The sequence below is a fragment of the Acomys russatus genome, chromosome 23 (genome assembly GCF_903995435.1).
Source record: "Acomys russatus chromosome 23, mAcoRus1.1, whole genome shotgun sequence".
NCBI classification, from domain to species: domain Eukaryota; kingdom Metazoa; phylum Chordata; class Mammalia; order Rodentia; family Muridae; genus Acomys; species Acomys russatus.
Genome location: NC_067159.1, coordinates 39,630,824 through 39,702,912, shown reverse-complemented (window position 1 = coordinate 39,702,912; position 72,089 = coordinate 39,630,824). Strand labels below are relative to the sequence as shown.

Below are 72,089 nucleotides of genomic sequence, written 5' to 3'. Positions count from 1 at the left end.
AACTCAGTACCAGGACCAGAGAGGCACAGATTTTTAAGTCCTCCTGCATGATAAACACTATAATTCATTGGATTTGTTTACTTTCTACTAATTTTCATAACCTTTTCCTCCCAGATTCCCATATTTCTAATAGTCTATCTAAAGTGTCAAACCAAGTATATTTTTAAAGCAGGTCCTATAAATAGGTCATGAGAGGCAGCCAAGGAAAATGTCACCAAGTCACAGAGGCACTGAAAGAACATTCTAAGGATAATTGACTCAAAGTGCTTCCGTGATGGGCTGAGGCAATGGCAAAAGAAATGTAATGTTCTGAATTCAAACAGGGCCATTAGGACAAGCACCCTCCCCACCTGCCCTTTGCCTCTTCACTTCTTCCCAGGGAAACTGGCTCCTCCCCAACTGGCTTTGTCGATTTGAAAGGATGTTGTGTGATTTGGATTCTTGTTTTCCCTTTAGGATATGATATTTGAGGAAATAAATTGTATATCAATGAAGGGAAAAAGGAAAAGGAACCAGGAAGGTGGCAAAAGAGCGATAAAATGTCAAATAAATAGCAATACTTAAGGAGGCCTACAAAGACCTGCCAGAAGAACACTTACCCTGAGCCAGTTGGCCGTGTGCTGGCTCATGGACCAAAGATATTTTGTGACATGTCTTGTTCCACGTGAGCTGATGAGGAAAAAGAACAACGCAGGTGGTTTTATGGAGCCGGAATTCAACTAGCTCTTTTATTTAGATCGTTCCTAAATGTGCTGCTAAAATGTTAAAGTTTTAGTTTGTGATCATAATAAATGGTAGTTGCTTTCACATATGTTTCATATGGATAGGAACCCTCCCTCCACGTCCACTATGCATTTTATTGGCCTAGGAAATATAATAACTCAGGCAACACTGGGCTGAAATACCTGTTAAAGGGGTACCTAACATAGTAAGATGTGGTTAGAAGATACCAGTTCAATGTGCTTCAAATGAACAGAAAAGTAACAGTGGACCGGCTTAGTAGGTACACAAACGGTCCTTTATTTCTTTATTTTTTTTGTGTATGTATGTCATATGTGCCTGTGTAGAGATCAAAGGTCAACATCAGACACCTTTCTTAATAGTGCTACTGTTTATGTCTTTAATCTTTTAAAACCATTAATCCCTTTTCTCTTCCCCAATAAGCCCCTTACTATTTTCATCTCTCTGTGTCTGTCAGTGTCCTCTATGTGTTCTCTCTCTCTCTCTCTCTCTCTCTCTCTCTCTCTCTCTCTCTCTCTCTCTGTGTGTGTGTGTGTGTGTGTGTGTGTGCCCCATACATGAGTGCAGGTACCCTTGGAAGTCAGATGATGATGTAAAATCCCCCGAAGCTGGAATGACAGGTTTACAGTGGTGAGCCACTTGATATGTGTGCTGGGAACCAACTCCATCCTCTATGAGAGCAGTACACACTTGGTCTTTTTAATGACAGTGTCCTCGTAGGATGGGCATTAGAACATTTGGTCCAGAATTGGGGGTGCTGTATGGCAAGGGGTACAGCTGTGCTGAGGATGACATCACTGGGGGCAGGCTTTGAGAGCTTGTAGCTCTGCCCACTTCCAGTTTGCTTTCTCTGCTTTGTGACTGAAGATGCATGCTCGGCTCTCTGCTCTCAATCCTTCCCACTCTCTCTCTCTGGAACCGTGAACCAAAACAAGCTTTTTCATAAGTTGCTTGAGCTCATAGTATTTATCATGACAACAAACAATAGTACAAACTCTCAGCCACCGAGCCATGTCTCCAGAGTATAGTTTTGTTGTTGTTTGTTTTAAGACAAATCTTGCTATATAATTCTGATCTTGAACTTGTGGTCCCTCTCTTTCAGCCTCCCAGCTAAGGGATTAAAGGGGTGCACCAGTGCTCTCACCTGTCCCCTTCCAGACACTCTAATGATTGTGGAGTGCTAACTGCCTCCACTGTTGATTCATGTTTCCAATCGCCAATGAGACTCAAGACTTTTTCATACAGATGTGACCTATATGAGCATCCTCTTTAAGAAGCTGCTCAAGGGCTGGAGAGATGGCTCAGAGGATAAGAACACTGACTGTTCTTCCAGAGGTCCTGAGTTCAATTCCCAGCAACCACATGGTGGCTCACAGCCATCTATAATGAGATCTGGTGCCCTATTCTGGCTTGCAAGTGTCCATGCAGGCAGAGCACTGTATACATAATAAATGAATAAATTGTTAAAAAAAAAAAAAAAAAAGAAGCTGCTCAAGGCTTCTGCCCATCTACCTTTCCATCTCTCTCTCTCTCTCTCTCTCTCTCTCTCTCTCTCTCTCTCTCTCTCTCCCTCTCTCTGATGTGGTGTGCTATGTGTGTGTGTTTGGTGGGGTGGGGTGGGGTGTGTGTGTATGTGGTGTGGGGGTGTTGTGTGTTTGGTGCAGTGTGCTATGTGTGTGTGTGTGCTTGGTGTGTGATGTGTGTATGCATGTCCACAGATAAGTGCAGAAGTTAGAGTAGAACATGTGGTGTCCTGCCCTCTCCTTCCCCATCATGGAACCTGGAGCAATGGGGAAGCCAGCATATCCCAGTGATCTTCCTGTCTCTGCCCTTGACAGCTGCGAGGGGGCCGGTTTGATTTACACGCACATACATGCTGTGTTTTGTTGTTGATTTGAACTAGGACCCCCTTTCCTCTGCCTACAGAGTGCTTTGATTAAAAGCTTGTGCTACCTCTCCTGGCTTTGTTAGAGTTTGTTTGCTTTTTGTTTTTTTGAAACAGGGTTTCTCTATGTAGCCTTGGCTGTCCTGGAGCTCGCTCTGTAAACCAGGTTGTCTTCCAACTCACAGCAATGCGCCAGCCTCTCTGCCTCCTGAGTGGAACTGAAGGTGTGCACCACTACCACCTAGGCTGTAAGGGTTCTTCCTTGGGTCTGGGTATGTGTCCCTGATTGTGTCTATATATTACTGCTTTTCTTTTGTTAGCCTTTTACTTATCTTAATGGCCTCTTATAAAATGAACATTCTTAATTTTAATGTTTCCAACTATTATTAATATTAGCATTTTTATGTCTTAAAACCTTCCCCACTGCCAGCAGCCACGAAGTTGCTGTCTTCTTAAATCCTCATTGTCTGGCCTTCCCCTTTCTTCATTATCACACTGGAGTTGCCTTCTGTTTGTGAACAAAGTTTGGGCTCAACTTTTTCCATGCATCACATTTTGCCCAAGCCATTTGCTAAAAAAGCCATCTTTTCTCCACTCATACAATGTCGTTTTTGTCAAAAATCAACTGTTTATAAACACACCAGTCTATTTCTGGGCTTTGTACCCTATTCTTATTGGTTTGTTTCCTGGTTTTTTTGGTTTTTTGTTTTGGTTTGGTTTTTGTTTTTGTACTCAAAATTCACTGTTTTAAAATTCCCAATATGTAAAAATAAATCTCAATGCTTAGCCAAATATGCTAACAAGTTCTTTTTTGAGTGTCCTGTCTATCTTTAAATTTTTATTTCCATATATAATTAAACCCCTGTTACTTTACACAATTTCCATCACCATTTTGATTAATGTTGCATTGAATTTTAAATTTTAAAATAAGGGGATTTAGACAGTGCCTTTTAAGCACAGTAGGCAGTATTTCAGTCTCATAGCCCTGAAGATCCTGAGGAAAAAAAAAAAGGGAATTTTATATTAGAAAAAAGGACCAAAGATAAGACAGCTAAGCACAAATCTTCAGAAGGTAAGAACTAAAAGGAAAGAAATGGTAAAGATAAAAGAATGAATGGGATAAAACAAATGTACAAGAGTGCTTACGAAGCAAATGCTGCTTCTTCGTAAGGATTAATAAAGCTGATGAAACTGTTGGATCAAATCAAGATGAAAGCATGATAGAATTGAGACCTTCGGATAATATCACATCATAGTCAAAAACACTAAAAAAGCTAAGCAGATGGTTTAGACGTTTATGCAAATGCATTGGAAAATCTGATGTAAATGAACAACTTCAACAGAAAAAAAAATGCCATTTAACAAAAGTGTAAAATCAAAGGTCCTGTTCCCAGTGGAGTAATCCATTGGCACACATGTGCCACATCTGGAAAAGGCGTCCAAGCCCAGAGGTAGCAAAATGGGCTGCTTCAAACATTCACACAGAGGCAATTCCAACCTTCCCAACTCTTCAAGGAATGGAAAATGAGGAAGAATTTGCATCTCTGTGGAGGTCTGAATGAGAATGACACCCAGAGGCTCAAATTTGGATGCTTAGTCCCAATTGGTGGAGCTATTTGGGAAGGATTAGGAGGTGTGGACTTGTTGAAGGTGTCATTGGAGGCTGGCTCTAAAATATCAAAAGACTATACCATTCTTCTCTTCCTCCTACTTGCAGACAAAGATGCATGCTCCCAATGACCAAAACCATGCCTGCCTGCCTGCCTCCTTTCGACCATGATGGTCATGGACTCTAACTCTCTAAAACCGTAAGCCCCAAATAAATTCCACCTTCTTTAAGTTAGCTTGGTCATGCTGTCCTATCATAGAAAAAGAAAAGTACAAAGAGAAACTCATCCTATGAGCATAACAAAGTTGGGCAAATACCCAACAAGTGGCCAGTGAGATGGCTTGGCATGTAAGGGCATTCGCCACCAAGCCTGGTGACCTGAGTTTGTCTGTGGGGCCAATAGGGTGGAAGAAGAGAACTGACTCCCCAAAGTTGTGCTCTGACCTCAACATGGGCTCCAAGGCATAGGTACACACCTGATGATGATGATGGTGGTGGTGGTGGTGGTAAAAACAAGGCATGCATATGATAAACAGACATACATGAATACAAAACACCCACATACATTAAAGGAAACAAGCAAGAAAGAAAGAAAGAAGAGAGGGAGGGAGATGAAGAGGAAAAGATGGGGAATGTAGTGGCTTGAATAAAAATAGTCTCCACAGTCACATAAGGAATGGCATTGCTGGAGGGGTCTGGCCTTGCTGGAGAAAGCGTGTTACTGGGGGTGGGCTTTGAGGTCACAGACATTCTACCCAAGCCTAAAGGCTCACTGTCTTTTCTTCCCGCCTGAGGATCCAGATGCAGACTTCTCAGCCTCTTCTCCAGCACCACGTCTGCAGCACATTGCAATGCCTCCCACATGAGGATAACCTCTGACCTGGACGTCTGCAGCAACTAAATGTTTTCCTTTATAAGAGTTGCTTGGGTCGTGGTCTCTTCACAGCAACAAAACTCCGAGACAGGGTTGGATGGGGAGAAAAGGAATGTATAAAGTGTATTGCTAATCCTTTATATTACCAATAAGATAAACACTGAACATTCAGATTGCATAGTTTTCTTTATATAAATCATATAATAACACTTACAGTTTGGAGAAATTAGTTTCAGGAAATAAAACGTTTACTTAAATTTTATTTAAAACTAAAACATTCATTATGTTCACACTGTGCCTTAATTTTAACAAATAATTTAAAAGAAAATTTTTTTTATACTTTTGGTTTATTGAGACAGGGTTTCCTTGTGTAGCCTTGGCTGTCTTGGACTCCCTTTGTAGACCAGGCTGTCCTTGGACTCATGGTGATCCTCCTGCCTCTGCCTCCCTGAGTGCTGAGACAAAAGGTATTCACCACCACACCTGGCTTAAAAGACAATTTTTTGAAGAGACTGGATAAATGGTTAAGTGGTTAAGAGCACTGGCTGCTCTACCAGGACCCAAGTTCAATTCCCAGCACCCACATGGTGGTTCGTAGCCCTCTATAAACTCTAGTCTCATAGGATCCAATGTCCTTTTTTGGTGTGTAGAGATACATGCAAACAAAATATATAAATAACTTTTTGAAAAGCCAACTTTTTTGAAAATATGAAAATAATTTTAATAATCAATTTTCTTCATTGTTGAATATATTTAAATGTATACATGTATTTTATATTACTATCAAAAGAACAAAAAATTTAAGAATGAAATAATTTTTCTATAATACAAGTAACAGATACTTGAAAAATCTTCAGACTAAAGATTTCTAAAGATAAGCTATAAAAACTATGGAATCGCTAAATATATAAAAAAGCAGCATCAAAATAAGGATCCTAAGAGATCTGAACCAAAGAAACAAACATTAACCAAAGACATGCGTCTCTCTTGCTCACCTAAACCCCACAGGTACAATCTAGACATGTTCACAGCCAAACCTAGTCTTCTGACATTTGCACTTCATCATATAAAAACCAAATTTCTTTACTAGAGTAAGAAAATGGAATGGTTTAAATTTGTCAGCTTAATTAAAACATTTTGTAATTAAACATACTGCATATGGGTCTTCATTTGAATTCATCTTGAACCCTACAAACATTAAAGGTAGGCCTAACTGCAATTTTTCCTAATAAGAAGAAAAACTTAAAGTGTGTGTGTGTGTGTGTGTGTGTGTGTGTGTGTGTGTGTGTACGCGCGCACGTAGGTGTGGGTACTATGCTGGGGATTAAACCCAGGGCCTTATATATGCCATGCAAGGCTCTACCACTTAGCTATATCCTTGGCATGAGAAGGTTTCTCAGTGTAACAGCCCTGGACTCACTTTATAGACCAGGCTGGCCTTGAACTCACAGAAATCCACTTGCCTCTGCGAGTGCTGGGATCAAAGGCTTGTGCCACCACACCCAGCTATGACTGATTTTAAAATGTCAAGAATCACCAAGTAGTACTTGTTTTTTGTTGTTGTTCTTTGCTGGTTTTTCAAGACAGGGGTTCCCTGTGTATTCTTGGTTATCCTAAACTTGATCTGTAGACCAGGCTGCTCTCCTACTCAGAGATCCACCTGCCTCTGACTCCCAACTGCTGTGGCTAAAGGCATGTGTCATCAAGGTGCTGGCTGTTTGCCTAATTAATTTAATGTGTATGACAGTTTTGTCTGTATGTATATCTATGGGCTACATGTTTGTCGTGCCTGCAGAGGCCAAAAGAGGACGTCATATCTCCTGGAACTGGAGTCACAGGCAGCTGTGAACTGCCACGTGGGTGCTGAGAACCAAAGCTGGGTCCTCTGGCAGAGGAGCCAGTTTTCTTAACCATGGAGCAAATTCACCACCCCACTGTTGATGTTTTCTAGGAGGAACACTAACACAAAACCACCTGGATATAATCAACATCCCTTTTAGCATCTCCAGCCACAAGGAACTGACAAAGTGCTGAATACGTCCTGCTCCACCTCTCAGCTCTCAATAATAATAAGCAGTCTTTGGCTGGCTCCCAGACAGAAACAGCAAAGCCTCTCAAGCAAAGGAAACCAGACACACACACACACACACACACACACACACACACACACACACACGCAAGCACGCACGCACACCGGCAGAATGAGGAGCCCCAAGCACACCCGGAAGCCCATAAGTTACTTCAGCAACAGACAAGCATGGGGAGGAGACATCACATTGAATCAACAGTGGGCACATGTAAGGAAATGACCGAACCACAAAGCATGGATTATTTTTTTAAACTTTAAAATCAAGGGGGTGGGAGGAGCAGAGACGGACAGCATTTAAATTCCAATTAGTTAGGTTTAAAGGTCAAGCCAAGCCCTAATCAAGAAACATAAGAAAAGGATGAAAACTGCCCCCAAGCAAACCTAAAGGCAATTTAATTAAAAATTAAACAGAAGACCTCCACATGTATCACGCGAGGTTGTACATACCTTTACTTCCAGTACCATAGAGGCCGAGGCAGGGCGATCTCTCTGTGCCCCAGGCCAGCCAGGACTACATAGTGACCTGTATTTAAACAAAACTCCTACTGGAGGGGAAAAAAGCATGAGGGGAGCATGAGAAAAAGAGAAAAATGAGAGCATTTCTCATATATATTTGAAAAACAAAACAAGTTCAAATTCTTTGAGTATTCTGTTTTGCTATGATGATGTCGATGGATATCATGGCCTCTGAACATTTGTATTTCTGAATTTTTTTTCACTCAGCAAGTAGATATATCTCGGCTTGGTAGCCGAACTTGGTATGATAAAGTGTTACAGCTCTCTGACCACGTCCCCCAGTCACACCATCCAGCTGCTGATCTTCCATTTTAGAGTACTAACTGCCACCCCTCACTTTCCCCCACAATTCCATGGTATTTTTCTTTATAATCCACATTTTATAGATTAATAATGAAGAGTGCAGAGGTGAAGAAATTTTCTTTAGCTGGGTGTACTGGTGCATACCTTTGATCCTAGCACTCAGGAGGTGGAGGCAAGTGGTTATCTGAGTTCAAGTCCAGCCTGATCTACAGTGACTCCCAGGACAGCCAGGGTTACACAGAGAAACCCTGTCTCAAAAAACAAACAAACAAACAAACAAACAAACAAACAAATGTTTTTCTTCAAGTCTTTGCTGCCCTCAGCCAATGTGGCTATCATATTCAAAAGTCATAAACAGAAGACAGAAAAATAGAAATACACATAGACCAGTGGTCATCAATCTGTATGCTCTACTGACAGGGAAATACATTTGACTTCACACAGTCCACAATTTGTGGGTAAAAAAAAAAAAAACAACTCTAAAATCAGTAAATGAAGTATCTGTGAAAGTATAATGCCAAACATCAGTCAGCTCTTACAAATAATACAAAAGCAGCAATCTGTAGTGCTGAGGAAACACACTGGCAGAGGAGTGACTGCTGAGCACACATGAAGGCCTGAGCTCAGATTCCCAGCACTCACATTGGAAAGTCAGAGTGGTGGTACATGCCTGCAACACCAACAGCACTGGAAGGCAGGATCCCTGAGCTCTGACCAGCTAGCCTAGCTCAACTGGTGAGCTTCAGTGTCAACAAGAAATCCATCTCAACAAATACGGTCTGAGGGGATTGGATGAAGCCAAGTAAGGAGCCAGCTAAGTCCTGACATTGTTTGGCACGAGCACTGCCATGTCAAGGGTCCCAACACTACCCTGCAAGGCTTCCCTGGTCCGGAGTACAGATGTTGACATTGTTTACCCTAGCTGTGGACTGCAGCTGCCTCCCTCTGGATGCTTAGAGCCTGAGAAACCCCCTACTGAGATTCACCAGACCAGCTCCCTCCTCTTTTGCCTATATACAATGACCTTGCCTCCTCCATTGAGATGTTTAAAGCAAGCACGGTTCTGGGTGTCTCCATCAGAGTGCACAGTCCATCCGATCCCAGCTTGTCTGCATATGTCTGTCCTTTCTTCATTCCCTCATCACCTGTGTCAGATCATGTCCAGAGCTGTGCAGGTCAATGAAGAGACTGAGTCAGGGAGCCACCCAACAGCAAAACAGCAACCTCTGACTTCCATATGCATGTACAGTCATGTGCACACTCACATGCATACACATGTGCACAGGCATGCACACACAAAACCACCTGGCAAAAAAATGGGTCAAGAATATAAACATGCAAGGAAACTAAATACTAATAGGCAGAAGTATAAAGCTATTCACACTTATGAAAGCATGTTCAAAATGCTACCACGCAGATAAGTAGAAATTAGTGGGGAATCCAAGATGGCGGCGAGCAGTGTGGACCGTGTTTGGAGGCTCCAGTGAACAATTCAGGGAATTGCACAGATTTCTGAGCCAGGAACACCAACGTCCCCACACCACGGCAGCGGGAGTGCTCCACGGTTTGAAGGGACCAGGGTGCAGAGGACCTGTGTGCCCCTGCACATGGGAGGAGTGCGGATTTTCTTGGATTGGAGCAGCAGCGGCAGAGGCAGCAGCAGCAGCAGCAGCAGCAGCACCAGCGGCACCAGCAGCAGCAGCGGCGGTGGCTGAAGTTTGCAGCTCAGAGCCATCCGGTGGAGGCGATTGCTGTGGTGGCCGGTAGGAGTTGCTGCGGAAAAGGGGACTCTAGGCAGGATTTGGGTCGCGTGGTGCCTTGGGACCCAGACTGGACTCGGCAGACAGTTCGGCCCCAGAGTTCTGGGTTCTGACTCAGCCCAGCAAGCAATTCTGCCTGTGGCACTAACTCAGCGCAGCCACAGCTCCCCTGCTGTGGTGCAGGCTTGGCGGAGCGCTCAGTTCCACCCTAGGCACCACCTCAGCTCAGTGGCAGTCTGGGTGGAGTACTTGGTTCCACCAGTGGCAATAACTCAGCGCAGCCGCAGTTCTCCTGCTGTGACACAGGCTGGGTGGAACACTCAGTTCCACTACCAGCACTAACTCAGCGCAGCCGCAGTTCTTCTGCTGTGGCGCAGACTGGTCAGAGCTCTCGGTTCCACCAGCTCTAAGACTCTGGTTGGACACAGTGTGCAGTTTGAATCCAGAATTCCTGGCTGAGCTTGGCGGACAGTTCGGGCCCTGAGTCAATAACTGACCACAGCACGCACTTTGGGCCAAAAGCCTCTAGCTGAGCTTGGTGCAGAGTCCCAGCCCAAAAATTCTGGCTGAACCCTGTGTGCATTTTGGGCCCAGAATCCCTAGCTGAGCTCGGCAGACGGTTCAGGCCCTGAGAATCTAGCTGAGTTCGGCACATGGTTCGGGCCCAGTGTTCCTGGCTGGACTTGGCAGGGGACACAGAAGGCTGTGGATACCTTGGCCTGACCCAACACTCATTCAGAGACCCAGAACGATTGCAGGACCCACAGCACAGGGGACCTGAAGATCACTGGCTGTGAGAGTTCAAAACAACAGGGCTAACCTCCTAACATCCACACCAGTGAAGCATTAGAGCTCCCAGCCTAGGGAAATCATGAGAAAACAAGTGAATCTATCATCAGACAACCTCCATCCAACTCTGGAAGCTACCCAACAAAAACAAAGACGGCAAGATGTCTAAACAGCGAAAAAGCATACGCAAAAAAACCCAAAACAACATGGCGTCTCTAGTTTCCAGCTATCCCAAAGAAAACAGCCCAGAGAACTCAAATACAATGGAAATACAAGAAAATGACCTCAAATCTTTAGTAATGAGGATGGTAATAGAGGAAACAAATAAAATTCGTAATCAAATGCAGGAAGACGCAGACAAACAGGTGAGAGACATAAAAGAAGCACATAGAGTGGAACTGGAAAAACTGCAGGAAAATGCAAACAACCAGATGAAAGAAAAAAATAAAACGGTTCAAGCTCTGAAGACCTATAAAGAGGCAATGGAAGAAACTCAGGAATATACAAACAATCAGATGAAAGAAATCAAAAAATCAGTTCAAGATCTGAAAATGAAAATGGATTCAATGATAAACACACAGACAGAAGAAAAATGAGAATGTGAGACCTCAGAGAAGAAGGCGAGCAATACAGAGGTGAGCTTTTCTAACAGAATCCAAGAGATGGAACAACGAATCTCAGGTCTAGAAGATACAATCACAGATCTGGAAGCAACCATTAAAGAAAATGCTAAATCTGGAAAACTCCTGACACAAAACATCCAAGAAATTAAGGACACCATCAAAAGAAGAAATCTGAGGATAATAGGCATTGAAGAAAGAGAAGATATCAGACTCCAAGTCCCAGAAACTATTCTCAACAAAATCATAGAAGAAAATTTCCCCAATCAAAATAAAGAGATGCCTATAAACATACAAGAGGCCTATAGAACACCAAATAGAATTGACCAGAAAAGAAAAACTGCCCGTCACATAATAATCAAAACACAAAACATACAGAACAAAGAAAAAATATTAAAAGCTGCAAGGGAAAAGGGCCAAATAACATTTAATGGCAAACCTATCAGAATTACACCCGACTTCTCAACAGAGACCATAAAAGCCAGAAGGGCCTGGACAGACATCCTGCAAACCCTAAGGGACCACAGATGCCAGGCCAGACTACTTTACCCAGCAAAACTATCAATAACCATTGATGGAGAAAACAAAATATTCCATGACAAAAACAAATTCAAACAGTACCTATCCACAAATCGAGCTTTACAGAAGGCACTAGAAGGAAAACTCCATCCCAAAGGGTCAAGCTACAACCAAAACTACTCAGGAAATAGATAACTATCCCATGGCAAAAACACAACTACACAACCACTCGACTGGAAACAACATCAAAATTAAGACTCTTAACAGTCACTGGTCATTAATATCTCTCAACATCAATGGTCTCAATTCTCCAATAAAAAGACACAGACTAACTGAATGGGTGCATAAACAAGATCCAACATTCTTCTGCATTCAAGAAACACATGTCACCCATAATGATAGGCATTACCTCAGGGTAAAAGGTTGGAAAAAAATATTCCAAGCAAATGGTCACAAGAAGCAAGCAGGCGTAGGCATTTTAGTATCGAACAAAATAGACTTTCAACCAAAATTAATCAAAAGGAATGAGGAAGGACACTTCATACTCAAAGGTAAAGTCAACCAAGATGACATCACAATTCTAAACATCTATGCTCCCAATACAAGGGCACCCACATTTGTAAAAGATCTGCTAAAAAAGCGTAAACCACACATCGATCCCCACACAATAATAGTGGGAGACTTCAACACCCCACTCACTGAAGGATAAGTCATTGAAACAGAAACTAAGCCGAGAAATAACATCATTAACCAATGCCATGGGTCAAATGGATCTAACAGATATCTATAGAACCTTTCACCCAAACAAGAAAGAATATACCTTCTTCTCTGCACCCCAAGGAACCTTCTCCAAAATTGATCACATCGAAGGTCACAAAGCAAGCCTCAATAGATACAAGAGGATTGAAATAATACCTTGTATCCTATCAGATCACCATGCTCTTAGGCTGCAATTCAACAACAACAGAAATAACAAAAAGCCTACACGTACATGGAAACTAAACAACTCTCTGCTAAATGACACCTGGGTCAGGGAAGAAATAAAGAAAGAAATCAAGGAGTTTCTGAAATTCAATGAAAATGAAGGAACAACATACCCAAATTTGTGGAATACATTGAAAGCAGTGCTAAGAGGAAAATTCATAGCACTAAGTGCCTTTAAAAAGAAATTGGAAACATTGCACATAAGCATCTTAACCACACAACTGGAAGCCCTAGAAAAAAAAGAAGCAGAAACACCCAAGAGGAGTAGACGTCTGGAATTAATCAAACTCAGGCTGAAATTAACAAATTAGAAACTAAGAAAACAGTCCAAAGAATCAACAAAACCAAGAGCTGGTTCTTTGAGAAAATCAACAAGATAGACAGACCGTTAGCCAAACTAACTAAAAGGTAGAGAGACAGTATTGAAACCAACAAAATCAGAAATGAAAAGGGAGTCATAACAACAGACACTGAAGAAATACAAAGAATCATAAGATCCTACTTTGAAGGCATATATGCCACAAAATTTGAAAATCTAAGGGAAATGGACGATTTTCTTGATCAATTTCACTTGCCAAAGTTGAGTGAAGAACAGATAAACAAGCTAAATAGTCCCATTTCCCCTACAGAAATAGAAGCAATCATTGATAGTCTCCCAACCAAAAAAAGCCCAGGGCCAGATGGTTTCAGTGCAGAATTCTACCAGACCTGCAAGGACGAGCTAATACCGATACTCTTCAAGCTACTCCAAAAGATAGAAATGGATGGAAAATTACCAAATTCATTCTATGAGGCCATAGTCTCATTGATACCTAAACCTCACGAAGACTCAACAAAGAAAGAGAATTTCAGACCAATTTCACTTATGAACATCGATGTAAAAATACTAAATAAAATACTTGCAAAACGAATACAAGAACACATCAAAGATATCATTCATCATGACCAAGTAGGCTTCATTCCAGGCATGCAGGGATGGTTTAATATACAGAAATCCATCAATGTAATCCACCATATAAACAAACTGAAAATAAAAAACCACATGATCATCTATCTCTTTAGATGCAGAGAACACATTTGATAAAATCCAACACCCATTCATGTTTAAAGTTTTAGAGAGATCAGGGATACAAGGCACTTTCCTCAACAAAATAAAGGCTATATGCAGCAAGCCAATAGCCAAAATCAAAGTAAATGGTGAGATATTCAAGGAAATTCCGCTAAAATCGGGAACAAGGCAAGGCTGCCCACTCTCTCCATATCTCTTCAATATAGTACTCGAAGTTCTAACCAGAGCAATAAGACAACAAAAGGAGATCGAGGGTATCCAAATGAAAAAGGAGGAAGTCAAATTATCCCTATTTGCAGATGATATGATAGTGTGCATAAGTGACCCTCAAAACTCCACCAGAGAACTCCTACAGCTGATAAACACCTTCAACAAATTGGCTGGATACAAAATTAACTCAAAAAAGTCTATAGTCTTCCTATACACAAATGACAAGCTTGCAGAGGAAGAAATTAGGAAAACCACACCCTTCACATTAGCCACAAGCAATATAAAATACCTAGGAGTTACTCTAATTAAGCAAGTGAAGGACTTGTTTGAAAAAAATTTCAAAACTCTGAAGAAAGAGATTGAAGATGACCTGAGAAGATGGAATGATCTTCCTTGCTCATGGATCAGGAGAATTAACATAGTAAAAATGGCCATCCTGCCAAAAGCAATCTACAGATTCAATGCAATCCCTATCAAAATACCTACACAATTTTTTAAAGACATTGAAAGCTCAATTCTGAACTTCATATGAAAAAACAAAAAACCCAGAATAGCTAAAACAATCTTGTACAATAAAAGGTACTCCGGAGGAATCTCCATACCTGATCTCAAACTGTACTATATAACAATAGTAATTAAAACAGCACAGTACTGGCACAGAAACAGGCTGGTTGATTAGTGGAATCGAATCGAAGACCCAGATATGAATCCACACACATATGGTCACTTGATTTTTGACAAAGAAGCCAAATCCATTCAATGGAAAAAGGATAGCATCTTCAACAAATGGTGCTGGTCTAACTGGAGGTCTATGTGTAAAAAAATGCAACTGGACCCATATTTGTCACCTTGCACAAAACTCAAATCCAAGTGGATTAAAGACCTCAACATAAAACCAGAGACACTAAGTCACATAGAAGAAAAGGTGGGGAAGAGCCTGGAACATATTGGCACAGGAGACAACTTCCTGAACAGAACACCAACGGCCCAGGCCTTAATGTCAACCATTAATAAATGGGACCTCATGAGGCTGAGAAGCTTCTGTAAGGCAGGAGACACTGTCAAGAGAACAAAGCGACAGCCTACAGACTGGGAAAAGATCTTCACCAACCCTACATCTAACAAAGGTCTAATATCCAAAATATATAAAGAACTCAAGACATTAAACACCACCAAACCAAATAACCCAATTGAGAAATGGGGCTTGGAACAAAACAGAGAATTCTCAACAGAGGAATATCAAATGGCTGAGAAACACTTAAAGAAACGCTCAACCTCCTTAGTCATCAGGGAAATGCAAATCAAAACAACTCTGAGATTCCATCTTACACCCATCAGAATGGCTAAGATCAAACATTCAAGTGACACCACATGCTGGCGAGGATGTGGGGAGAGAGGAACACTCCTTCATTGCTGGTGGGAATGCAAACTAGTACAGCCACTTTGGAAATCTATCTGGTGCTATCTCAGAAAAATGGGAATAGGGCTTCCTCAAGACCCAGCTATTCCACTCTTTGGAATATACCCAAAAGATGCTCCAGCACACTACAAAAAAAATTGTTCAACCATGTTCATAGCAGCCTTATTCATAATAGCCAGAACATGGAAACAGCCTAAGTGTCCATCAGTAGAAGAATGGATAAAGAAACTGTGGTACATATACACTATGGAATACTACTCAGCTTTAAAAACAAGGAATTCCCGAAATTTGTGGATAAGTGGATTGAGCTAGAAATGATCATAATGAGTGAGTTAACCTAGAAGCAGAAAGAATCAAATGGTATATACTCACTTATATCTGCATACTAGCCCAAGGGGCATGTCCCACGAAAGCCTTCACTTACCAGAAAACTGGGACAGAGGGGAGGACATCCTATTGGGACTCTAGATGAGAGAAGCATGGGAGAATAGCAAAGTAGAAGGATCCAGAGGGTCCTAGAAACCTACAAGTAGAACATTATGATAGGCAGATTTGGGCCCAGAGGTCCCGCTCAAACTAAGGCACCAGCCAAGGACAATACAGGAGGTAAACTTTAAACCCCTACCCAGATCTAGCCAATGGTCAGAACATTCTCCACAGTTGAGTGGAGAGTGTGATATGACTTTCTCACATACTCTGGTGCCTCACATTTGACCATGCCCCCTGGAGGGGGAGACCTGGTGGCACTCAGAGGAAGGACAGCAGGTTGCCAAGAAGAGACTTGATACCCTATGAGCATATACAGGGGGAGGTAATCCCCCTCAGGAACAGGCATAGGGGAGGGGAATAATGGGAAAATGGGAGGGAGGGAAGAATGGGAGGATACAAGGGATGGGATAAACATTGAGATGTAACAAGAATAAATTAATAAAAAAATTAAACAAAAAAGAAATTAGTATATATATGTTAGGTAACAATAGGTCAGCTCACCATTCTAAGACTTGTTCTTTAGTTACGTGTGGATGGCTACAGGGGCTAGAAAAGGATGTCAGAGGCCCTGGGAGCTTGAGTTGCAGGAGGTTGTGAACCACCTGATGCAGGTGCTGGGAACTTAACGCAGGTCTTCTGGAAAACAAGCACTCCGCATCTCCAGCCAGCTCATCACTCTTGCTCCACTGACTTTAGGAACTAAGAGCATCAGTTAAGACCTCATCACAGTCTTTCCTGCAGTAAGAAGGCCTTAATTCCCTTCTTTACCCTGAACCCAGCTGAGGACAGGTTCCTTTCCACACTGTTCCAGCTGCCTACCAGCTTTGGCTGCCTTTACAGCTTGCACCTTTTAGGAAATGTTTCTCTCACTGTGCTCACTTACAGACTGTTTCCCCAGCAGACCCTAAACTCCATGTAGTGAAGGCATGTGCTCATACATGTGGCATGTAGTTTTTGATGGAATAAGCAAACAATGAACAAACACATACAACCAGTAAAGCTACAGATAAAATGGAACCCATCACTACTTGTGGGGGAATATACAGATTTATAAAGGTGTTTGTGAATTTGTGTAAAGTTACAGATATGTATGACAACATCGCCTTTGCCTGGTGATGAATCACTGCCTGCATCTATGGGGGCTTTAAGAATGCCTGGAAGGGCTGGAGAGATGGCTCCATGGTTAACACTGGCTGCTCTTCCAGAGGACCCAGGATTAATTCCTAGCACCCACAAAACAGCTCCCAAGTGCTTGTTACTCCATTCCTAGGGGCTCCAATGCCCTCTTCTGACCTCCATGGGCACTGCACACATGTGGTACACACCCTTAATCCCAGCACAAGGAAGGCAAAGGCAGGAGGATTTCTGTGAGTTCAGGATTAGCCTGGGCTAAATAATGAGTTTCAGGACAGCTTCAAATAAAATAAAATAAAACAAAACAAAAAACCCAAAATAAATAAATACAAAATCAGAAAAAATTAAAAACGCTTTTGAAGATTTAAAATACTCATAAAAATTATTTTTAAGTGACAAACTCAAATAGTTTTAAGCAAAATACAGAAAAAGTGAAGTAGAAATCAGGCATATAAAAACTGTTTTGCATGGTGGCACATTCATTTAACCCCAGTGCTGGGAGGCAGAGAAATCTCTGTGAGCAAGGCCAACCTGATCTCCACAGTGAGTTCAAGGGCAGTTAGGGCTACCTAAGGAGATTCTGTCTTTAAAACAAAAAACATAAAAGGCTGGGTGATGGCATAGCAAGAGGCTCTGTGTACAGAACACCAAAGGCAAACTGTCTTCAGTGACAGAGGGCCTTAGAGTTTAGAACCTAGAGTTCCGAAAGAAAGCTCTGACTTCCAATGGTGCATTCTGCACACGCAGTATGAAGTGACCACCTTCCTTCCTCGGAGGAGCCTCTGGTGAGAAAGCTGTGCAAATCACTATTTCCCTTTCTCCTCTAGAAACAGGATAAAAATAACATTTGGGAGGAGGGCCTGCCACCTTTCTTAATGAGACCTAGAAAAAAAGCATTAACCCAAACACAGGTGTAGGACCTATCATGATCCACTGTAGCCTGTTACAGTACTCTCCAGAATGCACTATGCCTAAGCTGACTCAGCACCGTATCTCACCTGGCTCTACCTTAAACCTGCTCAAAGCATATTAGCCTGAGGTTGGGAAAAAAACAACCTACACCAAGCCTACTCTTTCCCACACAGGTGGGTATTTTGCAGTTACGGTGGATTGTGAAACACCAAACATACTCAAAAAGCAACAAAAGCCTGCCCACACAGAAGTGTGCATCACCTGCTGTCAACCGTGACAGTGGCTGAGCATGAGCTGTGGCCGGGTCCAGTATTTCAGGAGGGCCTCTCACTGCAGACCACTAGCTCAGGAGAAGACGGCAATTCTGTGAGGTTCCCACAGACTGTGTATCACCTTTGCTCCACATAAAGGCAACAGTTCGTGAGTGGAACCAGCATGTTCTGCGAATGGCCTAAGCCACTCGGAATATCTCAAACTGTGCAGAGACAATGAACTGAGAGTACTCACCAACAGACCTCAGAGAAATGCATGTACAAGACAGAGATGGGCAGGACAGCCAAGCTGCACACAGGGACCAGCAAGGCCAGCAACAGCAAAGCTGAGAAATGCTGGGAAAGTACGATGGATTGCAAGTCAAAGGAAGACCTTCTTAAGTAAGTGCAGAGATACTATCAGCAATCAAATGAAAACGCAGCCAAAACTAACCAACAGATGAACAACTCCTCCAGAAACCTTCTAATCAAAAAATGAAATGGCTATTTTCATCAAGTTAATCTGTTAGCAACTGATACCCATCTCAAAAAATAAAGACTATCAAAAAAGGAGGGAAACAATGAAAAGGGGACAACTGATGGGTTCATGGACCCTAATGCAAGCTACAAATGAATCACATGACATTTTGCATTAATAGCATGACTAACTTGAAGACAGGGCAGGTGCTGATGTATGTATGAAGATTTATAGAAGCAATAGTGTATATGGGAATAAACAAATACACATCTCAGTCTAGCTGTATCTGTGGAGAAAATTCACAAGCAGTGACACTTGGTAGCTTAGGCACACCAATGGCCCACATCCTGTACTCCTATACACTCAAGGAGCAAGAGCTCTATGGAGAAATGATTGATCTCTGGGCTCAAGTAGGCAAATCAGTTAGAGGTGATCCACTCAAAGAACAATCTCAAACATGTCAAAACAGAAGCCAGCCAGCTTGAAGGCTCTCACACTGGCCAAGGCTAGACAACACAACGACCAAAGTTAAGTAGTGACAGTTAAGATTATCATCAGTTAAGCAAAATAGAAACTATGCCTGTTCTCAAATCAATCAAACAAGAATGCTTAAATTTCCAATTTTTTTTTTTTTTATTCTTTTGGGACAGGTGGATCTGAGGCCAACTTGGTCTACAAAGAGTCCAGGACAGCCAAGGCTACACAGAGAAACCCTGTCTCAAAAAAAAAAAAAAAAAAAAAAAAAAACCTAATGTATGTACATGCACCAAGTGCACGCCCATGGCTGCAGAGGCCAGAAGACATGGGATCCCTTGGAACTGGAGTTAAGAGTTGTGAGTTGCATGCTCGGAACAGAACCTAGGTCAGTTTCAAGAGTCGGTGTACCCTTAAGTGATGCACCACCCGGCCAGCCCTGCAAGTCAATATAAAGCAGGGGCGGGAGGAGTAGATCCGCCATTTTCCCACAACCAACTCAGACAAAACCTTCCTTTACCGTAGCCTCGAAGTCTCATTATGTTTCCTCTAAAAATTCCTTTGTATTTGTACTCAAGCGCAGGCTTAAGTGTGGAGGTCAGGTCAGCTCCTAGGAATAGGTTCTTTCTCACCTTTTGGGATCTGGAGCTTCAACTTTGGGTTGTCACATCTTATTTTTGGACAACAGGTCTCTGTTTCAGCTAGACTGTTTGGCCACCACAAGGGGAACCTCAGTTGCGGGATTACAAGTATGCATGTGCACTGCCATTAGAGACCTGGGAACCAGCATGGTTGCATAGCAAGCACTCACCCACTAAGCCTTCTCCTGACCTTTTTAAAGAGGTCTCATGTAGGCCATGCTGGCCTCAAATTTCCCTAAGTAACCAAAAATGACATCAAACTTCTGATCCTGCACCTTCCACCACGTCTGGCTGGCATCTATTTAACTGAGACACTTCAGCAGTCCTTGTCACGGTACCTTATTATCTAATCATGTATTTGGCATCTGTTAAAGCACGATTATAAGTTAAAAGTATAAACTGACAATAAAGGCTATGATGGCCCCCACAGACTCATTTACTTAAATACTTGACAGGGATTAAGAGGTGTGTCCTTGATAGGTGAAGTGTGTTGCTGAGGTGGTCTTTGGGCCTTCAAAAGCCCAAACCATTTCCAGTGTCTCCTCCTGCCATGCTCCCTGCCATAAGAAGGAATTAAACTTCTGAAACTGAAGCAAGGCCCCATTATATACACTATGGAATACTACTCAGCTATTAAAAACAAGGAATTCCCGAAATTTGTGGATAAATGGATTGAGCTAGAAATGATCATAATGAGTGAGTTAACCCAGAAGCAGAAAGAATCAAATGGTATATACTCACTTATATCTGCATACTAGCCCAAGGGGCATGTCCCACGAAAGCCTTCACTTACCAGAAAACTGGGACAGAGGGGAAGGCATCCTATTGGGACTCTAAATGAGAGATGCATGGGAGAATAGCAAAATATAAGGATCCAGAGGGTCCTAGAAATCTACAAGTAGAACAATATGATAGGCAGATTTGGGCCCAGGGGTCCCGCTCAAACTAAGGCACCAGCCAAAGACAATACAGGAGGTAAACTTTAAACCCCTACCCAGATCTAGCCAATGGTCAGAATATTCTCCACAGTTGAGTGGAGAGTGTGATATGACTTTCTCATGTACTCTGGTGCCTCACATTTGACCATGTCCCCTGGAGGGGGAGACCTGGTGGCACTCAGAGGAAGGACAGCAAGTAGCCAAGAAGAGACTTGATACCCTATGAGCATATACAGGAGGAGGTAATCCCCCTCAGGAACAGTCATAGGGGAGGGGAATAATGGGAAAATTGGGGGGGGGGAGGAGGAATGGGAGGATACAAGGGATGGGATAAACAGAGTTGCTGTGGTCGTGGAATCTTTTCACAGCAACAGAACATTGAGACAGGTTAACAATCACAGACTTCCTTGTAACGTTCCAGAGTCCCGTCATCACGTGGATACCTTTTATGGCATTTTCTCAAAGTGTGGCTGGCGACTGGGAAGGGAAGGAAGGAAGGGAGGGGTGAGGACAGCCATAGAAAACGGCATCACTGCACACATCACATTTAGTGACTTTGTAGTATATACACATACACTAAATGGAGTTATAAAAACAAAGGCACTTTTTATTGTAACTCTTTGTAAAAAAGTTTTTGTCTCTCTGCAGACAGTGGCAACCCATAGGTGCATCTCACTACCAGGCTCAACAAAAGAACAGAAACCCTAATTCAAGATGCTCTAAGAATGACTGCGCCTCAGCTGCTTGTCTAAGAGTAAAACTTAGTGCCATTCAAAACAGTAAAAACCCACTTTAGAAACAGCATAGCAACAGTGTCCAGGACTGCTGCTACCCACAAATAGCAAGCCCTTGAGATGTGGCTGTTGAGTAAGGGACTGGCAGAATAACCACATGGCTAGCAACTCTTGTGTCAGACACCACCAGACACATGATCCTTCCGATCACTGCTACGGAAGCAGTACCTGGATCCCAAGGCTTGCTATGTAAGTCACCTGGCAACACCTCAGAAAGCAGATTCATTAGAACTACTTTCAGGACAAGGTTTCTCTATGTAGCCCTGAAAAAAATCACTCTGTAGAGTAGGCTGGCTGCAAACTGAGAGATCTGCCTGCCTCTGCCTCCCTAGTGCTGGGATTCAAAGTGTGCACCAAGAGCACACAGCTCCAAGAATAAATAAGAAAATGAATCAGAGTGCTGCCAGGCAGTGATAATACACACCTTTAAGCCCACCACTCATGAGGCAGAGGCAGATGGCTACCTGGTCTACAGAGCAAGTTCTAAGACAGGTAGGGCTACATGGGCAAACCGTGTCGTGGGAAAACAAAACAAACCTAAGCAAACAAAAATTTAAAGTATTGCCAAATAAACAAGAGCCTTGGGGACAGAGAGGCGCCTCTTCTCTCAGAAGATCTGATTGGTCCCCAGCACTCACGTGGCGATTCACAATTGTGTGAACTCTAGTTGCAGGGAATGAGATGTCCTCTGCTGACCACCTCAGGCACCACACACAACAGTGGTGCACATGCATACACAAGACATACACATTTAAAATAAAAAGAAAAGCCACTCTCTGACCGGCACAACCAGAGTTTAAGATTAGTAATCCAGACCCGGAGGGAGGTGTTTTGAGCTGGCATTTGCATGTACTGGCTTGCAGAGATCCTCCCAGTGAGATTCATGTGGACTCAGTATTTTAAGACAGAGTTTCTTTGTGTAGCCATAGCCGTCCTAAAACCAGCTCTGTAGACCAGACTGGCCCGTGTTATAGTTATCTGGCCTCCACTTTTGACTTTGTATAGAGGCTTACCACCATATGAGAACATCCAATTGCCCTATTCCTCGCACTACTTAATACTCAAGAGCCCGTGAGACACCTGAGCCCAGGCCAAACACCCCACTTCATCATCTTTCTTACGGTGCTGGCAACCACACACAGGACCTAGCAGCTGCTTGGTAAGCACTCTAATAACGAGGCATATTCTCAGCCCTTGTCTTTTTGGTAAGGGTCTATGTGACCCAGGTTGGCCTAAAACTTGTGATCATTTAGTCTCAGCACCCACCACACCAGGCCATTTACTGAATTTCAACTTTTAAATGCAATCTTAGCATCCAAAAACATCTATTCCTATCAATTTGAACACTTTGCCATATGTCTTAGATGACTTAAAGCACCAATGGAAACAGTCAATTACACTTAAACCTTGTATTTAGCCTCTATGGTTATTTGTACTAGCTTAGCTAGTTGTTTATATATTTAGCTTACTAGCTGAGTTTAACCGGAAGTAATTTACTACATACAGCCTACTATATAGGTCTTTCCTATTCTGAAAGTATGTGACTATGGGTGATTAAAAGTAAATTCTAGGGCTCAAATTCATACTTTGTATCTGACAAAAGCTATAGTTATTTACATCTTAATATTTGTTTCTTCATTTATAAAGAGATACCTACATATATTATGCAGGCCAATGTACATGTGACATGACTGGAACACCGCCTAAGTTAATATTATATAAGTGTTATTTATTTCCCATATAGTATACACTGAATCCTGCTGTGGAATTGTTCATTTATCCATTACAATTACTCATTCATTACAAATTATTTCAATTTTCTATTACAAAATATATCCTATTCAAAGTTTTTAACTTTAGCGCTGTATTTTGTGATTCTTTTTCCACTTCTAGAAGTTTATACTTCTTATAATTGCACACACTCTAGAACTGAAGGAACATGGGCATTCACCTCTAACAGGTCCAACTACTACAATCTCACACGTTAAAGAAGTTTCAGCACTCGCCACTGTTATGACTATACACTGTACCAAGCTTCAGGTGTCCAACCTGGGCCTCATACCAACAAGATGAGTACAGCCCAACACAGAACTCATCTGTAACAATGTCGAAAGATGGAACATCCCTAAACAGTCCACACATAGACAGTAGACATTAGGTACAGAATGCTGAGATCATCAGCATCGCTATTTCCAGAACACTGAGCAGGGACTGTTTAGGACAGTAAGAATAGTCAGTTGGCAATCTGTGAGATATTTTCAAAGTCTGTAATAAAAGCAATGCTATTGATTTCATATTTATTTTATCAAGTTTATCAGTGTAAAAAGGATGAATTCATAATAACCACTTAAAGATAACACTTTTCTCTCATCTAGTGATTTCTGTTCTGCTACCCTTTGGTCTATACAGTCACACCTTTTTTCACAGGATCTAAACTATACAATTATGTACTGCAGACAAAATATCTTCAAGTTTGCTTTAAAATGATACAAGGAAAGAGTAGATGAAGGTTTCAAGTTTACAGAGAACCACACTGCCACTACTGACCAATAGAAATAGTTCTTAATACTTGTCTACGTTTTATTCAGATAGCAACACTAACATTCCTAACACATGTTGCCCTACACTTCCTTATGCTAGTTTTCTAGCCTTTAAGTAAAAATATCTCAAACTAAACAGTTTATAGCCACTGTTCCTATCAAATGGTGATACACCAAAATCCCAATTCTCATGAATTTTAACATATTAAAAGTACATTATTTAACCTAAGACTGAAAAAAATGTGTCTTTAATAAAAAGATAGCCACATCAATTAATTATATATGTGATACTACCTATTCAATTTATTAAAAATTGCAATAAACATAATAATTAACTAGTGCTCCAAACTTAGGCTGTGCATGGGGAAGACACTATAGAAATACACAAGAGACTGCCTTGCAATATGAAGTAGATTCCTTCTACAGAGATGGGAGAAATAAAAGGACAAATCTAGTTGTCTAAAAGACAATTCACTGTACACATTTTATTTACAGTTTTGTACACTGTCTTAATATGAATGGGACCGCTTTTCTACTTGAGCCATTGTAACCAAAGCAAAGTAACCTAAGTAATACAAAGTGTTAAAGTACAGCATAAAGATACAAAAGCAGACATACTAATTCTAGTTAGGAATGTAATTATGCTGTTACATTTTTATAGTCCACAATTATGTTTAGGGATCACACAGACATAGATCACTGATTTGAATGAAATGCATAAATTTGTAGCAAAGCTTTGTAGTTACAAAAAAACAAAAAAATTACCAAAGAATGCACAAATTTAATGTTTATTCCACCTTTCTGTCATATTCCTGGATCCTTCACCAATGTTACATGAGGAAAAAACAAAAGCAAAACAAATGAAAAACTGAAATCAGAATCACTAATGTTATCAAGGAGGGAAGCAAATAAATTAAAGTCTAGCAGCCATCAGCAAGAGGACAGCAAGGACACTGCTGTGAAAAGAAACACAAGGTTGCTAGAAAGCTGTACTCAGACTCTCACACCAGCAAAACTCGCTCCTGTGTGGAGTGGAGCAGAAACAGATCTTTTTCTGCTAAGGTAATGGAAATGTAAGTTCTTTTTCAAATACTGTGGAAAGGCAAATGTGTGTGTCATGGTAATTCTAACCGGCTGTTACATAGCGGGCCAGGAACACACCTGCAGGTTCCAGGGTGGTGTATACTGTAATTCTTTGATTGGGATAGTGGACACACTAGCAAAAATTGGGGGTGGGTGGGGGTAGAACGAACACAGAAGTACAAGACAAAGGCGAATGAGACTTCTCTTATATCTTAGCAACATTTAGATGGAATCAGCTTCAATGCAGTCCACTCTGCTCTCATGAGGCTTTGGTTCAGCTCCCAATCTCGATTGCGTGACGCAGTCTCCTGTGAGAATACTCAGAAGGTGTCTTCTTAAACAACAAACCTATTTTTAGTGGTGGAGCCGCTCTTCGTAGCTGTGTCTGCGTGGGACTGATAACCAATCACTATCTTCGGAGGAAGTCCTAACCTTTCCTTGTATACCCTCCTATAAGACAAAGGAGGCAAGGACCATTAATGTTGCTTTAAAAAAAAAAAAAAAAAAAAAGTCTTTAATTGTATTTTATTAAATCCACCATGTATTAGTTTTCACATAAAAATGCCCACACAAGGAAGCAAAACAAAAACAAAGTGTTCTTTTTCTTTCAGTGTAACTAGGAAAACTAGAATTAGCCTTTACTTTCACAACCAAACTTAAATCATATTACAAACATTTACAGTCCTATCAGGTTTGTGTAAGGTACTATGATTATTACTAAATCAATAATCAACAAAGCAGGATCAGCGTGTGGGCCCACAGCATTTGCTTGGTTTTCACAGCAAGATACTATCTCAAAAAATAGAGAAATTAAAAAGTTAGATCTAAATTCTATTGTTTTATGTACTAATGTCAGAAACCAATTTTCAAATTAATCGTGACTACTTTTAAAACAAAACGTGATGTGTACTAAACAGAGTAGAATGTAAGTATGAACTATATAATCTGCAGTATTAAGATCTCTCCTTAAAAGGCCAAAAGGGGTGGAGCATGCCTGTGATTCTAGCATCCAGGAAGGCAGAGGCAGAAAGATTGTGAGTCTGAGGCTAGCCTGGCCTATATGGTGAGTTCCAAGACAGGGCTACACAGAGATCCTGCCCCAGGATAGAAGGATAGATGAATGGATGGATGGATGGATGGAAGGAAGGAAGGAAGGAAGGAAGGAAGGAAGGAAGGAAGGGTGGGTGGGTGGGTGGATGGATGTCAAGGTATAACAGTTTTAATCTTCAGGGAATGAAGCACATCTAAGGGCTGAGAAAAAAACAAAAAGCTATAGGGGGGGGAAAAAAAGGTGGTTGTGTAGCTATAGATGCTAAGTGAATAGAAATACGGTTAACAACACCTGAAAGAGAGCAGAGAACTTCATTTGTTAACCTTAGAAATCTAAATCTTTAATTCTCAGGGAAAAAATACCGGTCAAAATGCACAGTAAAACTAAATTAAAGGAAGACTCCTTTTTATTCACTGAGCTTACCTCCCCCGGCCCCAGCAGGATCTAACTTACTCAAAACAGGGTTTTTGTTATTCTGTTTTTAAATAAGTAAGGCAACTTACTAGTTGCCATTAGCTGACACTGTTTCTTAAAATACATGGCACCATTGAAAATGTCGTCACACAGACACATGAGCAACAATTAGTTGAAATGTGCCAACTGGAAGTATTAAAAAATATTTCCTTGAAAAACTCGAGGTTAAGGTGTGTTAAGAGATTTCAAAACATCTAATATTGACACAAAAACATCTGTAATAAATTCATTAATTTGTTTTTTGAATAAATTGATGTTCTTACAAGTAAATGTTGATATTAAAAGATAAAAAGTGACAAGTCAACAATGAATCCCTTAGAAGTCCCACTCAGAATCAAACTTAATTCTTTTTACTAATTTACATGTAATCAAAGAGAATTCTAGCAAACTTGTGTGTGTGTGTGAATTGTAAAGAATGAAATTTTTAAAAACAATACAAAAACTTAAAAACACATAGGCTCTAAATATGGACAGAAACCAAGACACACTGTTTACATGGAAATTCAACTACTCTAGGCAATGCATGTGCCACTGCTGCAAAACCATTTTGCAGAAATGAGAACAGATAAATACATTCATTATTAACAGGATCCAAACTTGTAAGTGTTCTTGAAAATAACAGTCTATAAACTCAAAAGTTTCTAAAGTTGTATGGAAAAGACTTGTAGCTTTAGCTAATACTGTCAAACAAGCAGGCAGAGCAAACATACCCTATGTGTGTGACTGCGTCTCTGTTCTCACACTCAGTAGTCCATATAGCTATCTTATCACCTTTAGCTCTAACATTAACAACAGCTCCACATACATCGTCACTGTAGTCATCAAAAGATTCTCCAATAAGGCACAGCAGCTAAAACAAACAAACAAAAATCATATTAAATATCTCATCAACAACCTAGAAGAAAGCACAGGACTCTTTTCTGTGTGTATAATTATAAACTAAATCTGATTTTAAATCAAGAGTTGATTTCTTAACTGGTCAGGCAGAGGCAGCATTGCCAATTTGAAGCTATCCTGATCTACCGAGTCAAAAACACCAGAGCAAATGGCTAAGAATTGAATTTTGTTGTTGCTGTTTTGCTGAGGATGAAGACAGGACATGCATGCTGTGGCAAGCCAATGGAAGTAAGATGACAGCACGCACCATGGGGGTTCTGGGAATGGAACTCAGGCAGCAAGCGCTCTTATCAGCAGAGCCGTGGACCAACGTAAGAATTGACTTTTGGGGCTAGAGAGATGGCTGAGAAGTTAAGAGCACTGTCTGCTCTTCCAAAGGCTGCTCTTTTAAAGTTCAATTCCCAGCAACTACAGGGTGGCTCACAATCATCTATAAAGAGATCTAGTGCCCTCTTCTGGAGTGCAGGCACACAGATGAACAGAATACCATATAAATAAATAGATTTTTTTTTAAGTCAAGAATTGACTTCTAAGAGGTCTAATTTATGCTAACATGCAGTGGTACACACCTATAATCCTAGCACTCAGGAGGGTAGAGGCAGGTGGATAGCTACGAGTCCAGAACAGGCAAGGATACAGAGAAATGGTCAGGGGTGGGGGTGGTGGTGGGGAGTCATTTATATTGTTTTTTGCTTTGGCTTTAAAAAAAAAAAAAACTGTTTTAACTTTTTCTGCAAATAGGCACACATAAAAGTGATCTTATTAATATCAAATTTCCATCTGCTTAGGTGCTGGGTTTGTTGGCAAACAATTATTAGCAAAATGACGGAAAGAGCTATTTATGCACCCATTAATTGTCATGTTCTAACAGTTTCAAAGTAGAGTTCAGTAGCATTAAATACACTGAACAACTGTCACTACAATCCAGTGCGACAACTTTTTTCAACCTGCAAAACTGAAATGTCCTTTTTCCTATGGCAGCAGCTCTCTACTTGTGGGCTGTGACCACTTTGTGGACTGAACGACAAAAACAATTTTATAGTTGGGTTACCACAACATAAGGAACTCTATCAAAGGGTCACAGCATTAGGAAAGTTGAGAACCACTGTTCTATGGGATTCTAAAATGGTATTGACTCATACTCTCGCCGCCAAAAACATAATTAAATCTTTGCTTTAAAATGCTACTGATCCATCTGAGTGCTTATTCACTTAGTAAATGCTCTCTACAAATCAGGTATTGAATCTAAGTGGTTAAAAAAATATCGACTATGAACTCGACTCCCCAAACTGAGGATCTTGAGCCTGACCATAAAAATGCCTGATTTCACATAGTATAGTCATAAAGTGCTAAAGTATATCAAAACACATAAACTAATTTAAGCAACAGTTTTATTGCTTCCTTCACTAATTTCAATTTTTTATGACTTTTAATTTTAACAATGCTATAAATGGGTTGTAAAACTTTACATCAATCACAAAATGTGAGATCCTATCGATTTTTGATTAACAAAATAACAGAGTAAGTCTGACTGCAGAAGGTGAAGTTAATGTCAACCTTTTTTGGTTTTGTTTTGTTTTTCAAGACAGGGTTTCTGTTTGAAACTGCCCTGGGACCCTCTCTTATAGACCCAGATGGCTTCACACTCAGAGATTCACCTGCCTCTGCCTCCTGAGTGCTGGGATTAATGGAGTGCGCCATCATGCCTGGCTTGTCACATGATAGATGAAAAATTATTTGCCAAACAGTGAATGCCCATTATCCCAGGAATCAAAAGGTTGGAAGCAGCAGGATCCTGAGCTTACAATATCAGCCCAGCTGTGTGGTACAACCTGTCTTAAAGAACAAGGGCAGGAAAGGTCACACCTAGACACACTACGAACTTCCCTCCCCTTCTCTAAAGTAGGTATTTTCAGATTAGTATCAAGGGTGGCATCATGGCATCTTTGCACTTGTGTAAGCATCCCCTCCCTATTCAGTGCTTCCCTCTGTCTTAGCCCACTGGGTCCATCCCTCTGCTTTCCTATTACACATACTCACTGCCCTATTTCCCATTTCATCATGTCAGTATCATGACCTACAAATACACATTATGCAAACAAATATACAGCATGTCATATTTTCCTTCCCAAGTCTGGCTTATTTTGCTTAACATAATGCTTTCTACCTACAACCAAAAATAAAACCAAAAATGCTTCAAGAATTTGCATGTCATCCTTGCATAAAGACCATACTAATTTTTATTCTGTTTTGATTTTAGTGTATATGATGTCATGTGGCACACGGACTTTTCTAGAACAGGTATCCTAAGTAAGCCAAAGAAAATACACCCTAAAGCTGGTATATAATGTTAAAGCCTTACTGTCTCTAGCCAAAAGCGATCGAGGTCACTCCGCCTCTGCTGTTTGTTCAGTGTAATTAGCCATCGGCCTCCCCGTTTGTTTTTCTCATCTTCCCACATAGGCTCAATACCATCCTACAGGATAAGAACACACATTGGATAATATTGTTACTTCGCCTGAGACAATACTAGAATCAGCAAGCAACAACACTGACAACTTTTCTTTTATTCCCTATATCCCTGCCGTTGGTACAGCTTTTAAAAGTACACAAGAACTATATGCCAGAGGCATGCGACTAGATTACCACTTCATCTCTTTATTCTCAAACCTTAAGGCTTCACGTCATCTGAAGGTTCTTAAGATTCCTAAGAAGCAGACGCCTTTTAGAAGTCACATTAAAAATTATGTAATATGAGCTAATTAATGTCTTATCCTAGCATCCGATAAAGGTCTGTTTATAAATATCTCATGGGTTTAAAATTAGCTGATGAAGTCAGTCTGTTCAGGTATAACCAGGAAGGGCTGCCCAGGATTAGCAAGGCTCAACATCAATCCCAGGATGTGCCTGCCCATGAATAACTAAGTTACACCACAGAGTTCTGTACTCAAGCCAACTGCCTGAATCTGTGGACAGTTTTTACAAATACCTGAATGCTCTGGTCCTGTAATAAATATAAACAATCATTGATTAGGCATACCTTAAAAAGTGAGTAGTCACAGCCAGGCATTAAATTACTAGACAACTGGATATGGTTGTATAGACTAGGTAAAAGAAAATAATAATTAAAAACATAATATGTAATGCAGGGTTTTGGGTGCTTACACAGATACACACACACACACACACACACACACACACACACACACACACACTTGGAAACACGAAAAAACAAAAGTATGTCTATTTGTTTTTCTTTTTGACTCTTGTTAATTTCTGAAATAGACAGAACAGTGATTTATAATGTAAATCACTACAAAGAACTCTCTCAAATGACTTTATTCTAACAAAAATGTTTCAATATATTTATTAACTCAGTGCATACACGTGCATTTAAGAAAAGTAAAGCATCAGGACCATAGGCTCAGTCAGTCAACATTATCACCTCCACAAGTGTCTGGTGTAAATACAACAATGGTTCTCCAACTCCAAAATTAGTTCCCTTCCAGTCAGCACCAAAGTGTGGGGAACTCAGGCACATATCAGGATCACAGCCATATACCACAGTTGAATCTGTATTTCTGAGGAACTTCTCGAATACTTAAAACTTTCAAATGGCATTTGAGATATTTGGTATCTACTGCCTGAAGGCAGCCAACCACATCACTTGTTTCTTGTAGTCTCACAGAATAAAACTGAATTAAACATTGATAACAGTATGTGCCCGAGATTACCTTAGTTAAATGCCTACAAGCCCTGAATGACATTATATGAGGTATAGTCCCCTGTGCTGATTTTAACTTTGTCTAGGAATATTTCAGACAATTTTAAGAAAGACTTCTACATCTTTTTAATCACACTACACAGTATTAATTCAGCTTGAATAAGATAACATAAGGTATCTAATGGTTCACTGTTCCCATTTAAACTACAACCTTAAAAGCCTTAAGATTAAAAGCTGGGTATGGTGGCTTACTCCTATAATTCCGGCACTTGGGAGGCAAAGGCAGGCAGATCTGAGTTTGAGGCCAGCATGGTCTACAAAGCGAATCAACGACAGTCAAGGCTACACAGTGAAACCCTGTCTCAAAACAAAAACAAAAACAACAAAACCCTTAAGATTATACAAGCTAGAGTAAAGTAAAAAGGATTTTGTAAGGGATTGTTTATGTAAAATCTGCTAGAAAGGAATAGAAGTAAAGTAGCCTGATCTATACAGAAAGGCAGAGGATTCTTTTAATTCTCAGTTAGGGTCGCAATGATTTGGCTTATACTAAGTGACGTGTAGGGCTGTGTTCTGCTAGAAACAGTTATATAAACTGGTAAAAATCGGACAATCCAGACCAAGTGCACATATGAGGGAAGGTGGGACCCAAGACCTCCTTTTTCCTTAGTAAGAAACAGGAAAGCTGCTTTTTCTGTCAAGGAGGCTTCAGAGTTAGCCAAGAGTCTTGAAATAAACACAATTAAGAGCACAAACACCACTTGACCCTTTCAAGAGCTCCAATTTAACTAGACAACTACCTCAATTAATTAGTAGAGCTTAAATATACTTCTATCATAAAAAAATACTAGAATGTTCTTAGGAAAAAAGTGAATTCAACAATAAATAAAACTGTTGAATTCTGTTTTGCCTTTTCCAATGATGCAATGTATAACAAATATCTACCACAGGCCAAGCACTGGAAATACATTGAGGGCTGACTGTGCCTTGAATGAATTTATGACTACAACTCATTCTTTTGTGCGAGCAAACAGACTCAGAGTTACAGAACATGTTAAGAATCAATCAATTCAGCCAGTGTGAGCCTAACATAGACTAGATAACTGTGAAAAACTCAAAGTTCTTCCAACTTTTTGTCTTTCATATTCTCAAATAGTGTTTACTTCTATGTTCTCCAAGAAAGCCATGACAAATTAACTTTGGAGGAGTTCAATAGTATATCACTTGCCTATCATGTTTAGGGCCCCTAAATTTGATCCGCAGAAAATAAGAACTACTGTTTTAAGACAGTACTCGATTTCAAAGCATCTTAGGCATGGACAGTGTAGCAAACACTTCCTGACAAGTTTATGATTCTATGTCAACTTTTTCCTAAACTAAAAACTACACCTAAAAAAAAATTCAATTACTGTTTCACAAATTGCAATAAAATTAATGAATTAACATCATGGACCCCATCTTCTTGACATTCTTCTGAATTTTAATCACTTTAGCTTTTGGTATCCTGAGCAAGGGAATTCCAAACCCTGTACTAAAAACTGTTTGCAGAAATGGGAATGTCTAGTAAGGCTAGTACTCAGTATGTCACCAATACACCCAGGTGACCACACTGGGGAGGGAGTTCCAAAGAAGTTGTCAAAACTCCCAGGACAATAAAAGAGGGTTCTCACAGGAAGAGGAGGATCGACTAATCAAACCTAAAGGCCGAGTATCATGAACCTGTTTCTTTTTGCTGTTTCTGAGGGCACTTGAGATCAAACATAGGGCTTTTGTATATACTATGCATGCAAAGTAAAGCATAGCCATCAATTCAAACATTTGTGAAGAGAGAAAATTTAAAAAGTATAAATATCTTAAAGTTACTTACGCCCAAAAGTCTTCAACAGTATCAAACTTAGAGATCAATCGAAGGTTTGCTTGCCAAGTTTTGCTTTTATCATTTTTAAAAAACCAGAGTGCCCACCTAAAAATAAAAAGCCAGCATGTAAAAAGTTGTTTACCCACATTCATAACAGAATTATTTGCCAGTCAAAAAGTGGTACTGTCCATCAGTAGAAAAACGATGCAAAACATAGTAGTGACATACAATGAAAACATAATTCCGACCCTCAGTATAACAAGGAGAAAGTCTAAGAACATGGGACTATGTGACCCCACCACCACATACACTCTCTATGGTTCTACTGACATGAGGCACCTAAGGTCAAAAGTGGTGCTGAGGATTGGACAGAGTGGTACTGGCAACTCACTTAATAACCTTGTTTTAGTTTAAAAGATGAACACAGGACCAAGGAAATAATACGGGGGGGGGGGGGGGGGGTTGCTCACAGTGGAAGCCTGGTAACTGACTCTGGACAGCTGGAACCCATGTAAAAGCCAGCTTCTGTCTGTCCTGTGACCTCATATTTGTGCTGAGGCACATAAAAACCTTCGCATATTTACACATATACACAAAAATAATATTTTTATAAAAAACATTGGGCGTGGGGTGTCCTTGTGTAGCCCTGGCTGTTCTGTAACTCTTTTCTGTAGACCACCACCCTTTGTTCTAAGATTACAGATGTTTGCTGCTACTACACCTGGCTCTAAAATATTTTAAGATGAAATAGGTTTTGTTATACAACAACGTCAATGTAATTAACATCATTAAGCTGTAACGCTTTTAAGAAAAGTAAATAGGAATGGACAGGTGGCTCAGTGTTTGAAAGCTCTAGCTACTCTTGCGGAAGACGCAGATTTAATTCCCAGCACTCACATGGTGGTTCACAACTATCTGTAACTAGTTCCTAGGATCTAATGTTCTCTTCTGGCCTCCACAGCCACAGCACACACTAGGTGCACAATCATACATGTACACTGAACACCACCCATACACATAAAAATAAATCTAAAATTAAAAAAATAAATACAATAAATTGCTATACACATACAGTTAGAAAAACAATCTAAAATGGCAGTTTCTATTACAAAAGCAAACCATAGTTTTCATTTTAAAAAGATGCATTTTAGCTGGGGAAACAGTGATTTTCTAGTGTATGCCAGCCAGGCCCTAGGTTTGACTCTCTGCACCACAATTCAAAGTAAATAGCACTGTTTATCAACTACATAACAAATTCTTTACAGAAGAGTCAACTATAGTGTACAAAATATGATAGAGGTTAAGAAAGCACACTATTTAACAACAGTAGAAATTAGCAAAGGAACATAGAAGGGGGGTACAGAGAAGGGGTAAACATTAAATGTGAAGCTGTAGTAAAAGACACTCAAAAATAAACTGAGTTAGACAGATCTACACATATGCTTTGAAATAATGTATGACAATTTCTATATAGCTGTGGCTATATTATTCCTAATATCTAGCTTATAGCAATTTTATATATTATAGTTTCTAATTGGTAATAACTTATTCTCTGAGTGCCAGTCAGCTCTCTGTGCCTTTAGATTTTGCATCTTCATACCAACCTCCAGAAACTATTTGGAGGAAGCACTTGTAGTGCTCTGAACAGGGCTCTTCCCTGTGTGCTCTCTGAAGTGCACCGTGAGTCCTCAGAAACTATACAACAAAGCCTACAAAAATTACAATCCCAGCTGTGTGTGGTGACTCAAACCACATTCCAACTCAGTGAGCTCAAGGAGAACAACTGAAGGCTAGCCTGGGCTAACCCAGTGAGTGCCATATTATATTGGGCTATATACTAAATTTTTGTTTACTTCTCTTCTCCTTTTTCTACATACAAAACATGTCTACTGTTTAACAAAATACAGATATAAATGAGTCATTTTTCCAATTTCATTTGAAAAACTGATGAACTACACATATGTTTCGAGGGCAAGATAAAAATTATTTATGGAAAGCTTGCAGGTGTTGTGGTAACCTTGACAACTGTACAAAACAACAGTATTTCAGATGAATTCAGAGGCGATACATTTGATGCTCTAAATGAAATCTGTCAACAATTCTTTTCTACAATCTGCATATTCCTCTGGACTATTCTTAAAGCAACCCATAAATCACACTACAAGAACAATTCACAACTAAAAGGCTTGTTCCAAGTCTAAGAAAAGCCAATGGATTCCAATGCCATGTCTTAGCATTCCTGTAGGAATATAGCTAAGCAGAAACACATGGGTCCTCAGAACTCCTTTTAAGAGTTTTTTAAAAACTGGGGTGTGGTACCACACACTTTTGACCCCAGCACTTGGGAGGCAGAGGCAGGTTGATCTCTGTGCGTTGGAGGCCAGCCTAATATGAGTCCCAGGACATCCAGGGCTACACAGGGCCACACAGAGAAATGGTCTCAAAAAAAAAAAAAAAAAAAAACCCACAACAACAGAGACTAAAAGGAAATCTAGAAAGCCCTCGCAGAGAACCACATTTGGTTCCCGCAGCCATGTGGCAGTGCACAATCAGTGTCTAACTCCAATTCCAAGGGATTGGAAACTTTATGGCCACTATGCACATGGTACACCTGGAGGAAACACACTATACACATAAAAACAATGGGGCTTTTTTGGTTTGTTTTTTAAGTTAAAAAGGGGTCATAAGATCAAACATTTGAGAAATTATTGGAACTGAATGATATAACCATAAGACTTTAGCATATATTTATTATAAAAATTACTACATCGTAAAGTTGTTCTAAGACTAACAGGAAATCCAGAAGCCATAGGGAATGTGATATTTGCCTACAGAAATATTAAAATCCTTTTAAATCCAATTCCATAGAACCTAATAAAAGTAAATTGAAACTTCACCTACTGATTTAACATCACTACTATTCAAATGGCTGGAGATCAACTTGAAAGAATCCAAAAGGAAAAAGAAAAAATATGGGGAAAACACACAATGGGCTGTCCACAGAGAAAAAACCTCAAGTGATCAAAAGAATTTGAAAATGTTTTGACACTTAAATAAATGCATATTTAGTAAGAAAGTCTAATTTCAATTTAGACTGAGATCTCATCAGCAACAACTTATGTGCACGCGGGCACATACAAAACCTCAGGGACAATACACACCAACTTTAACAAAGGGGAGGAAGGCAAAACAGACTACTTGAGAAAGCAAAACATGCCTACTTTGTATACACTGCCCTCCACTCATTAGATCTTATAATTGTTATAGAAAACAGAAACTCAAAATTTAAATCAATTGATTCAAGTATCAAAAAAAAAATTGAACTATAAAGTACTATATAGTATTTTCCCAAAAACATTATAACTTACGGAGAAACTGAAATCTCCTAAGGATTCTCACAAGGACTACATTTATACTTTGCCACGATGTCACATTTCTATCGAGTAATGAAGGTGTGCAGCGCTCAGGTGACTAAACAGTCGAGTTAGCCATGCACGCCCACAAAGGCTAGAAGGTGGGATTGGATCCATTGAAACTAAAGTTACTAGCAGTTGTGAGCCGCCACATGGGTGCTATGAAGCAAACCCAGGTCTTCTGCAAGAGCAGCCAGTACTTGTAACTACTGAGCTCCAACCCATAGAATTAAGGTTCATAAAATAACACTGAAATGGCAAAAACAAACTTACGATTCTAGTGCTATGTTGTCACCTTAAATTATATGAAGCTGATGCTGAACCCTTTCTTATGGTTTGTTTTTATAAAGCTGAGGGCCAACACCAGGCATCTGCACTTGAGGCGAATGCTCTACTGCTAAGCTACACCCGCAGTCCTCCGTCTATTTTACTTGTCTTTTTTTTTTTTAATTTTTAAAATATATTATTTATGTTTTTTGAAATAGTGTCTCACTATGTAGTGTTGAGAAGTATTTTGTGTCTGTATGGAAACTTCACCTGACAATAAATCTGATGGCCTACAGCTGAGGCAGGAAATGGGTGGGATGCTTTGTTATATGGCCTATTTGTAAAATAATATTTTGAGTCTCATGAGTCATGAGGAAAAACCTCTGCAACAATGTAGCCCTACCTGGCCTGGGAGTTGCTATACAGACCTGGATGGCCCTGTGTTGGTGTTTTGCCTGTATGTATGTCTCTGTGAGGGTGCCATCCCCTGGAACTAGAGTTAGACAGTTTTGAGCTGCTATGTGGGTGCTGGGAACTGAACCCACATCCACTGAAAGAGCAGCCAATGCTTTTAACCACTGAACTGAACTGTCTCTCCAGCACCCTCCGCTCCCACCTCATTCACTTATAAGACCCTTTATTAAGAAAAGACCATTTAGGGACAGTGTGACAATTCTTATCATCATATAAATTTAATTGTGTTCCTCACTCAAGGATTCACTGAACTAAAGAGTCTCTCCTATGAAAAAACTCTATCAGCTACATTTGTATTAACATTTTAGTATGTCTACAACATAATAATGAAAGGCAAAAATATGACAACAAATTACAAATAGGCCTGCAGGCTTTCAAGAGAACTCAGTAAAAACTCTGCCTCAAAACACATATATAGAAACCAGAAAGAAGCTGGACCCTCTAAAGTCACTTCCAGCTTTCTTTTCTCCAGGTTCACAAATATTTTTAGCTTCAACTCCCCACCTCATCTGAAGTAAAAATAATTTTCATAATCTGAATAAATAGTAAGTAAACCCAGAAATTAGACTGGGAAGTATAGGTAAAGCTGGAGAAAACCCTGTAATGAACTACCACCCATCTTCCCATTACACTTCTGAATCTGAGAACTTGCTTCTCGGCTCTCCCGCTCCTAACTTGTGCCAACACACCGATGCCCTCTCGCCTTCACACACCCTTCTCTCCTTCTCAGTCTGACCTCACGGCCCTGCCCATTCTTGCTTTTTGTTAGTCTCATACACTTTCCAAACACTCCAACTTCTCATTCCTTCACCTACACTACACTAAAAACCTTTGCTGAAGTCAACACAGAGTAGTTCTAATTGTCTAACATAATGGAGACTGTGAAACCTCGAATAAGCCATGTTCCTGGTTCCCACGGCCCTCCACGCTGTCCCGTGTTTGACCATATACTTTAGAGGAATTCCTTCTCTATAACATAACTCCTCTATGGGCTGAGACCTGGGCACATTTAAAACCACCTGTAACTGTTCTCTGTAAACCTAGCTTTTTTTCCCCACGCCATTATTACCTAAGTCAAAGAGCTCACCTGTTCTGTAGAGGGTGTTTGATATAGTGCTCTGGGTTAGCAACCTCCTGATTAGATTCTGTTTTTTCCTCTTCCGCAGGTGGGGGATTTGTGGTAGGGGTGGTTTCCTAGTGGAAAATGAAATAAAGTAGGATTTTAAGTTTTTAAACATAACCATGACAGCAACACTAATGAGAACAGCTGATGTCGTAAGATAGACTACACACCAACCTCTAGGACACAGACTACTTTAGCTCTCCATGACAAGAGGATTTCTCAAACTTAAAAGCAATTTTTATAAAATGTACATCACCTATACATTTCCTAAATCATTAAAGACTGTGCATAAAATTCAATGATCCAACTTTCGTAACATTGTTAAAAGGGCTGATGACACAGGTCAATAGTAAACATTTCTAGCGCACAGCGTGTTCAATTCCCAGGTCCACAAAACAATAAAGTAGTCTATATTACTGAGGTAGAGTAGAGAGAGGCTTAAAGCTATATTTTGGCAACTATAACAACTACATGGAAATGATGAAAAACAATAAAAAAGCAATTTTCCAAGTGATCCAAGTCATCAATACAGAGTCCACAGTAACTTCATGTAAGACGTGTTGCTTTGAAGAACAGCTCTTTAGAATATTCAACAGGTAATAAGGAAAGAAGGTGGACAAGACTTAGATCTTGCCCTTCTTTTAGGCAAGGCATAATTAATGTTCTCACCTAAACTATGAAAAAGGAGCCTGGAAATAATTTAAAAGTATTCACCACTTTGCCTATTGCTGTTTCCTCAGCCTATTATAATCTGATTTTAACAAATAGCGAAAGAAAGGCAACAGAAGCTAAAACAAATGCTAGAACACATGCATACATGCTCACTTTAACAATATTTGGCTGTCAGATTAAAACACTTTTTAAGGGGCTGGAGAGATGGCCCAGAGGTTAAAAGCACTGGCCGCTCTTCCATAGGGTTCTGAGTTCAATTACCAGCAAGCACATGGTGGCTCATAACCATCTAAATTGGGATCTGGTGCCCTCTTCTGACATGCAGGTGTATATGCAGGCAGAGCACTACGTACGTATGTACATACATACATACATAAATAGATCTTTTTAAAAAACTTTTAAAAAGATTGTTATATGTACGGATGCTTCGCCTGCATGTATGTCTGCTCACTAGAGGCCAGAGCAGGCTGCTATTGTCAGCCGTGTGAGTGATGGGAACTGAACCAGCTTCCTCCTTTTGAAAAAGCAGCAGCCAGTATTTTAAATTGCTCAGCCAGTTCTAAGCTTCGCTCCCACCCTTCATTTTTTAAAGATTTATTTATTATTGTATATACAGTGCTCTGTCTGCATGTACACCTGAAGGCCAGAAGAGGGCACCAGATCACATTATAGATGGTTGTGAGCCACCATGTGGTTGCTGGGAATTGAACTCATGACCTCTGGAAGAGCTGTCAGTGCTCTTAACTTCTGAGCCATCTCTCCAGCTGCTCAGCTTCCATTTTTAGTATTTTTATTTAATTTATATATTCTTCAGTGCTAGGCATCAAACCTAAGGTCTTGTCTTGTGTGTGTAAAATAACACTTGCATTATACTTCCGGACCAACTATCAGCTTTAAATGAAAAGAGATGTTCTAAAAACCTCAAACTAGAAACAATATTCAATTTAAAGAATACCAGTTATTTAAGTCAGCCTCTAACATATACTGAGACTTTATTCTCTGAGTCCATAAAAATTATTCAGGGGCCAAGTATTATTAACCAAAACTTGATGCTCTGAGTTCTATCCCTGGAACCCACATAAAAGCCAGACATGGGCAGGGGCACAGTGGCACACACCTTTAATCTCAGCACTCCAGAAGCAGAGGCAGAGGCAGAGGCAGGTGGATCTCTGTGAGTTCCAGGCCAGTCTGGTCTACAAAACAAGGCTACACATAGAAAAAACAAAACAAAAAAGCCAGACATATCAAGCAAGCATCTTTGAGTCCAGTATTTCTATAATGAGATGAGAAACAAGAGACAGAAAGACCACTCAAAAGCTTGTGAGCTAGCTAGCTTTGAGTATTAGATACACAGAAGTGAAAACACACACACACACACACACACACACACACACACACACACACACACACACCAAACAAACACCATTTTAAAGATAAGAGACCACTTTCTAATTCAATCTGCCACTTTTAAAAAACTTAGAAATAGTACTACCTCAAGACCCAACTGCACCACTTCTGGCATATATACACCCATAAGATACTCCACCATACTGCAAGGACATTTACTCAACTATGTCCACAACGTATTTATTCATAATAGCCAGAAACTGGGAGCAACCTAGATGTCCCTTAATCAAAGAATGGATTATGGCAATATGTTACATTTACACAGTGAAATACTACTCATCTATTAAAATATGGAAATCATGAAATTTGCAGGCAAATGGAACTACAAAGAATCATTCTGAGCATGGTAACCCAGACCCAGAAAGACATACCTGGCATGTACTCAATTATAAGTGGATATTAGTCATATATTACAGGACCCAAAGAAGCTAAGTAGCAAAAAGGACCAAGGATGAATCTCACTCAGATGCAGAAACAGAACAGACAGTGGAAGAGGAAGTAGAGATGGAACTGGATAGGACAGGGTGTGGGGAGGGAAACAAGGAGGGAGATCAGATGTGGGCAGAGTGGGGAGGGGAGGTTTGAGGGCCTGGAGAGAAAATGGAAACCAAAGGTGGGGGCATCACTGAGACAAGCTAAAACCTGCAACAGGGAAGATATGGGGATGTCTCTAGCTGAGCCTCCTAGTAGTGAGGACATGGGAGACTGAGGAAGCCACCTTCTAGCCAGGCAGGACCTATATTGATGGGAGGGGAACACCAATCCACTTACAAAATCTTCCACCCTAAATTTATCCTGCAGAGATAAAGATAGTAGAGCCTGAGGAAATGACCAACCAATGCCTGGCCCAACCCAAGATCCACCCCATGGGAGAGAGCCCAACCCCTGACACTGTTAATGATACTCTGCTATGTTTACAGACAGGAACCCTACTTAACGGTTCTGAGAGGCTCCACCCAGCAGCTGATTGAATCAGATGTTGAGACTTACAGCCAGGCATTAGGCAGAGCTTAGGGGACCCTGTGGAAGACTGAGAGGTAGGGATGGATAATAGGGCCCCTAGGGGACAAGAATGCTGCAAGATTGCCAACAAAGTCAATTAATGTAGGCTCATGGGGGCTCACAGAGATGGAAGCACCAACCAAAGAGCTTGCATGGACTGGTCCTAGGCCCTCTACACATATGTAACCAATGGGCAGTGTGATCTTTTGTTTTGTTTTGTTTTGTTTTTCGAGACAGGGTTTCTCTGTGTAGCCTTGGCCATCCTGGACTCACTTTGTAGACCAGGCTGGCCTCGAACTCACAGCGATCCGCCTGCCTCTGCCTCCCAAGTGCTGGGATTAAAGGTGTGTGCCACCACGCCTACCTGGGCAGTGTGATCTTTATGTGGGTCTCCCAGTAGGTTGAGTGGATGCTGTCTATGACACAGACTCTGTTGCCTGCTTAGATCACTTCCCCCTAACAGGGCTGCCTGGCCTGGCCTCTCAGTGGATGAGCTCAGTCCTGATGCAACTTGATGGGGGGCTTTTCCGAGGACAAGAGGAGGGGAGAGGAGGGCTACAGGATATAAAGTAAAAAACAAAACAAAACAAAACAAAACAAAACAACCAAAAAGCTCTATGCAAGGGAAAAAAGGAAAATTGCTTAAACACACACCTTTAAACCCAGCACTGTAGAGGCAGAAGCAGGTGAATCTCTGTGAGTAAGAGGCCAGCCTAGCCTACAAAGTGCGTCTAGAACAGCCAGGAGTACAAGAGAAACCCTGACTCATAAAACCAAAACCAAACAAAACAACAACAACAAACAAACGAACAAAACAAGAAAAAACAAGAAAAAAATTGGCAGGTAAAGGCATTTGCTGCCAGGTCTGCCAACCTGAGTTCAATCCCTGGGTACCCACATGGCAGAACACAATTGGCTCCTGCAAGTTCTGTTACCATCTACACACATACACACACATATACATACATACATACATACACACACACACACACACACACACACACACACACACACACAGAGGGGGGAGGGAGAGCACGTGCACGAGCATAGAGAAATCACTCAGCATCAACTATGTTTAATTTTGCTCATACCTGGATTACCAGTAGCCACGGTACTTAACCAAAAATTATGAACTTAGTAACTGAATAAATTTAGGTTTTATATAGAATAGTCAAGGCCCTAACATTTACATGTAGTCAACTCCTTAATAAAAAAAAAAAACCAAGCATTAGCAGATAGTTTCTCATTAGCCGATTTAACACTTCAAACAGAATGGGAAGGAGGGAGGAATGGGAGGATACAAGGGATAGGATAACCATTGAGATGTAATAAGAATAAATTAATAAAAAAAAAAAGACTTCAAACAGACAATTACTGAATGAAATTTCTTCCCTGATTAGCATAAATAAACAATACTGTCCAGACAAACAGTGGGGATTTCAATGGGTTGTAAAAAGAGGAACAGTGGCCTGTGCACCTTGGGTGACAGTGTATTAGATAAAATGAAAAGTGAGCACTATGTACAGAGCCGGTCTTACGGTGACTCTTAGAGTGGCATGTTCATAGTGTGACTCTGGGCAGTCTACCAGAGAGCACATGGTCAAAGCATCAGAGACCACAGTGTTAAGGAAACTGAGTCCATACAACCAGGGGTCTTTCAGCTTTCAGATAAAACCAGAGTAAAGTCATGTCCTAGGGATAAAATTCATGGTATTATAAATAAGGTTTAAGTTTTAAGAAATAATAGAAACAAATTCTAATACATGTCAAGACATCTATAGACTGCCTCCAAAATTAAAACTGCACTCTTCAGAAAGGATAATGTCATCTTGAGCCTACTAAGCTAGCTATCTACCAATCAATTAAATATTACACAGTAAAGAATTAAGTGACTAATAGTCCAGACATTATAAGTCTAAAGATGATTCAGATAACAGCTAACAGACAAAAACTTAACTACAATTAGCACTGAGATAAAATTATCCAATTTGAAAGTCTTCAGATTTATTTTATATGTATGAGTGTTTTGCCTGCACATATATGTATGTGCACAATAGCAAGAGAAGTCAGAAGGATCAGATCCCCTAGAAGTGCAATTATAGCTGGTGATATGCGTGCTGGGAGCCAAAGCAAGGTATTCTAGAAGAGCCACCTGTGCGCTTAACCACAGAACCATCTTTCCAGTCCTTAATTTTATTTTTTTGAGACAGAGTCTCACTATATTGCCCTGGCTGAACTGGAAGATCTGCCTACTTCTGTATCCTGAGTGCTGGGATTAAAATCATATTATCAAACATGCAGCTAAATACAAACTTATTGGCAGCTCACAACAATCTCTAAATCCATCTGTAACCAACACATGAAGGAAAAATACGAATGCACACAAAAATTTTAAAGGAAATCATAAAAAAAGAAGAATGTTTTTTAAAAAGTGGAGTGTGTGTGATAGGGCTGAAAGATGGCTAAGCAGTTAAGAGCACTGGCTGCTCTTCCAAAGGACCTGGGTTCAATTCCTAGCACTCACATGACAGCTCAACATGGAGGGCCTCCAACTCACAATGATGACCCTGAACTCCTGAGCACAGGCACATACCATGCTGTCTTCTCCAATCACATCTTAAATGCCCAGTTTTACTCAGGATTTTTAGATTTACAAATCATTTGGACAAAAGTAAAAGCTAATTTAATAGATGGCTACTCAAAATAAACTAGCACATGTTTAACCTAACAGACAGCCTGCCCTTAAAAGGCCACAGTATATGTAACAAGTGCATTTCATAAGAGCAAAACCCGTGTGTTTATCTAGGAGATCATAACCAAAGTACCTGAAAGTGGAGGTGCTTCATGAAACTAAAGAATGTGGACGGTATGCTGCAGAGGCTCTGAAGGCCTCAGATGTCATTGTGTAAGCAGTGCAAGTCAGAGAGAGTAAATACTCATAGCAAGTAAGAGAAGAGAAAGATACAGTCAGTTAAGTGCAGAAGAGTAAACTTGGTTTTACATCAGCTGAGTTTTTAAGGGTCAAATAAAACGTTTGGTATTGTTCTTTAGGGACCCCCCAGTTTAGTAAGCTGCTATATCAAGAGTGCAGAGTTGAAAAGGCAGCACAGAGCCAAGCAAGAGCTGGACAATCTAACAGCTAGCCACAGCAAACACAGCCTTTCAATACTCTGTAAAACTAACACATGTCAACAAGTTACGTCATCAACTTGTCACAGTCCTAATAGTATATAGCTAAGTGTTTCCTGGTCTACCCCATGTTTGTGTTCTTTTCTCTAATAAATGTGATGAAATTTCAAATTCTTCTCACTTTGATCACAAAAAATTTGTGTCAGTTCCCAAAGTCCTGGTATGCTTAAAACCTGGTATATGGTTTTAAATATTTAAACCTGTCACCAACTTGCAACATAGACATGCATTTAGCATCTCTTCTGGGAATAAGACCAGCCCTCCACACCACGTGTCTGTGTCTACCACCTGCATACCACAATTAACTCATTTTTTCCTTCAGCTAACTCTTATTCTTCATTTGAAGTGTGTAAAATCCCCCAGTTTAGCACATGGCTCTCCTGGTACTAATACAGATTTGAAGCAGTAACTCCAAGTGTGACCCAGAATGATGGTAAGCTAAGGTACTGAGATGTGAAGTTAACATCTGGGAATATTTACAGCATTTGACAGTAATTATATACCTACTGAAATCAATCACATGCATTTTTCATAGTATGTATCATTTTATAAAAGCAGTACTACCTTTTTTTTTTTTTTGGAGGCAAGGTCTCTGGTAGCCTTAGCCTAAGTTGGTGTCAAAAAGAAGAAGTCCCGTGACTTCAATTCCTGATCCTGAAGCCTCTACCATCCAAGTGCCAGGATGACACATGTGCTGGATCAACTCTGACTTCCATCAGCAACACAAGTTTTTCCCTATTATGTGGGATACACTGGGCTCAATTCATATCTACAGCCATGTTATCCACACTGGAACCCCACATTTGCCACTCCTGTGTGATCCTGAGTATGTAACAGTTTTCCTGTGCCTCATTCTCCTTGAGATGGGCACTGCAGCACTTATCTGAGAGGATCCACTGTTAGGAGTAGATGAATTAATAGATGAAAAGCTTTCCTTCAACTGTCAGTCCACAATGAATGTACACTTTACCAAAGAGTAGCCTATGGGCATTTCTATTATAGACCTTGCATTTCCTTGATCTGGAATGGTTCCAGAATTATGTTAATCCATTTTTAAATATTATATATTTTAATTACATTATGTGTACACATGTGGACTATGTGTACACGAATGTACATGCCCACCAAAGCTAGAGGCATTGGATCCATCCTGCAGCTGGCGTTACAAATGCCGGGACCCCAACTCAGGTAACTATGCAAGAACAGTTCAAGCCTTTAACCACCAAGCCATCTTTCAGTCCCTTCTTTTACATTTCTTTTTTTTTTTTTTTTTTTTTTTTTTTAAGGGGTGGGGGAGACTAAAAAACTTACTGTAGGATTTCATGGCTTTCCATTCTGTAAGTATGTGAGGTATACTGTATAACTGGAGATTGTACTGGGTATGTTATGATTTTGAAAAGAGGAAAAAATATTATATATTCTGTTCACTCCTCCTCTCTGCATCATGTCTACTTAACACTTGTGGGTAGCCAGCCAGTGGAGAAAATCACTCTACCCCTCCCAGAGCAGAGACCCAACATTGAAGTCACTCTACTGTGACACTCCTACTCTCTGAAGCTTTAGTACTTTTGCCCTCATTTATTTTTGTTTGTTTGCTTGTTTGTTTGTTGTTGTTGTTTTTGCCTTGATAAATTAATGAATGGCTAGAGCATAGTATGGACTGAACGACTTATTAATTGGGAATATAATGAATACTGAAGTCAAGCATCAAGTTAAAAACCAAAAGAGGTAGAGAAAGAAAGAAACTTGTAAGTCTGGCACATTTGCTCACCCATCATGCTGCAGTTGTACGCCATGCTGTAACTAACAGCTTCGTTGCCCAGCCTCTGGCTTTACTACTACAGTTTTTCTCTGATAACATCAATTCCCTACAGCCATCAATTTCTTTAATTGCTAAATAAAGAAGGGTTTTAGCAGTAATGCAACAAAGTGATCAACAGCTGACAACTGTAATTAGTCATCAGTAGTTTCAGGTGCAATGAACCTGGAAAAGACAGCAGATGAGTAAATGGGGCACACCCAATTAGATTTCTAGACTCTGGGGTGGTCTGGCTAGTCTTTTCAACTTTACTATTAGGAAAAATAAATTTAAACTACAGAAGCTGAATTATTAGCATTCCTATTTCAGTAACTTATCACAGGAGTAGTGACCTAACCTTCCCGCAGCATGCTCCCTAAATTACAGTCCTTGAGTCAACAGCTTCAGCCTACCCTCAGTTCTTACATGAGCCCTTCCCAGCTCAGGCATGCACACACCAAGTGCAGATACAGGAAGAAAAGTTCAGGCTGGTGACGTCGTTGGGAATAACTACCCACATGATCACCACACTCAGACGACTCTAATGCCGACACTCCCCTTCCTGAAAAAAACCGAATGAATGAGAAAGTTCAATGCCACAGTAGTAGTAAGTAAAGGACAAGGCATGACTGGTAATCTAGCTCCAGTCCCCCCTGCACTCCTCCTCACCTCACTATTTCAAATGCCCTATTAAGAAGGAAACACTATTACAGCAATGGAGCTGCACACTTACCTTACAAACTCAACATTGCAACAGGGTGAATGCTCTATATCAAAGAATGAGGTCAAATCAGAGAAACAGCACTTTATGATTTTGAAAATGAGAACTTCAACCTCACATCTTATGAAAACCATGAGTTCTCTTTTTTGTTGTCTCTTGTTTGAGACAGGGTCTCCCGCTGTGATGCTCCTGCCTCGCCTCTGGAGTGCTGGAACTGGACGTATGAGTGACAATAATGAACCTCCTGAAAATTCTTACCTGATCAGTATTAAATAGTTACTATCAGGCAATGTGCTATCTCTGTGTGCATTATCCACATATAGTCAAATGTCACCATGTTGAAAAGATGGCTCAGCAATTAAGTGCACGTGCTACCTTCCAAAGCACAAGGTTGGTGGTACCCAGCAACTATGTGAAATGGTTCACAACAACCTGTAATTACAGCTTCAGGGGAGCCAGTGCCCTCTTCTGGTCTCCGCAGTCACCTGCATGCAGGTCCACATGCCCATACTGAAACTGACACACAGGCACATTTATTTAAATGTATTAAATTTTTTTATTAAAGCCGGGCGTGATGGTGCATGCCTTTAATCCCAGCACTTGGGAGGCAGAGGCAGCTGGATCACTGTGAGTTCAAGACCAGCCTTGTCCAAAGCGAGTCCAGGACATCTGAGGCTACCCAGAAAAACCCTGTCTTTAAAGGACCCCCCCAAAATTATCTATTATAAACTAGTACAAAGCAATCAGAATACACTAATATAAAAAGAGCAGAAAGAGATATGAGAATGCAGATGGACAAAGGGTAACTGGATCGATGTAGCTCAAGCTGACAGCACCTTTAGGGATAAAATAAAGAAAATCAATTAAAGAAGCTAGATTCCTCAATTCTCTCTGCTACCTCAAGCTACCAGAACTGCTGTCCCAAGTTCAAAGTAAAATAACCATCTTAGAGGAAATGGGCAAAGAGAAGGGTGCATTCTCTACCCCACCTACCTACCTATCTACACACACACATAAAACAATTACAAAAGCTATAAGAAAATGAACATTCAGCCCGGTGGTGGTGGTAGCTGTGTACCCATTTAATCCCAGCACTCTGGAAGCAGAGGCAGAAAGATCATTGAGTTCCAGGCCAGCCTGGTCTACAGAACAATTTCTAGGGTAGCCAGGACTACATGGAGAAATCCTGTCTGGAAAACAAAAACAGAAACAAAGAACAAAAGAAAGGAAGGAAGAAAAGAAAAAGACAAAAAGGAGCAAAAATAAAAGTTAACACCTGCAATGAAATTAAGATCTAAGGGGGCTGGAGAGATGGCTCTGAGGTTAAGAGCACTGGCTATTCTTCCAAAGGTCCTGAGTTCAATTCCCAACAACCACATGGTAACTCACAACCACGTATAGTGACATTTGGTGCCCTCCTCGGGCATGCAGGCAGTACGCTGTATAAATAATAAATCTTTTTAAAAAGATCTAAAAGACTAGGTAGAAAATACATGAAAATTCCCCCCCAAAAAAACAGCCCATGAGCTTTTCTGCCTCCTCTACCGCCATGGCGCCCATGAAAAACTTTATGGAGAAGAATAGGGGAAAAAAAGGGGGGGGGGTTTGAAATTCACCCTTGACTGCACCCATCCTATAGAGGATGGAATCATGGATGCTGCCAATTTTGAGCAGTTCCTCCAGAAGACAATCAAGGCGAATGAGAAAGCTGGGAATCTTGTAGGGGATGTGACCATCAAACGGAGCAAGAGCAAAATCACTGACACTTCTGAGGTGCCTTTCTCCAAAAGGTATTTGAAATATCTCACCAAAAGTTATTTGAAGAATGATCGTCAAGACTGGCTATGTATTGTCACCAACAGCCAAGAGTTGTAACTTGTGTTACTTCCAGATAAACCAGGACGAAGAGGAGAAGGAGGAGGAGGAGGATTAAGACACATCGGTCTGGAATGTTTTGTATTAATTCATAAATAAAATTTAGGAACACACACACACACGCTAGTCTAAGGAAATCCAAACACTGAACAAAATGGGGGGGGGGGGGGAGGAATGAATGAATACTAATAGACTTGTCAGAAGTGACAGTTTAAGCTGTCATATTTTTTAAATCCCAGCCTTCCTGCTTGGAGGCAGCCCATGTGTCTTCAGCTGTCCTGAACCTCTCGGCTCATCCGACTCCAGCCACCTCCACCACACCACCAGGTTCAAGCAAAGGCCTGTGGCTGAAGTACACTGGTGAAGTCAAGTCTGCTTGCCCCTGGGTCTGTATCCAAACTACAGATAAATAAGTATATAAAAACAACACAAGACTGATGGTGTTAAAGCAAGAAAGTTATGAGCACAACTAACCAAGATAAAGGGGGCAGTTTGTCAAAAGGAAAACACCACATGGGAGAGTAACCCTTATTAACAAAATTATTTCAGAGAACTTTCTGGAGCCACTATAAAGTCTGCAGCTGCAATGCTGTTGGCTACCACCGTCGTTGAGACCAACAGTGATATAGTGGAACAGTCAACTAGTTAAGAATTACAAGGGAAAATATTTCAGTAAAGGAGTATTTGACAACCATAAATAAAGGGAATTGTAAAAAAAAAAAAATTTAAGTTCAAGAGGGGTGGTTGGAGAGATGGCTCAGAGGTTAAGAGCACTGACTGCTCTTCCAGAGGTCATGAGTTCAATTCCCAGCAACCACATGGTGGCTCACAACCATCTATAATGTAATCTGATGCCCTCTTCTGGCCTGCAGATGTACATGCAGGCAGAGCACTGTATACACAATAATAAATAAATAAAAATTCAAGAGGCACCAGCACAATGGATGAAAACACATGCTAATAGGGGCATGAAGAAAACAAGTAACTGAATGAAGATTTTCAAACTGCTACAACAGAAGCTGAGCACAGAATGGCTTCAAGTTTCTCAAGAAGTAGTACCAAACTACAGGCATAATCTTGCTTAGTTACCAAGGTCTCAGGAAACCACTTAATTCCCATGTACACTTATTTATTCACATATTCTCTGACATTTTCACTCCTACTGCTCTCTCTTATCTCTCACTGCCATTGAGCAAGCTGTTCTTCAAGTCTCCCTTCTATTTTTTCTCTAAGGTTTTGTGAGCCACGGAGTTTAATTACAATTGTTTGTAGGATCATAGGGGGCAGGGTTATCTGCTGGAGTACAGAGAATCTCGGTGGCTATACCACTGAGGAAAATGACTCCTACTTCTCCCAGCTCACGTACCTTTTCTTTAAAAAACAACAACAATAACAACAACAACAACAACAAACAAACAAAACCAATGGAGATGCTGATCTAACAAAGTGAGACAGGAAACCAAACAGGAATTGGGGCACAGCAAAAGACTGGTGCAACTCACACAAGTCAGAAGGAAGAGAACCAGGAACAGTGCACTAGGAAACAGAAAGCAGCATGTGATTTAGGTGGACATGACAAGCAATGTGATAAAATGGCAGCATGCCTATTATACCATAACCTTATCTAACAGACACAAACAAAATACCAACTCAATGACAGAGCATTTGCCTAGCATCTGTAAGGCCCTGGGTTCAGGCAACAGTGTGTGAAATATAAAAATAAAACTCAAACATACCAACTGTTGTGGTCTCCCTGGCCCCAATCTTAATTTATACATTACTCATTTTGACCACATCAATGAAGTTTTTCTTTCTGTCCACCTGGCCTGTACATTTGACTAAAACAACCCAGAGTTAATGTAATCTCACAACAAGGTAAGAGTGGCCCACTCCTACAGACTATTGAAGACTGTCTGGCCCATAAGACAAACCAGTCACATAATAGTAGAGTCCTAGCTTCCCAGGACATGCTCTCATTTTTACTCACTGGTTTCTCAGGAGAACCTATGCTACAAATTCCAGAAGTTGAAGTCAAACTACAATCCCAAAATTATACTCAAATTCTTTTTTTATTCACAACTTTTCTCTCTTTTTAAAAAAGATTTATTATTATGAAAACAATATTCTGCCTGAGTGTACACCTTCAGGCCAGAAGAGGGCATCAGATCACATTATAGATGGTTGTGAGCAACCGTGTAGTTGCTGGGGATTGAACTCAGGACCTCCGGAAGAATAGCCAGTGCTCTTAAGCACTGAGCCATCTTTCCAGTCCCACACTATACTTTCTAAACAAGGGAGAGCTAAATAATTGTGGGGCACAACCTACTATCAGATAGTTCATTTGACCAGTGTCATTTTTAACTTCAATTTTATGTTAAAACATCCACTTAACATAAAACCTCTTATATAGGAAAAGTTGCTCATCATAGCAATGTTTGTTAGAAATAGCCTAAGTGTTGATCAATACTGAAATAACAGGCCAGAAGAGTACACATGGCTAGCTAAAATCTATTAAGAGTACTGTACCGATTTGCAAGCATGCAAACCTCTACATGAAAGAATGGACTAACTCCAGCTCAGTTTGATATTCCACTGTACATGCCTGTACAAAATCTGAATTTTTAACTGCTCATTTAGTTAAAAAATAAATAAAAAAAAATCAGAGAACAATACCAATTTCATAAAACACTAAATCATACCTTAAAAATTTTAAAACAGACGTAAGTGGCTTTTAAGGACAATTTTAAATAGTTTACTTAGCCAAAGTGGACACTCCCAATTCTACTTTCAAAATTAAACCCAATACAAAGCACACATGATGATGGAGAGAGCCAACTCCCACCCCTTATCCTCTGACTTCTACATGAGCTCTTTAACACGTGTCCCCTCACTAAATAAGTAAAAGTAATAAAATAACTATTATTAGAAAAGCAAGCAAATAAATGTTTAGATTCAACAAAGTGCCTGGGGATAGGCAAGTGTTATTTTGCACAATAAGAAAAGAAAGGCCATGAAAGGAGGCACGCACCTTTATTCTTAGCACTCAAGGGACAAAGGCAAGTGGATTTCTGAGTTCTGTGTCAGTCAGAGATACAGTGAAACCTTGTCTCAATAAAAGAAACAAGGCCCTGGCACTGGTGTGGCACAGGTCTTTAATCCCAGCACTTGGGAGGCAGAGCAGGTAGATATCTGAGTTCGAGCCAACCTCTCTACAGAGTTGAGCTCCAGGGCAGGGAGGGCTACACAGAAACCTTGTTTGGAACAAAGCAAAACAAAACAGAAACAAAAAGTGGGTGAGGATGCTTTTTGGAAAGATGTCTTAGTGGGTAAGAGCACTTGCTGCTTTTGTAGAAGTCGGGGATTCAATCCCAGCACCCACATCATGATCACAACCATCTGTAACTCCACCTCCAGAGAGACCAACACCCTCTGACCCTCTGACTTCCACAGGCACCCACATACACATGGCACACATTCACCCCACACAGACACAAGTAATAAAATAAAAACCAAAGTAATCATGCTATAAGAGTCAGCACTTAGCCTCTAATAGTCTATGTATTTAGTATGTTTCACATTAACTCCATCTTATACATCAATATAACTGACTTTCCCTCCTGTACTTCTAGGCATTTTACAGCGATCTTATACATCAATAACTTTTTTTTTCCTGTACCTGTGTGCATTTTATATAAATGCATTTAAAAATACTGAGATGAGCTGGTGCACACTTGTAATCCCAGCACTCGATAGGTAGAGGCAGGTGGATCTCTGAGTTCCAGGCCAGCCTCGCCTACAAAAAAAACAACAACAACAACAACAACAAAAAACACTTAACAACTGAAATGGATTCTATCTATAGCAACGTGAAGAGAAAAATATCTAGAGAACATGACCACACACTTCATCAGAATGCTAAAGGAATTTATTTGGATTCTGAACCATGAGCATTGATTAGTAATTAAAAAAAAAAAACAAAACAAAAACAAAAACAGCAGTTAAGAGCACTGGCAATTCCCGACACCCACATGGCAGTTCACAACTATCTGTAACTCCAGTTCCAGAGGATTTAACACCCTCTCACAAGCATACATGCAGGCAAAATACCAATGCAAATAAAAATAAATTATTTTTTAAAAATTACAAAAGCTAAATACCTTTAGAGTTTAAAAGACAAAATGATAAAAAAAAAAACACTATACAAGTTCAAAAGAAAAATATACACATGATATGTATCAGTCTATATCTAACATATGCATTATATGTATAATCTTACTCTGCAAAGCACATAGTATAGTGTTTCAGAGCAATAATTTTACATTAACTTATTCATGTTTAATGATGACTAAGCATCAACTTTATCCTTAATGTACAAGTTTTGCTGAACGTAGAGAGTTGGTCACTTTAGTTTTGGTTGAATTTTGATGGAGTTTTCCCCCTTAATAGCATATCAATAGTCCCCCCGCCCACCCCGATACCTTAGTGAGGCTGCAGTGGTCATTGCCACTCTCTGAGCTTCGCCATGCCACCCAAGGATGACAAGAAAGATGGCAGAAAGTCAGCCAAAAAAGACAAGGACTCAACTCAGTAAATAAGTCTGGTGGCAAAGCTAAAAAGAAGAACTGGTCCAAAGGCAAAGTGTGGGACAAGCTTAGCAATCTAGTCCTGACAAAGCCACACTGGACAAACTCTGTAAGGAAGTTCCCAATCATAAGCTTATTACTCCAGCTGTGGTCTCTGGGAGACTGAAGCTTTGTGGGTCCTTGGCCAGGGCAGCCCTTCAGGAGCTGCTTAGTAAAGGACTTTTCAATCTGGTTTCAAAGCACAGAGCCCAAGTAATTTACACCAAAAACACAGAGGGTGGAGATGCCCCAGCTGCTGGTGAAGATGCACGAGCAGGTGCAATTGGTTGTACATTTGGGAAAATAAAACTTTGTTAATTCAATAAAACTTGACATCTGGCTTTGGGGTGTGAGTCCTAATTCAACTAAAACCTATATAACCTTGTTAAGATAGAATAAAATTTACAAAGATATAAATTTCTTACCTATAAAATTCTTAATTCATCTAAAATACAAGAAAAATGTGTATTTTCACCTTTCTATTAAGAAAGAAATCAGATACTTTTGTCTTCTGTGGTACTTAAATAAGAAGACACTGTGGTGGCATGCTATACTCCACCAAGACTTCATGTGGCAATACTAATACATAGATAAGGCATTAAAACTGGTCACTGTAGAAGCAAAGACGACTCTTACAGCTAATTTCTGCATAGTATTTTGCAGTAACAAGCTTAAATACATGTTAATTCGTCTACAGCAAGTAAATCCCAGTTTGTGGATTTCTTTTTTAATTCACTGACACTGTTTCCACTAGCAAAATATCCTAAGGCACAAACAAGAAGCCAGGAGAAGGGAAGCTGTCCTTTGCTGTCTTCAGACCAAGAGCCAACCATGGCTTTTATCCCATGAGCTCTTCCTATTTGTGGGCTTGTTATGTTTGTTATCAACAAATCTGACAAATCTCCAACAAGAGATATTCAAAGTAAAAACCATTCTGAAATGTGCATGGTTTTTGTCATTACTCCCTGAGTAACACAGAGCAGATCTTTCTGTGGCATTTATATTGTATGCAATAGTATTCCAAATACACAGCAGGATGTACAGGTTACATGCAGTTATGACATTGTCTATGAGGTCTAAGATGTCTGCAGGTACTTTCTTAAAATTTTATGCTTTGATCCAACATGATCATGTAAGCGTTGCCTATACAACTTTCAGTTCAGAGCTGCAGCAAAGCCCCTGAGCCGTTTGTCAACATCAAGCTCCCTTTCTGAAGTCACCCTGCATGCAGCAGATGGCAGCGTGATATTTAAGAGGCCACACTCTGGGATGGGGCTCCTTAGTCAGTCATTCTGATCTGTGAAGTAAGCGCACCGCCACTGTCTAACAGAACTATATTAAATGAATGCATACAGCACCTGCTGCGATACTTGACACACCTAACTCAGCAAGTAATAAAGATCTGCCTACATTAAAAATAGCCATTGTAAAAAGCACAACATTGTTAAGCCAGGCATGGTGGCGCACGCCTTTAATCCCAGCACTTGGGAGGCAGAGGCAGGTGGATCTCTGTGAGTTCGAGGCCAGCCTGGTCTACAAAGCGAGTCCAGGACAGCCAAGGCTACACAGAGAAACCCTGTCTACAGAAACCAAAACCAAACTCAAAACAAAACAACAAACAAAAAAACAAAAAAATCAGGATCACTTTAGGATATTTGATTCCTATTTTTCAGGACTGAGAATGTCAGTGTTCTCCCACCCCAAGGAAACGTGAGTGAGGCTGTATAAGCCATGCTCATTTCCCCCTCAGCCATCTTCCTGAGAATGCTGGCACAACTCATCATGTAACACAAGACAGTCTCCAATGTGGCAGCAATAAAAAGGAGAAACGATCAGTAAGAGAACAGCAGCTGCTGCACAGTCCCCTAGTCCAGGGCTGCTGGGACTTCTGCTGAACTCAACCTTCTCTAGTGGTTCTCAGCCTTCCTAAAGCTTCGACCCTTTGCTACAGTGACTCAGGTTGTGGTGACCCTCAACAATAAAATTATTTTGTTGCTACTTCATAACTGTGATTTTCCTAGTTATTAATCATAATGTAAATATCTGTGCTTTCCTATAGTTTTAGACCACCCCTGTGGAAAGGGTTGTTCAAACCCCAAGTTGAGAACCACTGTTCTAGAAAATGTCTCATGATAATGTTATTGTTTGAACCCCAAGTTGAGAACTGCTGTTCAGAAATTAAAAGTATTTCATTAAAGTGTTATTTGATCAGGACTTTCTGTTCCATCTGGATTAAGCTGACCTTGCTCATTTTATGACTTCATGTAAGTATGATGTGTAAACTGTACATCTACACTGAATTTCTCTAAGTCAACTTATACAGATTTATAGTATAAAGTAAAGTGAAATTTGGAATAAACACCTGAACAAAGTTTGGCTTAGTAATAACCAAAAAAGTGGGTTCCTCACTAAAGAAAAAGAATATTTGTCAAGTCTGCTTACCAATCAACAGCTTTTCATTGATAAATGCCTTACCTTTTATAACATTTAGTTCTTTTCCTGTTTAAAAGCTTTATTTTTTATGGGTTTGCCAGCATGCACAGATACGTGCAACACATGCATTCCTGGTACAACGGATCCTCAGGAACTGGAATTACAGACAGGTGTGAGCTGCCATGTGTGTGCTGGGAATTGAACTCAGGTCCTCTAGAAGAGCAGCCAGTGTTCTTAACTTCTGAGCCATCTCTTCAGCCCTTCTTGTAAAGCTTTTTAAGTGTATATTTACTTATTTTTCTATGTGCATGTGATTGCCTTGGTGTGGACCTGGAGGTCAAACAACTGTGTGAGAGGTCCTCTGTACCAAGAGGGTTCTAGGCTTCAACTCAGGTCCCCAAGCTTGGCAGCACCTTTACCCCTAAGCCATCTCACAGAACCTTTTTCCTTGAACTTTACTTTGCTTTGAGTCAAGGTCTTGACATGCAGGGCAGGCTGTGCTCAAAAATCACAATTCCCTTGCCTCCACCTCCGAGTGCTCAGATTACAGGCATGCATCACCACAGCTGCCTTCTCCATGTTTCAAAGTCTTATTTTAAAAGCAGATTTCTAAGCATAAAGAAAGGAAATAGCTGGATAACTGTGGTGGTGTACACCTGTAAATCCCAACACTGGGAAGGCAGGAAGAATTCAATACTCCCCTCCCCAAGTTTTAGGTCCACTAGCCTGATCTACACAAGTTCCAAGCCAGCCACGGCTATACAAAAATCGAAAATAAAAGCTACAATAAATTATAAAAACTAATGAAAGTATTCTCTAATAACAAGAAAAATAGAGAAAAAAGCAAACTATCTAAAAAGAACCATGAGTCACTAAGAACACAGTTGAGGTCACTGTCTTGCCATCTTCAGTGAGTTTAATTTTGACCTTGCCACAACTCCAAGCTTAAAAGGAGAGAGCAGCTTCTGCCCACAAGTCCTGTGAAGCAACACACTTCCCTTACTGCTCCCTTTTGACCGTCTCCATTTCTACCTGTGAGCCATTACTTACATAACTAAACTCAAAGTGACTGATTTGATGGGAATTCCATAGATTAAAAGGTTGGATAACAGGGGGAGAAAAACCACCTACTTGTGACTCTAAGTCAATGGCCCTCAACCTTCCTCAAGCTGCAATCTTTTTGTTTGTTTGTTTGTTGTTGTTGTTGTTGTTATTTTTCCGAGACAGGGTCTCTCTGTGTAGCCTTGGCTGTTTGGCTGTCCTGGACTCACTTTGTAGACTAGGCTAACCTCGAACTCACAGCGATCCACCTGCCTCTCTGTCTCCCGAGAGTGCTGGGATTAAAGGTGTGCGCCACCATGCCCAGCAAACTGCAATCTTTTAACAGAGTTCCTCATGCTGTGGTGGCCCCAGCCATAAAATTATTTTTGTTAATACTTCGTGACTCTAATTTTGCTGCTGCTATGAATCATAATCTAAGTATCTGTATTTTCTGATGGTCTTAGGCAGTCTCCGTTAAAGGGACATTCCACCCCAATATAAGGTCATGACCACTAGTCTCAGTGCTTACCATTAGGCACACTACAAAAAACAGAAACAAAGCACAAGCTAAATGAAAATAGCAATGATCAGCCGGGCAGTGGTGGCACACGCCTTTAATCCCAGCACTCAGGAGGCAGAGGCAGGTAGATCACTGTGAGTTTGAGGCCAGCCTCGTCTACAAAGCGAGTCTAGGACAGCCAAGGCTACATAGAGAGACCCTGTCTCGGAAAAAAAAAAAGAAAATAGCAATGATCAAGTAGGATTTTACAAGCTTCAACACAGTACCACAACTGCAATCCAATAGTAAAATAAATCAGCTGCTTTTTAAAAAGTATTTAAAACTGAAAAACTACTAGTGTAGTTCAGTAGTAAAATGAATTTAGTATGCGCCAGACCCCAGAGAAAAATCAAACACCAAAAAAACAAAAAAAAACAGGAAACTTTTTTTCAGACAGGGTTTCTCTGTGTAGCCCTGGCTGGCCTTGAACTCAAGTCAGAGATCTGTCTGCCTCTGCCCCGGAATGCTGGGATTAAAGGTGTAGTGTGCAGTCACTACCCAACTAAAAAAAAGTCACTCTTAAAAATACTAAAAAGAATGCCATATGACTAGTCTATAGACAAGGGTGTACTAACAGTGTAAAAAGAAGATGAGCACCTCAATACCATTTTGCTATCTCCAACTAGTTTCAGCCCTCACATGTTAGGCTTCTCTTGTCCTTAAATTTAGACACACTCCCCACATCAACAGGGAGTTAGGCTCCACGAGAGCTAGCTTTGTATCCTAAATATCACTTGGTACCCCAGCCTAAACATAGCAGCAACTCTAAGTACTGACTCAGAACAAAATCCAGTGACTCCAAATTGTGGCTTTAACACAACTCAAGACTTAAATGTAACTGAAATGTCATACAACAAAGTGCTGTTTTACTGCTTAGGTCTCTTTAGTTTTGCCCCTATTATTATCTGTAATATTTTCTCTAGTCCTGACAGAGAAAGATATAAGACATCAGAACTTGCCAAAAGGGTATAAGTTAAATTTAAATGTTTCCCCTTATTCTTACACTGATATTCTAAAGTCACTTGTTTTGCAAACAACGAAATTGTCAGAAAAATTAATGCCAATAAAGAACAAGCAGATCACACTCACACACACAGTCGCCTTTAATTCCACCAAGATAAGAACGTTTTGCAAACTAGTCAAAACTTTGTCTATGGGTGAGTTTTTAAAATATAAAATTATCTGGCAAAGGCGGTCTACAGACGTTTCTATGCCAAAGTTGTCTAGTTGCTCATCTACACCTTTACGTACCTGAGGTGTGACACTCCTTTAGAAAATAGAAGAAAACCTGGATTGGCAAACCAAAACCAGGACAAAAACGAAAAGAGACCACCCTTTGCCTACCAGGTACCAACGTGCTTCTCTGTGAGCATCTTGCTTCAATTAATTTCCAAATAGCCCTTTAGTTAGAAGGAAGGCAGTGTAGTGTGGGAAGAGGAGGGGAAAAAAATCAAATGGAAAAAGCACAGTTGAGAGGACCTAAGAGATGTTTAGAAAAAGTGTTTGGATTGCTGTCCTCTGATAGCCACACACAAACCACGGCTCACGCCGCTGCCTCCACGCTCGTCCAAGATACTCTTGGAAGTTTCTACTTCCGATATTAGTGTTCGCTGGCTATCTTCCAGACGATCAGGTGGCGTCAGAGCAAGAGAATCTACAGAGTCGTCTGAGGCGTGCGCGCTACGCCCAAGAGGATGAATGAATGGGAGGCCGGCGCGCGTGAACCGCGGGGCTTCGGGCAGCCGACCCGCCGCGGCGATCATAGGCCTCGCTCCTCCCCCTTCCCTCCTCCATGACAGCCCAGTCCCGGCGTGGAGGGACCGGGACAATGTGATCACCTTCTCCGCAGCCCCCCTCCCCCGGGCCGGGAGGTGCTCGACACGACCCCAGGGCACCCTCCCACTCACACCCGCAGCTCCCCGGCACCCCGCGGGATGCGCCCGCGCGCGCCCACCGGCTCCGCCAGCCCACCCTCCTCCACAAGCCCGTGCGCAGTCCCGCACGAGGACCCCAGAGGCTGGGCGCGGGAGGGCGGGCGGACGGGCGACGGCTGGCCGCGGCGGCCCCAGGCTCCCAGCGGCTCTTTCGGGCCGGCTCGCCACCCACCTGGCCCGCGACTCCCACCCGCGCCGGGACCCCAGGCCGATTCCCCCGCCCGCGCCCGCTGCCCGAGCCATCCTCCGCCCGCCGCACCTCGGGGCCGCGCGGCGCCCCTCCCCCACCGCCCCGGTGCCCGGGCCCCCACACGGCGTGTGCGCTCCACGCTGCCGCCGCCGCCAGCCTCCCGGCGCCGAGGCTGCCCGCCCGCGGAAGGTCAGGCCCGGGGACAGGGGCCGGGCGCGGCCGCAGGCGGCGTGCGCGCCAGGAGCGCCGTCCCGCGGGGAGTCCCTGAGCCGAGGGAGCCAGAGCGCGGGGACCTCGGGGGGTGGGGGCCGAAGGCAATACTCACCGGTTCCACAGTCGCCATCTTAGATCGATCTGATCGCACAACCGCTCCTGAGGAGGGGGGGGGGGGCGAGAGGAAAAAAATGAGATTCAAACCGGATTGGCCGGCTCCTGCCCACGTGACGGACGTGTCCGTTTGGCCCTGGCGGCGCCTGCGCAAGACTGCAGCTGCGTGGGGAACGAGAGGCTTCTGGGAAGTGGAGTCTCTCTCCTTTTTTTTTTTTTTTTTTCTTCCTTAAGACGAAGTATTATTTTTCTCTTTTTAAAAAAAAAAAAGGACTGATCACGTGGTCGCTGAAGAGGTTGTGCGGCTCCCGGCGCCGCGGGCGCTCGCTGCAGAGTAGGTTTTAGGCCTCTGCGCTGCAGCGGACAGAGCTGCGGTCGCACTCACTGCGGGGCATTCCTGCTGTGCCCTTTGTCGCCCAGTCCTCCCATCTTTCCTAGAAGGTTGGGAACTGCAGGCTCAGCACACGCAAGAAGGTTTCATCTGCTTAGCGGAGGTCCTAGGACAAGTTGCTTGTGTTTTTTTTATTTAGTTTTCTTTTCGCCTCCCACCATTTTCTCTTGGTTTCAGAAAGAGGCGGCGATGGAGAGTCTGCGTTTCCTCCCGTCCCCGGTCCACTAACGCGGGTGGTCACTCGCTGCCATGGCTGCCCAAGCGTGTGGGCGGGGTTGCCCACGGTACCCACTCGCACGCTTAGGGAGGGGAAGTGCACGCGTCGGCTTTTCCTGTTCCCAGTCCTGAGATGAAGGCGTCAGGGCTGAATCTTGCTGGACGTAAAAAGTTTGGAAGTTTTGTCCAATCAGTTCCAGTATTCTGCTTGAACGTGAACGGAAATAGCCTACGTCCAGGTGCCAGCCAGGGAAGCCACTCCGGCCTCCGCTGACTCAGCCCTGGACTGAAGGTCAGGGAGTCGTTAAGCCGGGTCAACTATGACTCTTGACGGTGACTCATGCTCCTTAGGCGAGTGACTTAATCGCTCAGTGCCTCAGCTTTTTCATTTATGAACCAAAGATGATAATACACTTACCTCACAAGGGTGTGCTGTGGTAAGGGCTGTAACCAGCTTTGAAAACGCTTCGGAATCTAAATGATTAGAAGCAGGCGCGTGCTTTCGGGACGGACCAGCTGCCTCTGCCTCCGCCTCTGCTGCTGTTTTAACCATTTCTTTTTGACACAGGGTCTCTCATAGCCTAGGATGGCCTTGAACTAGAGGTGTAAGGGAGGATGGTCTTGAATTCTGGATCCTCCTACCTCCACCCCCCACCCCCCCAGCCCAAGTACTGGTGAGTCTGAGGGAAGGATGGAACTCCAATGCTGGGCAAGCACTTTACCAACTGAGCCATTACCCCAACCTCTAACACTGTTTTAAACTTTTCTTTTGTTTACTTTGTTACGTCGCCACGTACACCAGTGCAGTTTTAAAGTTTCAAGACTTTTTCTTTCTTTACCAATGTTGTTGCTCTCAACAGAAGCCTTACTTTCAGGAAATTATGTCCATAACAACCACTAACAACCAGAAATTTGTTCCCATACTGGCGTGCTTCAGGAACTTTCTTCTAAGTTACTGAGCCTTCCTTTCTCAAGACAGTGTTGAGCAAAGGTTCTAATAAGCAAGGCAGGATCGCGTTGCTGCGTCGCCAGAAAAGCCGTCGGAACAGGCTGTCTCTGCGCCTGCCTTTATGGTGCTGCTGTTGTCCAGAGCTGTGTCATCACTATTATTGAGTTCATAATGGATGTCTGGGTTGACTAACACATAATTGAAGCTGTTATAAGAACTCAAAGCCGATACCTGTTCATGTTTTTGTTTACCAGGCTGGCAGAAGTGATTTAAATGAAAGGTTTTTTTAGTCAGCATCAGTAGATTCCACAGTTGATACAGTTCTGAAAACTAAACAAATAGATGAATGTCTGTGGACAAATCTGTTACACTAACCAAATTACAGTCTCTCCCTTTATTTTCTGTAAAGTGACACCTGGTTAATTTCTGTGAGAAGACAGCATAGAACGCTCAGTTGATAGACTGCTCATCTAGCAGGCTGGAAGTCCTGATGTAGATCCCACCACATAAACCCAGCATGCTGGAGGATCAGAAGTTCAAGTTCAGCTACATGGCAAGCTCCAGGCCAACCAAGGCACCATGAGAATTTATCCAAAGAAAGACAGCATAAATATCCTGTCTTATTAAGCTGCAAGGTTACAGGAAAAAAAAAAAAATATGTTGACAAGAAAATATCGGGATGGGCCTGAAAGCCAATAATATATATATATAAAAAAATTGTTTTAAGTAGTCTTCATTTGTATTTTTTTTTTTTAACCTTCCTCCTCTACTGTCAATGACTCATATTTTGGGCTAGGGAAGTAGCTCAGAGGTAGAATGTTCACTTAGTTTGCTTAAGGCTCAGGATGCAATTCCCAATACCTCCCCCAAAGACTTGTGCTTTATAGTACTTGCGTATGCTTCATTCTTTATAGTTGACTCAATCTCCATATTTGTATATGATTACCGTACATCTTTAATATTTCAGCTGTGTTTGCCTGGTATCATCTTGTCAAATATATAGTGGCTAGGTTTTATGCATTACTTCTGCCTGTATGCTATCAATTTTGTTTTATTTATTCATTTATTTGTGGCGCCAAAATCTTGCAATGTTGTCCAAGATGGGCTTGAACTCATTCATCCGAAGGACCCTCCCACCCAGTCCTCCAAAGAGGCAGGAACTAAAGGTGTAGGCAGTTGCGCCCACCTTGCTACCATATCCGTGCTTGTGCTCAAGAGAACAAAAGTTCATTTTAAGTCAGGCTTATGAATGAGAGATGATGCTGTAATTCTGTCCCATATGATGGGGCTGTCAAGGCCGCACACAACTACTTTGTCCAGTGTTGTGTCACTGTAACCATTCCTCAGATCCCTGGCCTGATTGGGTGTTACTAAGCATTAATAAGTAATCATATTTTCTCAATATTCCCCAGACTGGTATGTTGCCAGTCTTTATAGAGTCAGCTCATGTTGAGACTTCAGATAATTGACAGAAGACATCAGTTGTTTCGGTTGTATACTTTGAAATTTAGTTCACTGATCTGAATGACTGAAATCATTACCGTGGTTCAAACTTATCACACCTGCTATGATCTATATAAAAATTATTACTGCTCACTGTGTAGGAGTTCCTTTGTTGTTTTTACTTAAGCAAGCTTTAGAAGTTTAGACATCCATAGCTCCTAATAAGTACAAAGCAGACTTTGAGACAGAAGATAAGAAGTTGTGTAATCAGATAAATGACTTCAATGTTGTAAGCCAAATAGTATCTAGGAATAATCTAAACCAACTTCCAGTTACACCTTTCATTTTGTTCACTCTCCCTCAAGATGTGACTGCCTGAGTACTGTGATTTTATGTTCTACTTTTATTGTTGTAATTTGCCTTCAAGAAAGATTCAAGAGGCTGGAGAGATGGCTCAGTGGTTAAGAGCACTGCCTGCTCTTCCATAGGTCCTGAGTTCAGTTCCCAGCAACTACATGGTGGATCACAACTATCTCTAATGTGATCTGGTGTCCTCTTCTACAGATAAAGTACTCATATACAATAAATAAAATTTTAAAAAAAGAAAGATTCAAGATACTGTCTTCTACATGAAAAAGTCTTAGAAATTGATTCTATAGCTGAGAATGTGCAGCTCTCATGCTGCAAATTCTGCTCTTTACTGTGTTTTAGTCAGTTTGTACCTGACTTTTCTACATGGTTAGATTTGGTTACAGTGAGGAGTAATGCCGGCTTTGTGTGGTGTTTCTAGAATAGATTTTAGAGCATAGCATTCAATGTTCATTAGACTGATAAAATCTCACACTGATGTAATTTTTTTTCTCTAATTTTCTTTGTCTTATACTAGACAAGCACTTTACCATGGAGCTACCCACTACCCTCTTTTCACCCTTTATTCTAAGATAGGGTTTCCCTAAGATGCCCAGGCTGGCCTTGAACTCACTCTGTAGCCCAGCCCAGGCTGGCCTTGATTTAATTTGCACTACTTTGTGTCAGCCTCTCTCATGTAGATGACATTACAGAACTTTGTGACCAGGCCAGGCTTCTTCCTCTGTGTGTGTGTGTGCGCGCGCGCACACGTGCGCGCGCGCGCACATGCTTATGGCTCAGGCTGTCCTAGAACTCCCTAGTCCTCCATCTGTTTCCTGAGAACTGAGACTGTGGTGCCATTACACTTAGAACATAAATTTCTTACTCTTTTGCTTCTAGTAGAAGTAGTTTAAGAATTCCTTCATCTTGCCAGGCATGGTAGTGCACGCCTTTAATCCTACCACTTAGGAGGCAGAGGCAGGCAGATCGCTGTGAGTTCAAGGCCAGCCTGGTCTACAAAGGGAATCCAGGCAGCAAAGCATCCACAGAGAAACCCTGTTTTGAAAAAAAAAAATCTCTAGAATATTATCTTTTTAGGATATTTCAAGCTTATGTAAACTAAAAGGTCAATTAACATGGATTGGTCTCCTGGACCATGTCAAGTATCTTTCAAATGTGTTGCTTCATTTGGCTTCTATAATCGTGAGTATGAAACATTGTCAATCCCATCTGGTTGCTGCTGTTGTTTAAATATAAACATAGTACTATTAAGTGACATGTTGAAGTGCACACATATAGTGCTGGGATCAAACCTTTTTTCTCAACTTCAAGATTCATATTTTCATGTCATAGTTGCTCTCTTCTGATTAAGTCTTCCAGGTTGATCTTGGTTTTGTTTTGAAAATGTTTACTTGTGAGGTATGTGTATATGATAGGCTGGGTGGGTGGAGTCCGGTCCCAGGAAACGAATGTGGAAGTCAGAGGACACTTTGTGGAATCTGTTCTCTCCTACCTTTACGTGGGTTCAGAGAAACTCAGGTCACCGCTCAGCAAGCATCTTTACCCACTGAGGCATCTCCTTGGCTCTCTTCAAAGCACTTCTAATTACAAGTTCATTTACAGGCCTGACAAGAAAGCATCCAAGAGGCACTAAGTTAATAGGAACTGTGTAATCAGTTAAGGCTATTTAAAGACACATGAACTATAGGCACTTCCTGGACTTTATGCGTAGTCATAGAAGTATAAATAATCCGGTGCCCTTATAAAGAAGTTTGACTAAGGACCAAGAGGATACAGCTAACAAGCACTGTGAGATGCCCTACTGATGAGTGCCACCATCACATAATTGCTTCTCTTGTTTCATTCAAGCCTCTGCCCTGTGTCATCTGAAAGATGCTGTCCTTGCTCACCCCTGTAAACCAGCTTCCCCATTACTCTGTCCCAACCCTACTTTATTTTGCCCTTACTCTAAGCTTGACGTCATACCAAACATTCTTTCATTATTGATCACCTCTGCTACGAAGATAATAGCTCCTTGCTGACCTGTGAGCACAGTGTAATATTTAGAGGAAACCCAAAAGCCATTTTTTTTTTCTTAAAAATCCCAGTCATAGGCCTAATAAGGTGACTATCAGGAAAAACCCTACAACGTGTGCCAGTTGCTATGCTAAGGCGTCTGAGTGGCCTAAAGAGTACCTCATCCAAAACAGCAGTCCCAGGTAAAGCATGCCTGGCTTTTCAGGTGGTGGTGGGTGCTCTTAACCAGTCTATGAGATTGACCATCTTGTAACTGAACTGTATAGTGAAGACCACACTCCAAAATAATGAGAAAAGAAACCATCTGTGGGTAACTCAAAAAACCCATGGAAGTAGTATACTAGGCAGACAATAAGGTTAGATAAACATAATTATAAAATTGAAACCTGAAAGGAATAAAAAAGAATGCATGGGATAAGATGGGTAACCTTTGGAACGAAATCAGGATTGTAAACATTTGTCAAGGGGTAAAATACAACAATTGGATCTCAGGGTCTTAGTTGAGTCTTTTTTTTCAATGCTAGAATCAAATAACACTTCTTTCTACAAAACAGAGGAGTGCTCTGATGAGCCCAGCAACGGAGCTTGAATAACACAGACACACATACATATTAGTGATGGTCATAATATATTAAGGAAACATGCTATATAGTTTGAAACTATTCCATCCACTTGCATCATTCGCTGATTGATACATGTTTAAGGATGATAAGAACTTGAAACACACTCCCCTATCTCAGGAATTGACATCCTGTCTTATAGGACCCAGTACATGAGGCCCAGCCCTTATGGATTTATCCATGCATGGAATTAATGGATTTATATTTATATTAATGTGATTAATGTTTTATATCTAGAATAGGTTTGCACTGGGAGTAGTGGTGTATACCCACCCAGCACCCCCTAGTATTCCTGAGGCAGAGGCAAGCAGGTCTCTGTGAGTTTGAGGCCAGCCTGGTCTACATAGTGAGTTTCAGGACAGCCAGAGCTACACAGACCCTGTCTCAGAACAAACAAAAAAGAATAGGTTTGCTAGAAACTCCTCAGTTTGGCTAGATCTGTGCCCATTCCTGCTCTCTAAATGTAATATGTCACCTGGGGACATGGAGGCCACCACCCGATACGGCTTTATGCTCTTGGGGGCAAACTATGGGCCAAAAATAAGCTGTTTTCTTTATAACCTACCTAGTTAGTAGCGGTGCGATATCAGCAATAGAAACCGGACAAAGATACTGAAGAGTGTATTTGGTACCCACAAGATCTACTTTATACATCTGCAACTGACTTTGAATATTTTTATTTAATTTTAATTTATGTGCATTGGTGTGAGGGTGTCAGATCTTGGAGTTACAGACAGTTGTGAGCTGCCATGTGGGTGCTGGGAATTGAACCCGGGACCTTTGGAAGAGAAGACAGTGCTCTTAACCACTGAGCCAACTCTCCAGCCCCCTGCAACTGACTTTGATAGAAAAAATAAGTACACAGGTTTTCATCACAGAACAGTGTGGACTCAGGAATCTGTCCCCTACGATAAGGAATCAGTCACTTGCTTCCCCCTGTGTGGTTCCTGGGATTGAACTTGTTACTGGGCTGGGCAGCAGGTGCCTTTACCTGCTAAGACTCTCACCAGCCCACCGCCTGCCTTCCTTCCTTCCTTCCTTTCTTTCTTTCTTTCTTTCTTTTTTGAGACATGGTTTCTCTGTGTAGCCTTGGCTGTCTTGGAACTCATTCTATAGACCAGGCTGGCCTCAAACTCACAGAGATCCACCTGCCTCTGCCTCCTGAGTGCTGGGATTAAAGGTGTGTGCCACCACACCCAGCTCTTTCTTTCTTTCTTTCTTTCTTTTTTTTAAGCATTAGTGTACCTCTTGTCTTGATTGGCATACAATTGTACAAAATAATGAATTTCACTGTGGCTTTTGTGTATGCATCCTATGTACCATGGTCATAGATTCATCTTCTTCTCTTATCCCTTTGATGGTTTTAAAGTAAATCACAGACATCAGTAGTCTTACTGCTAAATACTTCAAAGTGCCTGTCACTAAGAAGTGCTCACCATTGTCTGCGACATGTTTCTTTAGACCACATAAATTTATATAAAACAAATTGCACAAATACTACTGGTGCATTGAATGAATTTTAACAGATAATAAGAGTTATGTAGTGCAAAACATTATCAAGATGTAAAATGTCATAAAAACACATGAAAAAGTCAAAATAATGTCAATTATTTCCTCCAACCCTCTTTCCTAAGCAAAATGCCACTCCTTTTCCCATCGGCCGCCCACTGCTCTAATTCCTTCACGTTCTAGCGTTTGCAACAGGCGTCTCTGTAAAGCCCTTTCCTGCCCCCAAAACCCACTGTGGAGGCCAGGCTGCTCCTAAGCACCAACTGGCGCGTAACATAGAATTTAAAGATTTTGTTTGTTTTGTTTTGGTTTTGGTTTTTGGAGATAGGGTTTCTCTGTGTAGCCTTGGCTGTCCTGATGTCACTTTGTAGACCAGGCTAGCCTCAAACTCACAGCAATCTGCCTGCCTCTGCCTCCCAGTTGCTGGGATTAAAGTTGTGTACCACCATGCCCAGCGAATATAAATTTTTTAATCTTTTTTTTTTTTTTTAAAGGTTTTATTTATTTTATGTATGAGCACTCTAGCTGCATCTGCAGGCCAGAAGAGGGCACTAGATTTCAGTATAGATGGTTGTGAGCCACCATGTCGTTCCTGGGAATTGAACTCAAGACCTCTGGGAGAATAGACATTGTTCGTATCCACTGAGCCATCTCTCCAGCCCCAAGTTTTTAATCTTAAAAAAAAAAAAAAAAAGTTAAAGCTGGATGTGGGCACACACCCTTAATCCCAGCACTTGATAGGCTGAGGCAGGCAGTCCTTTGAGTCCTGGTGCACATAGTGAGCTTTAGGCCAGCCAACGCTGTATAGTGACAACCTGTCGAGAGAGACAGAGACAGAGAGACAGAGAGAAGTTGATGTTAAGATAGTTTCTTAGAACTTTTCAGTATGGCAACAAAATTAGTACTCTGAATACTAACTAATTTGATTTATAGCTCACCAAGAGAATGCAAACAGTATTGGTGAAAGATGTATTTTATACTATGAAAATATGGTCATCATACAAGAAGGAGGGACTATGTGTGATTCTTTTCTTTTAATTAAAAGGAGAACTTTTAAAGCCAATGTGGCTGTCTTCTGGCCCAGATGACATGGTAATCTAGCTGTGACTCTGCTCCCTGCACACTGTCAGCCTCACCCCGTGTATCCCTTGTTTTCTTGGTGGCTCTAACACTCCTGATTGTGCTTGAGTGACCCTGAATAAACCGCATCTTCGGTTTACAGCTTTAGAGGGTCAGACGGGAAAAACAGCCCTGAACAGTTATAGAATCTGGATGACACTCCCATATATTTTTCTGTTACCGGGCCAGCAACATGGCTGAGCAGGTAGAACTCTTGCTATGCAAGCCTGACAACAACCTGCAAGCCTGACAACAACCTGCAAGCCTGACGACAACCTGCAAGCCTGACAACCTGAAAGCCTGACAACCTGCAAGCCTGACAACAACCTGCAAGCCTGACGACAACCTGCAAGTCTGACAACCTGCAAGCTGACAACCTGCAAGCCTGACAACCTGAAAGCCTGACAACCTGCAAGCTGATGACAACCTGCAAGCCTGACAACCTGCATGGGATGCTTCAACCCATGGAAAGCCAGATGTGGTAGGTCACATCTGTAGTTCCAGCATTCCTATGAAGGGATGGGAGGCAGAACTAAAGAGAATGACCTGGAAGCCTTCCAGCCTGCTAGCTTGGAGTACACAAAGTGACAGAAACAAAGAACAAAAGACACCCTACCTCGAGCCAGGCGTGGTGGCACACGCCTTTAATCCCAGCACTCGGGAGGCAGAGGCAGGCCTGGTGGGTTCGCTGTGGGTTCGACGCCAGCCTGGTCTATAAAGTGAGTCCAGGACAGCCAAGGCTACACAGAGAAACCCTGTCTCGAAAAACCAACCAAACAAGAAAACCCTACTTCAACAAGGTTCAAGGAGAGACCTGACACCCAAAAGTTGTTTTCTGTCCCCCACATGTACACCTTGGGATGTGGACACACACACATGCACACACAAACACATTGAAGTAGAATACAGTAAAAAAAAAGAAAAAAAGAAAAAGAAAAAGACCAATTATTAGATACTGATATATTAGTGATTTCCTCAAAGCTCTGCTCGCGCTGCCTATTTGCCAAGAGCGGCTTCACTTGCTACCTGGAACAGAACGACCTGAAGAAATAGCTGAAGCAGCGGGCCTTTGCCCTCAACATCCTGCTGACTGGCATGGAATGCAAGCTTCTGTAAAAATCTCTCTTGCTTACTGACCCATCCCCAACCTTATGGTTTTAGAGTTTAATGTGAGAGTACAAACTGAACCCGGGATGGAAGCCTTTCAGGAGCAGCCATGGCTCCTGTCACAGCTCCACTGGTGACATCTCTCTTCTACTCTCATTGTTGAAAATGCTTATTCCAGGAAGATTCCTGCCACAGCACAAAATAATAAAAATTAAAATTATCTTTTTACCACCTAAGCAAAGCAATGCTTTGGGAATGGAAGGAGAAATGAATAGTCTCCTTAAACTGAAGAAGATGTCTTCTTTAGAGGCACAGCATATGCAGAAGAGAAATTACTCAGAGTTTCTTAGTGGGAGTAATTAAAAAATGAGAGAAGCGTAAGTGGGTCTTAGAGCCAGAGAACGTGAAGGACTCCACAGCTTCCTCTCCCTGTGCTTTGCATGTCTGTGTCATTTTCTCACTGAAAACTGGCTTCCTCCAAATTGTAGGAAATGTGACTGCCAAGGATTTTTTTTTTTTTTTTAGTTTTTTGAGACCAGGGTTTCTCTGTGTAGCTCTGGCTGTCCTGGAGCTCAGTCTGTGGATCAGGCTGGCTTCGGACTCACAGAGATCCACGTGGCTCTGCCTCCCAAGTGCTGGGATCAAAGGCGTGCACCTGCGCCGCCGCCGCCACCACCTCCACCACCTCTACCACCTCCACCACCTCCACCACCTCCACCACCTCCACCACCACCACCACCACCACCACCACCACCACCACCATCCCCACCACCACATGACTGCCAAGGATTCTGAACCTCACTAACATCTTGACAACTTTGCCACCACATTTGTGCTGATTCACATTGTCCTTGATCCTTCTTAAAGGCATCCAAGGAAAGGAATAGCCTGAGGCACTCACACCTGGACCACCCAATGACATGGCAGAAATGGGTAGCAGAACAGGGCAAACTTTGGGTCCAGTCAGGTCTGCCTGAAGGTGAGACCCGGCATCTGCAATAGTGGAAAGCCTTCTCTCTGCATCAGAGAGCTGGAAGAGCGAGGAGCTGGTTACCAGAAAGCCGGGGAATGACACACTGCCAGCCAACACCGTATATGCTACAAAAGATAACCCAGATAAGCACTCTGCCAGACAAGTCACACAGAGATGAGCATTGTAAAGTGAATGAGCTCTGCTAATGATATAGTGAAAACAAAAGCACAGTTTCCAAGGGTAATGTGAGAACACCAGAAAGATACCCGTCAATGTGTTAGCAACCAAAATGGCGGAGAGATGAGCAGGGCACACTTGCATAGGTGTTTGAGAGTTTGACAAATATGTGGGTATATGCATTTGTGGTATATCAAAACAAGTAAACAGCAAGACCCACAGTTCTTTAAAAGTTTTGTAAGCTGTAATAATAGAGGACTATAGTGTAATGAGAACATAACAGATGTCATTAGTAAGGAAAGGCACATCTGAATCTACAGACTGTTATGTCATGTGCTCTGTCTTTGAAATTGAGAGAGAGAGAGAGAGAGAGAGAGAGAGAGAGAGAGAGAGAGAGAGAGAGAGAGAGGAGAGAGGGAGGAGAGAGAGAGAGGAAACGAAGAAAGAAGAAGAGAAGAAAGAAGAGAAGAAGGAGGAGGAGGAGGAGGAGGGAAAGGAGGAGGAGGAGGAGAGGAGGAGGAAGAAGAAGAAGAAGAAGAAGAGAAGAAGAAGAAGAGAAGAAGAAGAAAGAAGAAGAAGAAGAAGAAGAAGAAGAAGAAGAAGAAGAAGAAGAAGAAGAAGAAGAAGAAGAAGAAGAAGAAACACAAAGAAATAGCATCCCGGTGGATACCACAGGTAAGGTGGTTCGATGTGATCTGCCTTCAAGAGAAAGAAAAATATACAATCAGAGGAACTCCAGTCAATAAAAAATTTTCCTGAGAAACTGTAAAAATATTTATTTTCTTTTAATGATTTAAATTTTTAAAATTTGACGTGCATTGGTATTTTGCCTGTATGTGTGTTTGTGTGAGAGTTTTAGATCTCTTGGGACTGGAGTTACACTCAGTTGTGAGCTGGGTTGTGGGTGCTGGGAACTGAACCCAGGTCCTTTGGGAGAGCACCCAGTGCTCTTAACCACTGAGCCACCTCTCTGGCCCTGTAAACTATTTCTACGGCCCTATTTTTGAGATAGATCCACAGCAGATCA

At 41.4% G+C, this 72,089-nt stretch overlaps 1 protein-coding gene across 1 annotated transcript; it reads right to left on the bottom strand.

The window, feature by feature from the left end:
- Positions 1–24,800: 24,800 nt before the first annotated feature.
- Eif4e (eukaryotic translation initiation factor 4E) lies at positions 24,801–60,218 on the bottom strand. The gene is made up of 7 exons (XM_051165411.1): positions 60,172–60,218; positions 38,368–38,474; positions 33,136–33,231; positions 30,585–30,648; positions 29,907–30,020; positions 27,358–27,497; positions 24,801–25,572 (listed from the first exon to the last, which is right to left on the bottom strand). The coding sequence occupies exons 1-7, from the start codon at positions 60,187–60,189 to the stop codon at positions 25,458–25,460; spliced, it is 654 nt and encodes a 217-aa protein (XP_051021368.1). The 5' UTR covers positions 60,190–60,218; the 3' UTR covers positions 24,801–25,457.
- Positions 60,219–72,089: the final 11,871 nt, after the last annotated feature.

Bases quoted from the DNA above. Each gene is read 5' to 3' on its own strand.
- Eif4e (XM_051165411.1), bottom strand. The intron at 30,649-33,135 runs GTAAGTAACTTT...TCTTTTACCTAG, and splicing joins ACTGTTGAAGACTTTTGGGC to TCTATACAACCATATCCAGT. The intron at 25,573-27,357 runs GTATGTTTGCTC...TTTGTCTTATAG, and splicing joins GACGCAGTCACACACATAGG to GAGGGTATACAAGGAAAGGT.